The following is a 72089-nucleotide window of genomic DNA, read 5'->3' on the forward strand; positions in this document are numbered from 1 at the left end:
TACTCGCAGATAGACGGCTGCAGCGTAGGCCCTTTGAGATACATCGCAGAACCCGTGCAACTCCACCTTTTCGGTGCGATCTCCCAAGTAGCGAGTCCAGCGTGGAATTGAAAGAGCGTCGAGCTGGCTAAGGGAGGTCCTGAAGGAGTGCCAAGTGGTTTGGATAGCTTCAGGTAGGTCTTGGTCCCAATCGATACCGAGTAGCCAGAGATCTTGTAATAATATTTTGGCGTAAATTAACACAGGTGCTGTCCAGCCCAGTGGATCGAAGAAGCTCGCCACCTCCGAGAGGATCGATCTTTTTGAGATTTTATCCGATTGGCTCATTGGACCGGCGACCCGAAGAGAAAAAGTGTCGTCGCGGGGACACCAGATTACACCCAAGGTACTAACTCCTGTTTTCTCATGAAAGCGGTGTGATTCAATACTGTCCTCTTCCTGGAGCTGCGCTAGATTCGAAGCCCACTTACTTAGTTCGAATCCACCAGCTCTAAAGATAGCTATAACCTGGCGTTTTAATTCGAATGCATTTTCTAAATCATCCGCTCCGGCTAGAATATCATCGACATATGTATGTCGATGTATCGCTTGAGCTCCAAGGGGAAAATGTCCTCCTTCATCCTTGGCCAATTGTGCCAGCACCCTCAATGCCAAAAAAGGAGCACAGGCGGTCCCATAGGTAACTGTGGTTAGTTTGTAGTCCTGCACTGAAACGCCAGGGTTCGGACGCCATAAAATCCTTTGCCAATCCGCATCTGCCTGGTGCACCTTTATCTGACGAAACATTTTAATAATGTCAGTAGTAAAAGCTATACGAAATAGACGCCAGCGAGTCAGAATGAGCCATAAGTCTGTTTGCATTTTAGGTCCAGTTGCCAAGCAATCATTCAGGGAGTATCCTGAAGCGGTCCGGAACGACGCATTGAAGACTACCCGAATCTTCGCAGTGGGATCGTGCTTCTTCACAACAGCGTGATGAGGTAAATAGTACGCCGGATGCTGGGGATCCGGTTCCGATGCAACCTGCATATGATTCAAGGTTAGATACTCCTTCATAAAGCTACCATAGCTTTCCTTCAAGCTGTCATTTGATGCAAGCCGACGTTCACAGTTTAACATTAATTTTAGAGCTGTCGACCTGGAAGGTTTAAGTGTGGCAACTGGATCTCGGATGAATGGTAAGCAAACAATATACCGACCGTTTGGATCCCGCGTATGAGTTTCCTGGAAATGCCTCTCGCACCTCTCCTCTTCCTCTGATAGTGGGGTTGGCTCCCTCACCTCCTCCACTTCCCAGAACCGTTGGAGAAGCTTGGTGACGGAGTCCTCCGTCTGAGTGTGAAAGCTACGAGCTGTCCCAGTTACCAAAGAGTTGTCTAAGGAAGTGGTCCCCATTAACACCCAGCCGAAAGGGGTGAGTTTAGCGACAGGCGATCCTTCGGGTCCCACACGAGTTCCCTCCTGGAAAAGGCTCCCGCACACATCGGCTCCAAGGATAAGATCCACACGAGATGGCACTCCAAAGTCTGGGTGTGCCAAAGGAAGGCCTTGAAGGTGAGGCCAAGAAGAACCCTTGACTTGGTGTGTCGGCAACAAAGAAGTGAGCCTCCTTAGCACTAGAGCTCGAACGGACAGCCGGAAGTCTTCGGAGTGACGGGAACGCACGACAAAGTTCACTTCACGGGTTGCAACTCCACTTTCCTGTTCCTGGACTCCCGAAATTGCGACCCGTACCGCCCGCCGTGGCAAGCGCAGGGCTTGGGCAACCCAGGAGGTCACGAAGGATGAATCCGACCCAGTGTCCAGGAGAGCTCGGACTTCGATCATTTCTCCAGACGGCGCCTCCAACTTGACACGGGCTGTAGCTAACAGTGCAACTGAGCGAGACACCGTTAGGGCAAGAGCGTTTGCAGTTGAAGGACCTTGATCGGAAGATAAGCCAGCGGTGTCACCAGACGTTGATGCCTTTTGTACCATCTTTGTTGGAGACGGGCTCGATGTCATTGCATCATGCAGCAGAGTATGGTGTCGTCGACTGCAGGCCAAGCATTTCTGCGAGGAAGGACACTTCTGCTGCTCGTGTCCAGTGTTCAGGCAGTTGTAGCAAACACCCAGTTCTTCTGCGCGTCCTTTGCGTTTGGCCGGAGATAATGTTTTAAACTTTGTACAATATCCTAGTCCATGATTGCCAGAACAAGAGGGGCATTTCCGGGAAGCCGTATTTTTCGTTGTGTGGAAAGTCGATGCAGACTTCTTAACGGCGGTACCCCCTTTAATATTAGACTTGCCGTCGTTGCTGGGAGTAGCCTGAGCAGCAGGGTCTGTCATCTGAGCGGCATCCAACGCCTGGATGCGGTTTTCCAGGAACTTAGACAGCTCATAGAATGATGGTATCTCCCTAGAATTCACCAAGGAAGTTTCCCAGGCCAGGTGAGTAACTTTGTCCAATTTTTGGGTTAATAGGTAGACGAACCATTCATCCCAGGCTGTGACTGGTTTCTTCAAGGTAGTATATGCTCGAATCGTTTGTCGAAATGTATCGAGCAGTCGTTTTAATTCCGAAGCCGATTGTTGTTTTGCAGGTGGGCAGGCGAGGAGAGCACGATGATGCGAAAATGATAATAAGCGTAAATTTCCGTATCGTAGCTCTAAATCCTCCCAAGCTCCACGGTAACCAGCCTCCGTAATGCGGGTATTTTGAATCACTTCCGCCGCACTTCCGGTCAAACTTGACTTCAAATAGAGGAGTTTTTTAACATCCGACAAGTGGGGTACGTCATGTACCAGGCTCTTAAATAAGTCGCGGAAGCTTTCCCACTGTAGGGGGTCACCGGAGAAGGTCGGAAGATCAATTTTTGGCAGCTGTGGCTGCGCTGCAATCTGCTCGACCTCAGAGCGTAGCGAAGGAGTTCGATCCGCGAGCTGCTGCACTATCATTGCCGACGTGTTTAAATAGACCTCCTCTATCGTGGTAAAAACATCTTGTTGTACATAAGAACTTGCTGCGGCTTCTTTGCATCGCATCAAAGTTCGATGCCCGGAAAAGAAGGAGCTCCAGTAGCGTTCAAGGAGACCCATTCGCTGCTCCAATACGGCGCGAGTTATTTTATCCTTCCCCAGTTTGCAAAGGTTGCTCCAGAACCGCTGGATCCAGCCGGCGAGTTCTTCCTGTTCACGTAGGAGGTCGGAGAATGAGGCGGTGTTCGGCATGATGAGATTTTTTTTTTTTTTTGAAGTTCTCACTTAAGTATAATTTTTTTGAAAATTTCAGATGCAGTGGTTGAAACCACCGATAGTTGTCACCGAATTTGGATCGACTTCTAGAAGTATTAGCTGTCGCGAGTTTGTAAACACTGACTGGTCGGCCGACACCGAAACGACAACAAGTGACGTCACAGCACGAGTACGAAAGAGAAAAGAAGCGAGGCAACGCGATCGAATTGAGTTTAGCAGAACCGAAGAAGCGGAAAACACACTCCACTTTACGAAAAGGCACCCACTTGTTCTCCAGCACAACACTAGTCACTTCCACTCAGAGCTCGAAGGAACGGGTTCGATACTCGCATCCGGCTCGAAGGACCAAATGTTCGGGGAATTTGCACGATGGAAAAATCTCGATGTCAAATGGTCTACCCGAAATGAAAAATTCTGCCGGTCAGCTTGAACGAAGCAACGCGTTATTCGTGAACACGGGTGGAAGAAAGAAAGAGCGTATTCCAAAGAGAATTTTTAAATGTATCTTTAAAGAATATAATTACAAAACCAGAGATAGCCTTGACGTTCATTCGCTCGCGGGTGCTTACGTACTCGACTCGATCGCGATTACCTCTCCCTTTATACTGGTCTTCCAGGAACTCTCCAGAACTTTGGCGTTACTCGAAATTTCACGATGTCTCGCGGCTGCCCTCCCGCTCCGCACCACTCTCCCCGAGGCCTACGAGGCGGGAAGTACACAAACGGAAGGGAAGCTCGTCGAGACATCGTTCGTCAAATTTAAAAACAAAACACAAACGTTCTGGGAATTTCTGGAGCGATCCTTGACCGTTTCTTGAACACTAATTACAGTTGACAAATTCTTAGCTATTTACATATTTACAATTTTTTATTCTTAAAAAAAGAATAATACCTTGAGCCGATCTATTCTCAATTCTTATAGAACACGATATGTAATCGTAGAAAAATGAATATAATCCGCAAGATCCGATAGATATTTTGGATGCGGTTTTGATATAACACCAAAGAGTAGGTATACTTTATTGATATATTGGATTAATCCAATATATCAATAAAGTACACCTACTCTTTGATGTTTGATATATTGGATTAATCGAATATATCAATAAAATCAGTTCAAAACGTTCTGCCGATAACGAAAAATTTGTCATTGACCACAGATGGTACTTGTATACACATCATGTGGATGCCGGATATATCCGGCGCTCGTACGCACAAGTCGCCGCGCGGATGCCGGATATATCCGGCGCTCGAAGCGGAAGGGTTAAGTACATTTCAACTTTTTCGGAGGCGGCGCAAAATTAAAAATACCTCAGTAAACGTTCCTGCCAATAACCAGTTGATTGTGCTATGGCGTATTGGAAATTAATAAATCCTGAGAAAGAATACGTACCATTATAGATATATCTGGTAATATACGTAAATGTAACGACTGCATCTTCATTTCGCAACGTTTCTGATATAAATGAAATTGAATTGACTTCGTTTGCATGTGGAAGCCATGGATCTAAGAACCTATAAACGGAGCCCACGACGCGGGAATTACCAAATTTGCGCCAGATGGGCTCTACCTTTATGGTATATGCGGCGATCGATTTTTCCGTCGCATACTCTATGAATCTAGCCTTTTGCGTACTACCGCCGCATATATGCGTTCTGCGCAAATCATCAAATTGGCCGAAGAATTCATATATACGTTTGGCGAAAACAGTTGATTGAGCCGATAAAAGCACATATGTGTCCCACGTAAATGCGTGGGTATGGCCGAGAAACATAACTATGCGTTCCGCGAAAACAACTGATAGAGCCGAGACATGCATACATGTGTGCATGCACATAAGTCTGTGCATGTACATATAATATGTCCAGAATTTGACTTGGAACGCTATGAACGAAAACCGCGTTTAAGCAGAAATATGCGCTGGCAATTTTTAATGACTATCGCGGCAGGAGCTCGGCCTCATGGTACGGTTCACTTCGAACCGTCCCCTCCGCAAAGGGCTAGATAGACCATAGTTACATTCTACACACATGTACGCGTTTCTCGGCTCTATCAGTTGTTTTCGCGGAACGCATAGTTAAGTTTCTCGGCCATAGCCACGCATTTACGTGGGACACATATATGCGTTTCTCGGCTCAATCAATTGTTTTCGCCAAACGCATATATGAGTTTTTCGGCCAATTTGATGATTTATGCAGAACGCATATATATATGCGGCGGTAGTCCGCAAAGGGATAGATTCATAGAGTATGCGACGGAAAAATCGATCGCCGCATATACCATAAAGGTAGAGCCCATCTGGCGCAAATTTGGTAATTCCCGCGTCGTGGGCTCCGTTTATAGGTTCTTAGATCCATGGCTTCCACATGCAAACGAAGTCAATTCAATTTCATTTATATCAGAAACGTTGCGAAATGAAGATGCAGTCGTTACATTTACGTATATTACCAGATATATCTATAATGGTACGTATTCTTTCTCAGGATTTATTAATTTCCAATACGTCATACCACAATCAACTGGTTATTGGCAGGAACGTTTACTGAGGTATTTTTAATTTTGCGCCGCCTCCGAAAAGGTTGAAATGTATTTAATATACTACCTAACTAGTAAATAGGTTTCATTCATATCTGTTACGTAATTGTATGATTGAATGAAATAGAAATTACTTAATTAGGAAATAGAAATTATTTTATACTTTTTAGTGCATTTCGAAGTCGGTGTATTTTTTTTCTGAAAATTATTTTATTTCACGCTTTTTAGTGAAATGGGGAGAATTGTATAGGATACTGTGAGACAGTTCTTCCGGACTTTTTTTTGTCTGCGTAAATGCCATGAGCATAATTAAGTAAAAGACAACATGGATATTCGTTTTCCAATTTCTTTTTTCGCTAATATCTTGAAAACTAAAGCTTTCTGTCAATTACGCATAAGGAAAAGGTTGTCCAGAACCATGCCCCTGACAACATATTAAAAGGACATTAAAATCATTCGAAGTTGATTTCAAAAGTTAATAACAAATTTTTTCGCTAATATCTCGAAAACTAAACATTTCCGCGAAATTTGTATATGAACAAAATTGTTCAGAATCATGTCGGTGATAAGATATTGAAAGCGCACTACAATTGAGAAAAGTTTATTTCAAAATTTGTCGGTTGTTTTGCAATAACAACACTTTGCAATTAAAAAATGAAAAATGTTTTGATAATGGTACCAATGGGGAGTCTGAACCCACCAGATGCAAAAGGTTTAGTTCCGATCGGTCAACCCAGTTAGGCGTAATCGGCGAACATACATAGAAAAAGAAAAAAGTTGCCGGTTGTTTTGCAATAACAACACTTTGCAATTAAAAAATGAAAAATTTTTTGATAATGGTACCAATGGGGAGTCAGCACCTTCCATATGCAAAAGGTTTCCTTCCGATCGGTCCACCCAGTTAGGCGTAATCGGCGAACATACATAGAAAAAAAAAAAAAAAAAAAAAAATATACTGGTCGAATTGAGTAACCTCCTCCTTTTTCGAAGTCGGTTAAAAATGACTAAATAGGCTGTTGAGTGTAGAAATGCAAAAACCGTACATTCAGTTTAATCGTTGGCATTATTTTCATAGTTTGTGTTGTTTTAATTATTTGTTATAAGAAGAAAAGCCATTTCAATTTATTATGCATTTATGCACATTTTTGCATTATTATTGAGTTCAAAAGCCATGTAAAGGAGCGAGTGAAAAACTTGAGAGAAAGGCAGAATATTGGTAAATTCGCGTTTAATTGGCTACCTGGACGGTGATCTCTTTGCGTGCACAGGGACGCTTTTGCGAACCTGGGGCCGTTCAGGCCGTGGCTAGGGGGGACGTTTTTCGACGGACCCCTGAGGCCTCCATCGACCCCGATTTGGACGATGCTTTGCATCTGGCGAGGGTCCGCGGACGGAAAAATTACATGGGTAATTTTTTCCGAGACGTTCAGGCTGGTCACGTGATAGCGCGGGGCTCGGGCCGCTACGGCTTATCTATTGCGAGCATTCTTTCTTTCGATGACCGTCCTTTCGCTCGGTTCATTCGTTCGCTCCTCGATACAAATCGTTGCTTCGTTGTAAATTATTATTAATAGATAAATTGCCATTTGTTTTGTATTGTATTGTAAATTATTCAATTTGTTTTTGTCAATAAATATTAATTAATTAATTCCTTGAGTTCGTTATTTGTTTTGTTATTTATATTCCTAACATAGGCAAAATAGGCAAAAATTGCAAACTTTGACGACCTGTCATTCATTAACAAATTTGAAACCGGCAAAATGATGACTTAACCCCCCCCCCCCCCCCCCCCCCCTCCTAATTTCACATGGACTACAACATATTTCGATTAGAGCAAAATCGGAGATGGTGACTTCCAAAAGTGATCGATTTGGCGTGGAATGAACCTAATACGAGTTTTGAAAATAATAGACGTAGAGCAAGGAATATAGGAGAAATTATTTATGCTGATGTAAATGGACCGCATAGTATAATGGGATTTAAAGGGGAAAAATATTTTTTAATTTTAATAGATGATTATAGTAAAGCGGCTAAAGTATACCCCATTCGAGAAAAGAACGAAGTTTATGACTGTTTTGTAACGTATGTAAATCAATCAGAAAATTTAATGGGGAATCGAGTAAAACGATTAAAATGTGATAACGGTAGAGAATTAAATAAGGACATGTATATTTTTGCCAAAGAAAAAGGAATTTAAACTGAACCGTGTCCTCCGTATGTCCATGAATTAAACGGGACTGCGAAAAGATATAATAGATCATGTAACGAGGCATATTTTCATTTGGTTGATTACCTTCTTTTTTTTTTTTGGTTATGCCTCGTTACGAGGATCCTCCCGAATTGCCAGCCCCACTCCTCCGCCCAAGCGGACCCCCTCGCCGCTGGGGCAGGTATGAATGAGCGAGCGTGTGTGTTTTTCTTTTTTTTTTTAAATTATGTCGGACGCTACGTTTTCTCTCCCCCCCCCCCCCCTTCTCCAACACCAGGAAGGAACCATCGTTATCCCCGGTCGCGGAGGAACCTCTCCCTGAGCGACGGAGGCGCGGGATGGGTCCACCGAAGGGGACACCGGCTGTCCGGTCGCGGCGCGACCCCGTCATCCTCCGCGGGGGCGACCGGCAGCCGACCACCGGGAAACGCAAGGCCTGGGGACAAGCCACCCTCAACTGCCACCTCGAGAGGGCCCCAGGACCTGGCCACCAGACACCACCGTGGAATGGCCCATCCTCCATGCCGAAATCCTCGGGGTGGGGGAATACCGCGAACCGGGGAAAAAGAGGATGGTTCGAGAGAAGCCAGCGAGCCGCCGCGTGTGAGAGCCGGTTTTCGTAAAAGTCCCCCGCTAAAATTCGGATCTTTCTTTTCTTTCTTTTGCTTTGTCGTTGTATTTTGCGTCGCAGTTTTTTTTATTATTAGTAGTGCGTTCTTTTTTTTTCGGTATTGGTTTTCTTTGTATATTGTGCGTGTGTGTGTGCCTGCGAGGATTTTTCGTCGCCGCCGCCCCTGTGTGGAATTTTTGGGAGACCACTGCGCAAAAGGTAGGAGTCATCTCCTTACCCTCTTTTTTGTATTATTCATTTGCGCGTGGGCGAGGGCGATAGGACCCCTGGCCCCAGTGACGAGGACCCTAGAGGCCGCGGACGGTTTACACGACACCGTCCCCTCTAATCTAGTTCTTTCTCTCGCTGTATTTCGGTATTTAGGACCAACGTCCCCTTACTGTCCACGACCCCTAAGAGGGCGTGTTCCTTCGCGGGCGAATACCGCAGCGTTTTCTTTGTACCGTTCTATCTTTGTACTCGCGCGTACCGTGAGCCCCCGCGCCGCAAAAGCCTCCCTCGCAACTGGCGAGTCGACCCCTTTTCCTCGACCGTTGCTTGTAACGCGTGGGGCCCACGCGAATTCATTTTTCTGTTTTGCTTACGTGGCCTACTTGGAGGCCCGAATAAAAGCATTTTCTATTGGATACGAACTCGCGGGTCTTTTACTAGTTTTTTTTTCTGACCCCCTCTGATTCCCGCTCCCGACAGAGCAGCCGGAAGGGCGATTACTACGGACGAGTGCATTAGCACTGGCGCCCCGTTAAATAAATCGGCCGTGGGTGTGAGCATCGGTGCGTGGAGGGCCGTTTTCCCTGACTGCCCCCACTCCAGGGAACCCCCTTCGGGCTTTCCCCCACCGATCCGTCACAATCAGTAATGGATACTGCGCGTTGTTTATTATCTGAGGCGAAAATAAATGTTAGATATTGGCCAGAGATAATTAAAACAGCTGTATATTTAAAGAATAGAACATTAGCTAATACAATTGAAAAAAAGACACCGTATGAAATTATACTGGGAGTTAAACCAGATATTAGTAATTTGAAAATATATGGAAGTAAAGTTTTTGTAAGAGTTCCAGAAGTTAAAAGGAAAAGTAAATGGGATAGAAAAGCGGTGTTAGGAATACTAGTCGGATACGAGGAAGTAGGTTATAGAGTTTTGATTAATAATAGAGTAATTATAGTTAAACATGTTGATATTGTTGAAGAAAATGTAAATTTGGTAGGATTTAAAGACAATGATGAAATTAATGAAAATGGGTTACTTGAAAATGAGATTAATCAGGAATGTAAAGAAGGAATTGTAGAAAATGAAATTAATGATTCCGATGAAAAAGAAATGAATGGAACCGATGAGCATGTAAAGATTGTAGCAATGACTAGTGTTAAAGATGCAACATTACCTAGACGGTCAGAGAGGAAGAGAATACCTGTAAACAGATGTGGAAATCCCATAACAAATTTTATTTATGTAAATTATGTAAGTGTGGATAATCCGGAAAATTATAATGAAGCGATAAGCAGTAATGATAGTGAGAAATGGGTAGACGTGATGAATAGAGAAATTGAATGTTTAAAGAAAAATGATACATGGGAATTAGTTGACAGACCAAAAGATACAAAAATATTAGATTTAAAATGGGTTTACACAAAAAAATCTGATGAAAAATTTAAAGCTAGAATTGTTGTAAGAGGGTTTCGGCAAAAAGAAATACTTGAAGATATTTATTCACCGGTTGCAAGAACACAAACTTTAAAAATATTGTTAAGCTACTGTGTACAAGAAGGGTTATTGATAAATCAAATGGATGTAGAAACAGCATTTTTAAATGGAAAAATAAAATCAGAAGTATATGTAAAGCAACCTCAAGGTTATAATGATGATACTGGTAAAGTGTGTACATTAATTAAGTCTTTGTACGGATTGCGTGAAAATCCACAAGCGTGGTATGAATGTCTAGATGAGTATTTAAGGGAATTACAATTTAAACGTAGTAAAATTGATTATTATTTATATTATATGGAAGGTAATAATGAGAAAGTTTATTTGATAATATTTGTAGATGATTTGTTAATTTGTAGTAAAAATGAAAAACTAATAGAATTTATTAAAAAGAAATTAGCTATTAAGTTTCGAATGAAAGATATGGGCCAAATAGAAACATACTTAGGAATAAATATTAAATATAATTATGAGAAAAATTCTATGACATTAGACCAAGAAAAATATATAGAATCACTAGCGAGAAAATATGGGATTGAGAATGCAAAATTATATGCTACCCCAATGGAGCAAAATTTGAAATGTGAACCTGCTTTATCAGTGTCAGAAGATATTAAATATAGGAACTTAATTGGAGCATTACTATATATAAGTTCTAGTACTCGACCAGATATTTGCTATTGTGTGAATTACTTAAGTAGATTTCAAAATTGTTATGATCAAAGTCATTATAAGTACGCTTTGAGAATATTGAAATATTTATATTATAGTAAAAATTTAAAATTAAGATTTGATAGAAATGTAAATACTGATATACTAGATTGTTGTGTTGATGCTGATTGGGCAGGAGATATTATTTGTACGATGGCACAGCACCGTACAACTTAGGGTCGCTATACCTGTCACATCATTAACCTCGACTCTAAAAAAGGCAATAGAAAAATACATTTTAGCATCCATCATAAAGCAATCCTGAAGTCATCCGTCCTAATCCCAATCCGCGTACCGCTACAGACCCATCATAAAATTTCCGGAAAAACCCAAAAAGTACAATTTCCCTTACCATCCCTACTGCCACCTTTTTTCCTCCATTCCTTACTTCCACCCTTGTTAATTTCCAAAATTCCTAACCCAATCACAACTCCAAAATTCCCTCTCTTTTACATAGTACCTTCCTCCTTTTCCCATCATCCCACCACAGACACCTACACAAAAAGTTTTCCTTTTTAGAGACACACCGAAACACATCAGAACAAATCAAACATCAGAACAGATCAAACCATCAATACACACTTGTAATCGTTAGAATTAAGAGTTAATCTAAAATAAACTAAGTGTTGAGTTTAAACACCATCAATCTTTACCACCATACAAACTTGTCCTCACGACATTGTCCTCGAGCACAGCGATCGAATAGGAACTCATTTCATTTTTTATCTACCACCACGTGAGTTCGCAATCGTACATTATTGATAGGAAATCTACATCTGGGCATCTTATAAGAATGTATGGTAATACTATATTTTGGAAATCAAAAAAACAAGACATTGTAACGAAATCATCGACAGATGCAGAGTATGTTGCGTTGTCTGTATGTGTGAGTGAATTAAAATTAATTAGAGATTTATTAAGTAATTTTGGAATTGAAATACAAAATCCGATCCGAATTTTTGAAGATAATGTTGGCGCGATATGCATAAGTAAATATGGAAACTTTATGAGAAACTCAAAGTATATAGAAACGCATTATCATTTTGTTAATGAAAATTATGTAAAAGGATTAATTGAAGTGGTTAAGATAGATTCGGAAGAAAATCCAGCAAATATCTTCACTAAGTCATTAGGACGAATTAAATTTGAAAAATTTGGAGAGGTTCTTAAAGTGTATTAGAATATAAGAGAAAAATTAAATGGAAATTGCGAATTATTACAAAAAGCTAAATTTAAGGAAGCGTGTTAAATTATTTATTAATAAATTTAGCATATAGCGACATCTTACAGTATTAGAAATGATGTGCGATGTTAGTAACAGAATAATTGAATATTAGAAACAAACTAATTGAATATTATACTTCCGTCTTGTCGTTATGAAAATGTAAGCGTTCGTGATATGTTTGATTTGAAGAAAAAGTAATCCCTGTGTAAATGGTTAATATCTTTATATTAAAATTTAAATGGTTAATATCTTTAAGTTAAAATGTTTGTTGTTTGTGTTCTTTATTAAATAATTTGTTCGTGTTCAAAAGTGTATTATTAGTTTTGTTATTTTCCATAATTCTGATTACACTGTCCAACAAATTTAAACTTTTTTTATGTTTTCTAATACCCATTGGATGATGCTTGTAGAGTTTCTCGTCCTGAACAAGAATCCGAAAACCGAATTGCTCTATCACCCTCAGTTTTTGAAAAACACGAGCTTTTGTAAAAACACGTGTTTTGCGTAGAAAATGCAATATTACGAGAAAACTAAAAAAGCTAGGACATTCAAATTAGTTTTAAAAGATAGAGGAGAGTCTCCCGATTAAATTGGTATATATAATTGTTATATTGCATAATTCTAAGTGGGTGTAAATATTGATGAAAGTTTAAAAAACGGCCGTGGTACGCATTTCCTACGTATTATTTTTGCATTTTTAGAAAAAGTTATTTGTCTAGCGCGAATTTGCTATACAGTATCGAATTCTATAGACATTTCTGATTAAGAAACTATACGGGGTAAGTGTTGTAGCTGTATACAATTCCAGTAAATCGAAAAAATATCTGTCGGGAGCACGCACGTGGCGTTTTGCCGCCAGGCGGCCATAGCTCGCTCTCCTCGCCAAGTCAGTGCCGCAGCTACGCGCAATCAACATCAATGATGGGGCTTAATATACATCCACTTTTTATATTTACAATGTTTAATTTTTTTGATTTCCAAAATATAGTTAAACAATGTTTAACTTTCTGTATAGAAAGTTTTTCTATATTATAAACAGATTTCAAAACTGTTTTCAATCATTTGACTTTAAATTTTGAGTTATAATATTTTATAATTGTATCGATGGTAGCTAAAAATAATAACGAATAATAACAAAATATGAATAATAATAATTATGAAATAATAATATTAAAAAAAATTTCATCGAAAAAGGATAATGGCACGTTCTCAGATACAAGGTACAATAAATGGTTAGAAAATTTGCGTATTCCTATTTTAGCAATATTATTATCAATTGTAGAATACAAGTATAGATTTTGTAGGAATTTTAGATCTTGTAATGGCGCTCTTACGGGAATTGGTACTGATGGGGCAATATCGCTCTTGACGAGAATCTCGTGGAGTTAGATATTGTTCCCGAGGAAATAAAAAAACGATAGGTTTTGCCGGACTTCCGACGGAACAATAAACTTATATATTTTAAACGAAAAAAGAACTGTACATTTGTCAAAAGTATTAAATTTAAATCGCACGATACACACACAAATCAAAAATGTCTTTTAATTTAACTAAGTAACTTATTAAATAAAAAGAGAGAAGTCTCCGAAGCAGTACGTTCTACTGTTCGTCTAATTGATCGCGAGGATATCTCAAAAGCGAAAAAGCGAAATCTCGTTTAGTTTGCCGAAGTTGATAATTACAATTCGGAACGACGAGTGAGTTAATCGTCGCGGAACCAAAACATATATCGTTGGAGGCTACCTCCGCCCCCCCGCGTCTCCCTCGCCAAGATGCTCAGCATTCGCGCGAGCGAGACAGAACGCTCGTTCCAAAACATTTTAACCGTTGTTCGAACATTCCGCCCGCCTTCTTCGTGCAGCGAAGAATTCCATTCATAACCCAAACACTCTCTTGTATACGCAAGCCTTAATACTACTATTTACAAAACAGAAAATATTTACAAGTCCGAATCAACGGAACAGAAACGTAAGGTGTTAGACTAGTGAACAGAAATTCGTAGGAAAGTGCTTGTGCGACAATAAGATTGCAGTGACAAGAGAAACGCAAATGAAGCAACGCGCGGACGGACAATAGCAATTAACGTAAAGCAAAGCGATAAATTCAAGGTAAGTATAAAGATGTAAATACAATATAAAGTAAATTGTTAGAATTTAGAGACCGCCCGCCGTGAATAGCTTAATCTTACGAAACGACGCGGAATCTATTTTTTCTTGATTTCTGAAGCGTCGCGTTGAGTGACGTCAGCGGTCGGAACTGGGAGGGGGCACAGTTTGACGATTGGTCTCGTCACTGAGCCGTTAATAGTGCGTAGCGTTACCACTCTAGTTTCGCCGTCTTTCCCTGGATGAACGCGTTCGACGCGGCCCATCATCCATTTTGCCGGTGGTTGTAGTTCGTCGCGCAAGAGGACCAAACTGCCCACCTCCAGATTTTCGGACCGCTGGCGCCACTTCGGAAACGATTGAAGGTGTTGTAAAAACTCTCGTCTCCACCTGTGCCAAAATTGAGATCGCATGGTTAAAATTTTTCGCCAACGCGTTGTTAGGGATACATCACCGCTTTCCGGTTCGGGTTCGGGGACGTTGCACGTCGGCTCCCCGATAAGAAAGTGTCCGGGTGTGAGCGCCGACAAGTCCGAAGGATCATCCGAAAGCGGTTGTAACGGTCTGGAATTCACGCACGCTTCTATCTGGCAGAGAAGTGTGGACATTTCTTCAAAGGTTAGTTTTGCATCTCCCATAATGCGTCGAAGATGGTGCTTGACCGATTTAACGCCCGCTTCCCACAGGCCCCCGAAGTGCGGAGAGTAGGGGGGAATGAATTTCCAGTCCGTCCCGTCTGTTGCGAGCAAAGCGGCGGCCTCTTTGTAGAATTTCGACGCGCTGCTGAACATGGATCGCAATTCCCTGTCCGCGCCATGGAAAACGGTGCCATTGTCGCTCCACATGGTGGCACAGCGGCCTCTTCGCCCCACAAATCTTCGGAAAGCCGCGATAAACGATGCTGAGGTAAGTGATGAAACTGCTTCCAAGTGTATTGCTCGTGTTGTCGGGCATACGAATACTGCAATATAACCCTTGTATGACTTGTGTCCACGACCCGAAGAAGTATGCAGCATTATGGGCCCTGCATAGTCCACGCCTGATGTGAGGAAAGCACGCTGCGGGGTCACTCGGTCCAGAGGCAGCTGTCCCATCAATTGCTTGGCTGGAACTCCACCGTATCTTGCGCAACGAACGCAATTTTTTATGACTTAACGGACCAAAGGACGGCCATGGAGAATCCAAAATTTTCTTAATAGCAGGCTCCTGGTCAGTTGCGGTCCACCATGGAAAGTGTGCAGGTGAGCATCTTCCACTAATAACTTCGTCAAGTGACACGTTTTCGCCATGATCGCTGGATGCTTTTCTTCGTAGGGAAGCAGCGCGTTCCCCAGTCGCCCCCCCACCCGAAGCACCCCATGAGGATCGAGAAAGGGCTTCAGCGAAGCGAGAGGCGACGTCTTCTTTACTTCGCTGCGCTGCTGGAGACGTTGAATTTCCTCCGGAAAGCTGGTCCCTTGGGAAAGCCGAATGAGACTGAGGAGTGCATGGGCCCGTTCCTTGGCGGTCAGGTGTCCAGTCTCGCAGGTTTTACGTCTGGTGAGTAGGCTGAACCTGAGGCAGTATGCAATGGCCGATTTGAGGCGCGAAAGGGATGAGAAACGCGTAAGGAAGTCGTTCCCCTCAACAACGCTGGCCGAGAAGACGTTTGCTTTGGCCCTTTCTTCATGCATGTCTTCGACCTCGAGCACTAGTGGAGGTGGCCATGTATTGGACGGAGTAGTCAACCATGCGGGCCCCTGCCACCATAGGTTGGATTTTCTCAGTTCGGTGACGGCGATCCCCCTAGTTGCCAGATCCGCTGGGTTTTCTGACGTTCGACAATGTCGCCAATGGTCAGGGGAGACGCAGGTTTGGACTGACGCCAATCGATGAGCCACAAATGGCTTCCAGAGAGATGCGTGGCCCTTTATCCAGTGCAGCGTCACCATGGAATCCGTCCATGCTGTTATGGGAGCAGGTATGTCGAGTCCTTGCTTCACTTGGACGATCAGCTTGGCCAGGAGGACCGCCCCGCAGAGTTCCAAGCGCGGAATGCTTATTGTTTTCACCGGTGCCACTTTGGTTTTGGCCACCAATAACGTAGTGAAAATAGCTTCTCCCCGGACCACTCGCAAGTAGACAGCAGCTGCGTAAGCCCTTTGAGACGCGTCGCAAAAGCCATGCAACTCGAGCTCTTGATGGCCACTCGTAAAATGGGTCCACCTGGGAACGTTTAGCGTGTTAAGTAGGTAAAGCGACTCCTTAAAGCTTACCCAAGAGGTTTGCAACTTTTGTGGCAGATCCTGGTCCCACTCCACGCCGAGTATCCAGAGATCCTGCATCAAGACCTTGGCGAAAATAAGCACTGGTGCAGCCCATCCTAGCGGGTCGAACAGACTGGCCACTTCGGACAGAATTCGCCTCTTGGTATATCGAGCGGACGGGTTTGCGGGTAAGTTCACCCGGAGTGAAAATGAATCGGTTTTGGGGCTCCAGAACACCCCAAGCGTCCCGATTCCAGAGGCCTCCTGGAAGAGACATTCTTTGGACTGGCCCTTTTCTTGCAGGCTCGGGGTGTTGGAAGCCCATTTCGCCAAGTGGAACGCCCCTGCCTCGAAGATGGCGACGACCTCCTTTTTTAAATCCTGCAGCAGTCCCTCGTCGTCCGCCCCCGCTAGTATGTCGTTAACGTAGGTGTGACGCTTGACGACGATTGCCCCCGATGGGAACCTTCCTTTCTCGTCTTCGGCCAGCTGCTGAAGCACCCGAAGGGCCAGAAACGGAGCACAGGATGTCCCGTAAGTGACTGTAGATAAATCGTAATCTTGAACTGGTTCATCTGGTTTTTTCCTCCACAGGATGCGTTGCCATTGTCGGTCCAGAGTGTGCACCCTAATCTGGCGATACATTTTGACGATATCCGAGGTGAATACGTTTCGGAATAGTCTCCAGCGAGTAAGTACGAGCCACAGATCCGCCTGAAGTTTCGGGCCCGTGCACAAGCAGTCATTTAGAGAATTTCCCGTAGATGTTGGAAATGAGGCGTTGAAGACGACGCGCAGCTTGGCCGAAGGGTCGTGGCACTTCACCACGGCGTGATGCGGCAGGTAATAGGCGTTGGTCTTCTTCTCTAAATCCATGACGGGCTCCATGTGGTCGAGGTCGAGGTATTCCCCCATAAAGGCCCGATAACCCTCCGCCAGTTGGGAGTTGGAGGCCAATCGACGCTCGCAGCTCAACAGGAATTTTAAAGCCATAGCTCGCGTCGACGTCAAAGCGCTGCTGGGATCCTGCTTGAAAGGTAAGCGTACACAGTACCGACCGCTTTCATCTCGGGAGTGCGTGTCCTTGAAATGGCGTTCGCAATTCTCCTCCTCGGGCGACAAGGGCGATCGATTGGGAAGTTCCTCCACCTCCCTAAATCGTTGGAGTAGTTGTTCCGTGGTGTCGTCGCAACGGCAATGATACGTTCGAGCGACAGAACCAATCCCAGCCTGGCGTCTGGAGGTGGGACCTAGTAAAACCCAACCGAAAGGCGTTAATTTTCCCACTGGGGTACCTGGCTGTCCGCTTCGAGTTTGGTCCAGGAAGAGAGCTCCACAGACGTCCGCGCCGAGTATAAGATCCACTCGGGAAGGTGTACCGAAGCCAGGATCAGCCAGTGTAACGCCGCGTAGATGATGCCAATTTTTGTTGTCCATCTGCTGGGATGGGACGGTATCAGCGAGGTCAGACGCTGGAGCACCAGGGCGCGGACGGGAAGTGTGAAGTCCTTTTGTAGCTTGGAGCGCACCGAAAATTGAACCTCACTGGTCGCTGCGCCGGCTTCCCTATCCTGCACCCCCGAGATGGCCACTTGAACCGCCCGCCGTGGCAAGCGTAGAGTTTGTACGACCCATTGGCTTACGAGGGACGTGTCGGAGCCGGTATCCAGCAGCGCCCGAATTTCAATGGAGTCCCCCGATGGCGCCTCCACCTTGACCCTCGCGGTGGCGAGTAGCGCAATTCCCCGGTTTGTGGCAGATGACGTACATGAAGTGGCCCTGAAGAGATCTTCATCCTCGGATGGCCGTTGTACCGTCGATGCGTGAGACACCGTTGACCCAGGGAGAAGCATCGCCTCGAGGAGTAACGTGTGGTGACGCTTTCCGCACGCCAGACAACCCTGTTGCGAAGGGCATTTCGCCATTTCATGGCCTGCGTTTAGGCAATTGAGACACGCCTTTAATTGAATGGCTCGATCCTTTCGCTTCGAGGCGGAGAGTGCTTTGAATTTTGTGCAGTAGCTTATGTTGTGGGTTCCGCTGCAGGAGAGGCACTTCCGAGATGTCAGATTTTTTGCCGATGCTGCGTAGATCGTTGAGTGTGTCTTTTTCACGCTCGACTCTCCTTTAATTTTAGGCGCAACGTCTTTGACTTGCGGGGAGGATCTGATCAACGATTCCGGGATCTGAGCAGCGTCCAAAGCCTGTATCCGGTTCTCGAGGAAATCCGCCAATTGCTGGAAGGACGGGATTTCTCGGCTTTTCGCGAGGGACGTCTCCCAGGCCAAGTGAGTGGTTCTGTCAAGTTTCTGACTTAATAAAAACATGAACCACTCGTCCCACGCCGTTACAGGTTTCTTCAATGCTGAATAGGCTCGAATGGTCTGCCTGAAGGTGTCCAACAGGCGCTTCAATTCCGACGTCGATTGCCGTTGAGCTGGTGGACATGTCAGGATGGCTCGGTGATGGGCGAAGGACAGCAGCCTGGTGTTTCCGTACCGGACCTCGAAGTCTTCCCATGCTCCTTCGTACCCCGCTTCCGTGATGGGAGTGTTTTGGATGACCTCCAACGCTTCGCCGGACAAGCTGGACTTCAGGTAGAGAAGTTTCTTGGTGTTGGACAGGTGCGGAACGTCGTGTACTAGACTCCTGAACAAATCGCGAAAACTCTCCCATTCCAGTGGATTGCCTGAAAACGTAGGTAGTTGAATTTTCGGCAGATGAGGTTGCGAAAGAATAGATAAGGGATTAGGAGCTCGCCCCGCGGCGCCCGCGTTGGGGAGTTCCTCTACCAGTTGATCTATTTTTGCAGCGGCGTCAAGATAGGCCTCTTCAACTTCCGAAAAGAGATCATTCTGCACGTAGGTTGACTTTGATGTCTCCCTGCACCGCATCAACTGTCGATGGCCCGAGAAGAAGGAATCCCAGTACCGCTCCAGTAGGGTTTTCCTTTGAACCAGCACCGAGCGTGTGATTTTTTCCTTCCCTAATTTGCATAGATTCGTCCAAAACCGTTGGATCCAACCGGCCAACTCCGTTTGCTCTCGCAGTAGATCGTCGAAAGTGGGTGAAGACATTTCGTTATTATGGAGTTTTGAATTTGTATCGAAATGGTACGGTTGACAAAACATTATGTTCCGTTTTTGTTGTTAGAAGCAGAAAAACAGCGAGCGATAGAAACGGTTGCGCGCTGAGGTCGACCGTTGTCACCTCTTTGTTATGGGTGGCAACAATACGGAGTCGACGACTGTTAACGTCTCGCCTCCACGGTAAGGTCACCCAGGAAGTCGATTTAAATGCGCCCGTTACTAACGGCAATGTAACGTTTTGTAACCGTTGGCAATGAAAAAGATACAACGCTTATCTTTTCTTACCGCCACTGCGCTCAAAAATTTCCAAAAAAACTGATCTTCCTTTTCCTTTCCAGAGCCACGAAGTCCAAGTCGTGAAGATTGGCAGGAACCGGCGATGAGTTGCAGTCTTCGAACGATTATTTTAAGCACTCACGAAAATTGTCACAAGAATTGTTCGTCGAAATTATCCGGCTCGAAGGACCAAATGATGGGGCAATATCGCTCTTGACGAGAATCTCGTGGAGTTAGATATTGTTCCCGAGGAAATAAAAAAACGATAGGTTTTGCCGGACTTCCGACGGAACAATAAACTTATATATTTTAAACGAAAAAAGAACTGTACATTTGTCAAAAGTATTAAATTTAAATCGCACGATACACACACAAATCAAAAATGTCTTTTAATTTAACTAAGTAACTTATTAAATAAAAAGAGAGAAATCTCCGAAGCAGTACGTTCTACTGTTCGTCTAATTGATCGCGAGGATATCTCAAAAGCGAAAAAGCGAAATCTCGTTTAGTTTGCCGAAGTTGATAATTACAATTCGGAACGACGAGTGAGTTAATCGTCGCGGAACCAAAACATATATCGTTGGAGGCTACCTCCGCCCCCCCGCGTCTCCCTCGCCAAGATGCTCAGCATTCGCGCGAGCGAGACAGAACGCTCGTTCCAAAACATTTTAACCGTTGTTCGAACAGGTACATTAAAATACATATATCACTTATCCCTATGATTTCGTTACTATCCAATAAAAATTCTTGGCGGTATAAATAAATTTTTTCTACGTAAATTGCTTTAACCATCCACCTAGCATTATGAAAGGCTCCAGGAACATGAAAAGTATTTTCTCGTGGAAGAGATCCACCAAGAAAAATTATCATCAACTTCAAAAGTTCTTTGTAATTATCTCTCGGTTGCTTTTACCGTAAATGGTACAAGCAAAAATTTATTTTTTCTTCTACATTCTGGAGCTTTCCATAAACATACGAATCTTGTATATCTGTTTTAAAATTTGATAAATTAATCTTAGGCCAAGCTTTCCGACATTTTTGAAAAAGCGGTACTTCTTACCTGATCCCTTGATCAAGGAAAACTCGGTAATATTCACCACTGCCGTGATTCTTTTTGTATATCTACCATGCAGAGCGCCTACTATACATTATTTGAATACCGAAATATTTGTTTCATTTTACATGAGATCTCTAATGGCTAATGGAATAGGAGATTAGTTTATAATCACCGGACTACGTCCGGTGGGTTTATTAAATGTTTTGCCGGCTCGGCCGGCATGCCGGGTTCGGTCCGGGGTACACGCTATCTTATTCACTAGCGCGACTTACAAACTAACGCGGCGCGGAGCGGAACGGAACGCGGAACGTACTTACTAACTATCGCTAACAACTATCGCTGGGGAAGGAGGAGAATCGGGAAAGGGAGTTAGACCTTTTGCCGCTGGTTCGGGTCCGACGCTGCTTAAAGCCCTTCGCCGTACCCGTAGGAGACCGTTAGTCCGAGAGCACTTTACTTTACTTGAGTTACAATCCAAAAAGCGTGGAGAAAGCCGCACGGTGACTATCGATGAGCGGTCGGTTGCTCTTACAAAGCGGTTCGTCGGGTGCTCTCTCTCGAATCGGTCCGCGGCTCGGTCTTATATCTGCCGCAGGTGCCGATTCTACCGCGAGAACCGCGGTCGCGGCTAGACGCCATCTATCGGTGGTTTTGACTGTGGTAGCGTTCGCGCCTGGTAGTAGGCAACCGCCTACTACCGCGTTACAAGTTTTTGAGATGTCCGCTTCAACAACTACAGAATGAGGTTCATACTAGCATTAGCGGTAACATTCAGTAATTTTTAGTATATTTTTGAAAGTCATACACCAACGCTAAAATTATATATATAAAAAATTATATTTTCATTATAAAATATTCACTGATACTTGTAAAATAAAAGGCCACTAACATATTCGACGATAACCTGAAATCGTGGAAATTTCAAAACTTCAACTCGATTGCGGCACGGGTCCCTGTTACCTTTTTTTTTTGTTTTAGGAAGACAGAAATCCTATTACGGATAGCTGGGAAGATAGCCCAGGTAGTGTGGAAAGACTCACGCTTCCAGCGCCCCTAGAAGAGGGACGGTTTCCACGCATACCCACTAAAACTGTCTCCCGCGCCCGCCTCAAGGGCGGAGGGTGGCGGCAACCCGGCAGGCTTTCCTGTTGGATATAGTCCCCCTGCGCTAGGCCATCGCTCGCATGTTGTGGAAGAGAGACTACACCCCTCTCCCCACCCCCGCCCCTCGCGTGTGTGTTCCATGTGTGAGGAATTGATGCTCTTACTCAAAGTTTCTTGGCCCGAGGGGTTACGTCAAAGTCCAAAGGGAGGCTCCCGGGAATACGCACTGACCTCCAGCTTAACCTTGTAACGTTCCCCGGCACCGCCTCCCGGTGAACTCGAACATACGGCGAACCGCGACCTCTCCTCACCATTTCCCACCTAATGCCATAATACGCTGTCTATTTCTATGCCTGTCTCTGTTTGACGCCGCAAATATCTTATTTGTTTTCCCATAATTCCCCCTCCCCCCCCTCTTCCCTGAGCAAGAAAAGTTTTAACCCGCTAACTACCTCCTGTCGCATCTATGTATCCTATGCTACTCGTTATTCCGTGAATTTCCGCTCATGAAAAGTTCGTGAAGTTTCCGCCCCCCACACCCACCCCCGCCCCCGCCCCCGCCCCCGCCCCCTTCGCGCACGCGTACTGATACCTCTGTTTGTCTAGCTATTGCTGAGATTTGCCTCGTCTCGACTGTTGCCTCACCTTGCCTATATTTGTACTTTAGCTCGCATTGTCCTTCTCGTATTTGTAATTTTTGTACGATAAGTTGTATTAAATAGATAATAAATAAATAAATAAGTTAAATCTATTATTTAATATTTGTAAGGTTTGTTTTCCCTTGCTGCGCGCTTACCATTAACGTTCCGTTCCGTGATCGCTTTATAGTTCGTATTTTCCGCGCGCCGCTTTTCGTCGCGTTTTCGCATTATTTCCCCCTCCCTCATCCTCTTACCCTTTGCGTTATCGCTGTTTAACCGATTTTCCCCGCGGTTCCTATCACGCCCCAGTCTCCTTCCACAACGCTACGTGAGCCCATTGCTCTTGATGATAATTTTCCTTTCTCTCTCCAAGAATTTTCACTCGGTTCCCAATTCGCCCCCTAATGGTGCTATGACCAGGTTGACACCGCTTTGCTCCTTTGCAGGTTAGGTCGTTCGATCGGTCGTGTCTCTGTTTTGTTTCTCCACCTCTTCCACTCCTGTTCTTCCTCTTCTCCCTCTCGCTGTCTTCTCGCTTCTTCCCGTCCTCTTGCCGTTTGAAAAGCGCGCCATGCCTCCGCTATCTTGCTTGCTATGGCATCCTTTCGCTTCACCCTTTAGGACCGCTCTCCAAGCGCTTGCAACGTTCCTTCCTCCGCCATGCTGGATATTCTCGATCCGGCCCCTTTGCTCCACCATCGTTGTGACTTCGGAGTTTCCAAGGTGCGGGAGCGTTTTCCGCTGCCCTTCCGACACTTTTCTGCCATTTTCCCGCTTTGCACTGCTTCCTCTGCACTCGCGCTCGTGGTCACTTATATTCCCCTGTATCCGCAACACTCACAACACTTCACTAAACTCCCATAACACTTTCCCAACACTACACCGAATTAATTGCCTATCTGTTAATTATTTATTATTTATTATTTATTTATTAATCTACTAATCACTTCACTATTTATCAATAATTTATTAGTTAATTATTAATTAATTAATTAAATAATATTATTATTATTAATCTCATTCACTTCATTTATTTATTAATTAATTACTTCCTTCCTTCACGTCGTTCCGTGTCGCCTCGCCTTTTCCTCTTCTCCTCCTCGCTGTTTTCTTGCTTCAACCTTTCCGTTTGCCATTTGAAAGGTGCGCCATGTCTCCGCCATCTGGCTTGTTGCCGCGTGCCTCCGCTTCATCCTTAGGCTTCGTCCTTAAGGGCCGCTCTCCATGCGCTTGCGGCGATCCTTCCTCCGCCATGTTGGATGTTTGCGAACCGGCCTTTACGCTCTACGCTTTCCCTCGCGCGGAGATGCCCACGTGTTCGTACGATATATCGAAGCTGGCTCGACCGACGCCATTATTTATTTACTATCAAATCACGAAAATACGAAAATAGCCAAAACTAATCACCGCGTGCATTCAATATGCCTCATTCGCCATTTCCCGCACTCTAAATCCCTACTGACATTTACATTATTTAATTTATTTAGTTTCTGCGACTTTCTCTCGCAACTTTGACATGTCGCACGACCACGTGTTCGCTCAAGTTCTTCTTCGAGGGCAACTTTCACCCTTAAATTGCATTATTTTCACTCGCGATATATATAAATAATCGTGTTTAAGTCGCGCACATATTTATTTTAATCCGCGGTCGACCCGAACACTCGTTTCCTCGCTTTCGATTACTCATGGGTTTGCAGCCCATGCTTTCCCTCGCGTTGCGTGGAGGTTGCCATTACCGAAATTTCGTTTTTTATCTATAAATTCATTATTTCACCTCCGATTTTCACAAAACTTCACCGCTCACTTTCCCCACGGTCTTCCCTCACTTCACAACACTATTTATCACACTTTAACCACTTTTTCCCACCAAAATTAAACTTTATCGCGGAGCGACTCCTGAACACGTGCGCTCGCCACAACAGCCAGCAGGCCCTTTTACCACGGGTTCCTGTTATCTAATCATGCTGAAACTTTGACATTATCATTTTTTCATCAAGTGTCAAAATTTTAAGGGGTGTGACAAAAAAACATCGGAAGTCGAAAAATAAAGGCTACTCTATTGGACATTTGGCGGTGGTCGCATTCCAGATACCGATCTGACGACAAAGGATGCTTGGGAGTGTATTGAGAAGGAGAGATCTGCTCGACTGCAGGCCATGTTCCACGGGTTCAACTTTCCGGCTTTATCTCCTTGTGGTTTCATGGCGACGTCGTACGTGCGTACCCGAGTTGTAGACCTATTCGATAAAACCGCAAAAGACGAGACGAACTACATTGCCACGGTGGTCGCATGGGAGAGTTCATTCTTCAGTGCCTTGTGTACTGTTAAAAAATAATTTAATTTATTTTTATTTTCTGAGTTTCTTAAAAAATCCCAATGTTTCCAAAAGTTCTAAATATTTTATTTAGAATGAAGTCTTTACGCCTATAAAAGTATAAAAGCAGTATTGACCATAAAAGCCTATGTTCCTTACGGCGCGGCGTTGATTATAACCGCGTCACGCTCATACCTGCAACGCTTACAATAATTATTGAGAAATCAATTAATTGCATATGAAGAGGTATAAAATCGCTAAAATAATGTAAAGGATTGTAAAAATAATGATATTTTTAATAAAAATGCTGATTGCCCCTCTTCACAGGAGGTGATTTTAAATTATATATCTAATAAACATTGCAACAAACAACAAATTCCAAAAACACGTATTCTCTATTTTTGTCCATAGTTTACGTACACGAAGTTGCAAAAAAATAGATCAACATTTAGTGCAAAAATTTAAACAAAAATTATAAATTTTCAAAATATTATTTAAACAAATAAAGTTTATTGAAATTGTTTTACGCACAAAAATTCCCTATTTAAAGACGAACATTTTACAAAAGAAAGCATCCAATTATCTCCTTTAATTCCGGAGATATTCCCAAAAATATGATTTCAGCCCTTAACTTTGGGGGCTATTTTCACCCCTTCAATATGAACGATTGCCGATAAAAAAAATACGTGTCAAATGTTTTTTTGAAAACTATATCTCACATAAGTTTCATCAAAATCGTCGTGTCTGGGTTGAATATGTTCCCTTGTAAGATCGAGTTTGACGACGCAGTGCGAATCAGGCTGTATAACACTAGATTTATGACAAAATTCGCATATGACCCGAAAAGATACTTTGGGTTGCATGGGGTCCCCCCCCCCAAGGGACTTGGGATTCCATTTCACACATACCTGGACAGATGCACTTGCCAGTATTCCAGAGATCGATTTTGCCTCGGGGCGCATCGTGTTACTTGGTTAAATTCGACGCGTGCCTGCTCAACAGTCTCTGGACTTTTGAAGACAGGTACCTAGATAATGTCGACAGGCTGGAGGACATGGTGTGGTGCCGAGCGGAACCACCAACGTGGTTTCCTATGCGGAATAGTTCCTTTGGAGCTCCACTGCTTTTGTATTATCGTACACTAAACGCAGCAGTACAACATAAAATCGCACATTCTATAACTGGCATTTTGAACACGATTCAGAAGAAATTCTTGGTTAGGAAAATACCGGACAACTTTAGTGATGACTTTGTTAGAAAGCATTTAAATTTTATTACAAAATGGGCTTTTCCTTTGGTCTTTAGCTCTGGTCCAGCCTACCAACTTTTGTGTGCTCTCGAGACTGTAGGGAGTAAAGCACCCTAGCGTAAGGAGGATATAATGAGGGGCATAGCGGAGTGGGTTTCTAGTAAACATGAAGCGGATTTCCTGAAACTTAAGCCCCATATGGATGTCCTCTTCAACAAGCGGTCCCATGGGATTTATTCTTCTCAATATCTGAGTTTCAGGGATTTTTATAATGTTGTCATTCTCCGCCTGCCGTGTTGCTAGGCGACGCGGCGGCGTACGCGACTCATGGGCCCCCTGATGCCGGACGCTTTAGCGAACCAGGGTCGTCGCGAGGAGGCCGGTCGCGGAAGGAAGGGGACTGGTATGAGGGTAAAGAACAACCCTTGGCTTACTATAATTAAAGTCTTTATTTGCTGTTATCCGCCAGGGCCTCCAGGACGATGGCGGTTCCCTCCACTGTGGTGACTTTCTACAATACAATACGGTAGTACACGATTAATACGGTGATGGTGGCGGCGCGGTATTGCGGGTATTCTAACATCCTGTCTTACATACTAGCTTACATACTAGCTTACATATTAGCTTACATACTAAGTTACATGCTAGCTTACATACTATTTTATAAGCTACGGTCGGAGGGACGTCCGGCTCGGCATTCGCGGTATGATCGGAGGAACATCCCGCGCGGCGTTCGCGGTACTCTGCATAGTGCGAAAAAATACGAGCGGGACGGGAACGGGGCAAAGAGGGTAGTCCGCTAGGACCACCCAATCCCCACTTTTCGACTCACGCATAGCTCCCACCGTTCATCCGTAATGGCGTGGTTTTACATAGGTGTTGTAACGAGGCATATTTTTATGTCTCGTTACGAGTGGCCACTAGGCCCGCCGGCCTCTTTCCTCCGCCCTGCCAACCCCTCGCGGCGGGGCGTATGAAATGTGTGAGTGCGGTTTTTCTCTTTTTTCTTTGTACTTTTATAGTTTCTTTTATTATTATTCGCGCGCCCCTTTTCCTCCCCGGCACCGGCATGAAGATCAGCGGCCAAAGAAGAAGCATCCGCGGCCCCGGGCGCGGGGAAAACCCTAACCCGAGAGATGGAGGCGCGGGATGGAGCCCATCAACGAAAGTCGCCTGCTGACCGGTCGCCGAGCCACCCGTCCACCTCCGCGGGGGCGACCGGCAGCCAAAACCGAGGGACGCCAGGCCTGGGGACGAGCCACCCCAGCTGCCACCCGAAGGGGCTCCAGGACCTGGCCAAGATACGCCAGTTGGCACATCCCTGGCGCCGAAATCCTCGGGGAGGGGGAACTCCGAGCACCTAGGACCCGAGCCGCGGATACGGAAGGAGAAGCCTGCGAACCGCGAGGAGTACAACGACCGCACCGCGAACCGCCCGCTCATATCAACCCTTTTGTGCTTTGCTTTTCTTTTTAACCGACTTCGAAAAAGGAGGAGGTTACTCAATTCGATCAGTATATTTTTTTTTTTTTTTCTATGTATGTTCGCCGATTACGCCTAACTGGGTTGACCGATCGGAACGAAGCCTTTTGCATCTGGTGGGTTCAGACTCCCCATTGGTACCATAATCAAAAAATTTTTAATTTTTTAATTGCAAAGTGTTGTTATTGCAGAAAAACCGGCAACTTTTAAAATAAACTTTTCTCGATTTTAGTGCGCTTTCAATATCTTATTGCGGACACGATTCTGTACAATTTTGTTCATATACAAATTTCGCAGAAATGTTTAGTTTTCGAGATATTAGCGAAAAAAATTGTTATTAACTTTTGAAATCAACTTCGAACGATTTTAATGTCCTTTTAATATGTTGTCAGGGGCATGGTTCTGAACAATTTTGTTCATATACAAATTTCGCGAAAATGTTTAGTTTTCGAGATATTAGCAAAAATTGTTGTTAACTTTTGAAATAAACTTCGAACGATTTTAATGTCCTTTGGATATGTTGTTAGGGGCGTGGTTCTGGACAACTCTTTCCTCTTGCAAAATTGACGGAAAGCTTTTGTTTTCGAGATATTACAGAAATTGTTGTTAACTTTTGAAGCCAACTTCGAACGATTTTAATGTCCTTCTAATACGTTATTAGTGGCATGATTCTGAACGAGTTTTTCCTTATGCATAATTGACGAAAAACTCTAGTTTTCGTGATATTAGCGAAAAACTATTGTTAATTATATTAGTGGAACGCCCCGTGCTATGCATGGAAAAGACAAGAAAGGGCAATTACAATGCTCTGTATCAAAACACTAAACTAAGCTTTACCGCTCTGACACGCGACTTATACAGCAAGATGAGTTCACGTTGACGTTGGTGTATTATTCTCATTGCTTGGTACAGTCTCCGTATCGTTCTAAAAATGCATGAATTTGATTTGTTAGAAAATTTGTTACGCTGGATCTGCTATTATTTTACGGATACTTTGACCCTTGTGTAGTCCTAAACCGTCAGAGATACACATGCGCAGTGAATTTTTGCAAAGAAAGTTGACAAAGAACAAATGGATGAATGGAAGAACCCTCAATCATGATGTAATTAGTTTGTACTTGTCCCTGAAAGCGTGTCCCTTATTTTTTTTTTCTATGCATGTTCGCCGATTTTTCCTAGGTGGGTGGTCCGATCGGAACAAAGCCTTTCGCATCTTGTAGAGTCTGACTCCTCATTGGTACCACTACCAAAAATTTTTTCATTTTTTATTTGCAAAGAATTATTGTTGCAAAAAAAATTGAAAAACGAATATCTATGTTGTCTTTTACTTAATTATGCAGACAAAAAAAGCCCAGAAGAACTGGCTCACAGTATCCTATACAATTCTCCCCATTTCACTAAAAAGCGTGAAATAAAATAATTTTCAGAAAAAAAATACACCGACTTCGAAATACACTAAAAAGTATAAAATAATTTCTATTTCCTAATGAAGTAATTTCTATTTCATTCAATCATACAATTACGTAACGGATATGAATGAAACCTATTTACTCGTTTCCTTCATCACGAATAATACGATGGACAGTCATATGAGAAACACCAACCCGACGTACAATATTGCGTAAACCCATAACGGGATGAGCATACGCAAGTGCAATAATGCGCTCCTCTTTCCTCCAGTGAACGCGCGATCGTCCTGCCCTTCCATATCCACGATTGATAGTGACTTCCAAGTCTTGAAAGCGTTCCTCAAGTCTTTGAAAATCACGTCTATTAGGAAGATTTCGAGAATGTTCCTGTCCGCTATTAACTAAATAATTCCGATATATGTTGCGAGCTAAGGCATAATTCCCAAATGCTTCATCAATAGCACGAAGCATTTGACGAACATTATACCGATAGAAATAATTTCTTCTATTTCTTCTTGTATCTTAACTCACTATACGATATCCACTACACAAGAGATCAGAAACTACTGTAATTATTGGCATTCCTGTGAGCATATCTAAGCGTCACAACATGCTAGAACTATCTGAAAGTCAAATTTTACATCTAAGTATACTCTACTACAGATATATAATGTGACACCGTAAGAAATATTCGCTGAAATAATGGTGAAATTTTCAACATTGTTTTTCCAAGTGAAGGATTCATTTGCGACCTATGGTGCCTTTATGACTTTTGTTTTATCAAGTGAGTACTATACGATGCAATAAAAAAAATTTGACCTTGAAATTTTCTGTCAAGGTCAATTTTGCGGCAACTTTTTTTCACAGATCTTCACCGATTAAAAGCACTAGAATCAGCTGGTGAAGCCATGACAAAACATTTTGTTACACCCTGTACATATAACATAATAATCGACCCAGATTTATAATGAATCGAATTTTTAAAAGCAATGTTTTAGATTTTAACATCATCCATTTAATATTGTATTACTAACAAGGGACATCACCCAATTGATACACGCCGATTGATAATGCGCGAAATTTGTCCATATTCTATAACCATATACGTCAGAAGGTTATATGAATCCAGTAGCGTTTTTTTAATGCTTAGAACTGTCAAAGTTTTATTTGGCGAAATGATATTTCTTATCGAAATTTAAAGAAATTAAAAATTTATAAAAAAAGTGATATTTTCAGAGTTATCCAACCTAACAATATATATTTTACAATCGTGAGGCAATTCTTAATCAACAGATGCAATTCCTTTAATTGCATATTGTTCGGGATATTCAAAATTCTATCGTCTGCGTCGTAATGTCTCGAATGTTCTAGATCCCCATCTGTATATAAACAGGTCAAGACCCATTAGTTTTCGTCAGTATAAATCGATGTATCATAGCGAACAAGTAAATATTGTTTGTGAACTTTCTGTTAAAACCGTTATCTGTTACAACCGTTATATGTTAAAGACCGTTGTGTATTATATTTCAAATAAACCATATATATTACTCTGCAAAATCCCATCACATATGCTCTAAATTATCACGAAAATATTACACTTCACACAAGTACAATTTACGCGTTAAGATCTTCGGTGCGTCGAATACTGCCACCAGTACGCGCCCATAACACGGAACAAATAGGACATGTGTCTCGGGCCTCATATTTTAATAGAGGCATATACGGACCCTCAAGTTTTTTTTAAAAATAAATTAGTATAAAATATGTAGTATAATACAATTGCCAGAATACTATGTATAGAAATCAGTCGTGCACCGAACGGAAGATATAAAATGTGCGTATAACTTCAACGACAGTAATATTTTTTTCACAAGCGAAATGAAAAATTCCAATTTATCCGTATTTTGTCTTTGGACCTATAGTTTACATATGTGAAATTTGATCGAAATAGTACAAAGTTTTATTAAAAAAATTTGCAAAATAATGTTAATTTTTAACATATTTTTTAAACGAATAAATTTGTCAAAAATCCACTTACGCCATATTACTGGCCTTCTAAAACAGAAAAATTTGCCCTTTGAATTTGTTATCTAGGCCTGATAGTTCCTGAGATATTTGCGAAAATAGTTTTTTCAACCCCAACTTTAAGGGTTATTTTCAGCACTTCAGAGTGGATGTTTGCCAATAAAAAAAAAAATACGTGTTAAATATTTTTTTGAGAACTATATCTCACATAAGTTTCATCAAAATCGGCGTGTCTGGGTTGGATATGTTCCCTTGTAAGAGAAAATCTACCATCGACTACAACGCTCATGTCGAAAGGCTACACGATTATACAAAAACAGCATACGATCACCGTATACGTCCAACTAGGTAACAAAGTTATATGTGGCGAACTTAACCCTTTCACTGCGGCGCGATTTTGGAATAATCCATCAATAGGGACGACGCCTTAGATGCATGTCGGTCGCTGCGCCGTGCAGACCAGTGAAATTTGATACTATTCGTAGGACTTGAAAAACAATCATTGTAAATTGTTGAAAATAGCAAAAATAAATACAGAAATATGTCGGTATTTTGCCAATAAGTCGGTAAGCAGTATGTATATTTATCTACTATCTATATGATACCGCTCGTTTCAATTAGATCCTCAAATGTTAAAATAAAATAATATCTATATAATTATTCTTTACTGTTCTCTCTGCAATGACGATATCGTACACGTATATTAAAAGATATTGTGTTTCATTTAAAGTTCCTTCTTTGTTGTTTCGCGTTTTAAAATAAATTCATTTAGTGTTCAAATTGTGTTAATTGCGTTGTCTTATATTTAATAGTTTTCAATATTATCTTATAAATCTGTACTCCCATTTCCATCACAAATGAATTAAATATATCTATTATTGTTTAGGAGTGGGTTGCGTGTGTAACATCCCTGAAGAATTTTTAAACTTTTATTGCAGTGTCATTTCTTCAATTATCGACTGTATTTCTCCCTTACCAACCGCGACATTAGACAAATCGAGTATCATAAGAATTCAGTAAACTGTCGGTAATAAATATATAATTCTATAAGGAAAATTCCGCAATGCTATGTGTTTACGTGCCGCGAAGCTCGCCCCGAATTTCCTGGAATTCTCGCGTAGTCTTAGAGAAGGATAGAAATACATTTTACAATTGCGATATTATTAGTTATTAAAAACTATTAGCTAAACAAATCAGTTAATATATATCAAGCGTACTAATATTATGTTATCCGGAAATAGAGTCAGATGTTAGTTTATTGCAGTATATATTGTAAATTATAATATTGTTCAATGGAATGTTCTAGAAGCATCGTACGCTTATACATTTAGCTCCGATCCGTGTGGAGGTCGTGCGTGGTGCATGGAGGAGGATGGAAAGTGCGATTTTCGTTGGAACACCATTAAATCACTATTTTTATGTCAGGACTGTAAACTGTTGTGTGGATTACGATATTAATAATGTAATTGAGTCGTTCGTTTTCATAATTACTGCTTAATTGCGAATTTGTACGATGGTTGTGTATTTCGGCGTTATGGGGGTTTTCCGGGAGTTTGCCAGGCTGGCGAGTGTAGAGGGCCGAGCGAAACTCGCCAAAGACGCAGAACAGTTTTCGAAGTCGATCGAGCTAGAAGTCTTCAGATATGTATAACCGGAACAGTTTTCGCTGTCAAGAGCCGCAACGATTCTTAATACTTGACTGGTAAAGCGGGTATACGCCATTTGGATACTTGGTCGTGGGTCGTTCTAGTAGCCAGTGAACAACAGGCTCCCCATTCAAACGGTCTCGCATCTGAAACTCCTTTAAGAGAGTGCTATACTTAGCACCAAGATATCGAAACGATAGCTCTCAGCTACTCAAATTTGATTTTTCGTCGGATTGCTAACGCGCCATCAGATTCTCGGAGTTCGCTCTGGGTAGTTTCGTAGCTAGCTAACGCAGGCTCCCCATTTGAGCGGCTTGGTCTCTGAAGCCCGTGTCTTTTGGGTGGCAGTTCAGCAATATTCAGCGGCAAAATATATTGTCTTATGTTCATTATTGTAGGAATTGAATCAAAGATTTAAACAAAACACATAGAATAATTTATTTTAAACAGGCAAAACTGATACGCACAACAACCAAACTTTAAATTAACTATTTTATGGAACTAATACAAACAAAAACGCTATTTCAAATGGTTTCTCAACAGTTTTCCAGTATTTCTAGCTGTTCGCGATCACTCTCTCGAAACTCTTTTTCGCCTCTGAAATTCGCTTTCTCAGATCACCGTTTTCTTTTTTTTTTTCCGCTTTCAATTTCAATACATCTCGATAACTCGCACACAACATTCACACCTATTAACAATCGATTCACTTCAACACAATATTCACGACTATTTACAATTCCACATTATAAACAAAATAGGTTTCTAACTTTCTTTAGTGCCCAGTCAGACCACTCCGCTGTTCAGTACCTGGAGGCCCGAGCCCTCCATTTACATCATTCGTAGACATCTTAGTATTAAAGTTACTTTCATTCTTACTGAGAAGCCCAACCTGGGCTTAAACCAGACAGAATTCATAGGAAATATAACGACACAATTCATAGAAGCAACACCCGTCTCCGGGCGTATCTAAATAAACAAACTCACATTTACAACAATTGTGCGCGTGCTCCGAAGTAGTAAAAGATGTTAATTGGGTTAAGAATGTTTTAACCGAAATAAGTCTCCAGATATTTTATTGTAAAGCGATAATTAAGCGGCAATAGAATGGATAGGATGTAATCACTCGTCAAGTAAATCTCGGCAACTCAACAAAATTCCATTTTGTACGAGACGAAATAGAGAAAGGAGAGCTTGATGTTAGATATGTAGGATCGGAAGATGGATTTCTACTCTCTCTCTCTCTCTCTCTCTCATAGAGACCATCGCACACCGCGTGCGATGCTTACGTTTACGGTTGTTCACCCAAAATGTGTTTAGGCTTTTTTATGATTATGATTTCCGATTTTTAACCAAAGCTGTAACGCGATAAAAAATTTTCTGGACATTAAGCGAAATTAATCTGATAGATACAAGAATGTAATAGAACAATAAACAATAAAACTAACGAGACTGGTCCAATAAATCATTGTACGTGTAAAATCAGTTCTCCGTGACATTATCACCTTCAAAGTAGTCCCCTTTAGCATTCACCCACTTATGCATTCGGCGCTGCCATTGCTGGTAACAATTCTGGAACGAGGTTTTTGGAAGTCCTTTCGGGAGATTCTCCATTTTTGCCTGAACCTCTTCAACTGAGGTGAAATGGGTTCCCTTTAAGCAAAATTTTACTTTAGGAAATAAAAAAAAGTCGCATGGATCCAAATCAGGTGAATAAGGAGGATGCCCCATCACAGTAATATTTTTGCTGGTCAGAAACTGCTTGACAGACAGTGCCGTGTGAGCGAGTGCACCGTCCAGGTGCAACAGCCATTCATCGCTCCATAACTGTGGCCTTTTTTTCCTAATTTTTTCACTAAATCTTTTTAGTACTTCAATGGAATAGTACTAGTTAACAGTCTGATCACTGGGAAACCACTCAATCATTACAATTCCATTAATGTCGAATTTTGATTTTGACATGCGTGCAGAGGCGGATTATCCGTAAGGCAAACTAGGCACGTGCCTAGGGGCGTGTAGTTACAAGGGGCGCGCGAGCTCAGAATTTTTAAATAAATGGCCGGTACAGGGGCGCCGATAAAGTGATTGCCTAGGGCGCTCTGGACCTTTAATCCGCCACTGCATGCGTGCTTTTTTGGGTTTTGGAGATCCTAAAGATTTCCACTGCATCGACTGGCGCTTACTTGTGGGTCATTGGTAAAAATCCATGTCTCATCACGTGTTACAACAGATTTCAACAAATTTTACAAGAAACTTGATGTTTATTCGCTGTTCGGTTTTTACGTTAGACATTTTTCCGGCAGAATGCAGTTTCACGTGTTCACTAAATAACGCAATACGTCCAAATGGTATGACCGATTCAATCGAAATTTGCAATATGAATAGAGGAGGTATGTGGGATGATGCCACAAAAACAATTGCTGCCAATTTCATTGTTTTTTCAAGATACACACCGAGTCTTGTTTCTTTTGGGTCACACCTCGTATAAGACGAATTATATGTAATAGAATTGTAAGGAATGTTGATGTGTTAAATTTATATAAAGATGATGAGAATAGTTTAATTTAATGTTCGTCACTCGTAAGGAGAAATTGATGGTCGGTAAACGCAACAGTACGATTGACGAACGATTGGCGTCGCTGCGATCGCCACGATACCGATTTGCACGCATAAATTAGTCAGTCCTCAACGAGCGCGCTTTATGTAAACATGTAACGATTCTTTTTCTTTTCAATATACTTTATCATATATTATACTGTGTTATATTTTACGACAGAAGTCAGATAAATCTACATTTGTTAGTCGTATGGGTTCTAAATGTGTTGCATCAATTTTAATTTTGTCCATGTCTACAACACAACAGCCACTGTCCACTATACTAATTGGTGGTGCGAAATGCGTGATGTTCTTCTTGGTTTGCTTTGTTGGTTCCAGGAGATAAATATTGCTGTATCCTGTGTACTAACTTTCTAGAGACAGTATACCTGTCTGGTGTAGAACTATATCCTCCATTTAATCTTTACTTCCTTGGCAAAGAATTGTCACGGTAGTTGGTTTTTGCAAGACATAGATCCAATGGTTGTTTTGGATATACGTCAATGTCTCAATGCTGGCTCTGATGGTCTTTGTGTCGCAGTCTTCTGGAATTTTGCTTATGTGATGTGACAACAGCTGGGCTTCACAGGTAGGTTGCTGATTTCCTCGTATGGATGTCTATGCAAACGTATTTCCCATCCAGGTACATTATGCAAGTTTTTAAATCTTGTAGAAGGGACAAATGAGTTTTGGGCTAGGATATAATTAAATAGGGTTGTTTAGGAAAGATATAAGAGAAAAAGGAGGAATTTTGAAATTGAACGGGAAGTGGAATTAAATGATAAAGTTCAAATACCGTTCTTGTTACTAGTGGATACTTTAGAGCAAATATAATAAAATCGTTTGACGGAATTAATTGCAAATCTAAAATATTGTCAAATATTGGTAAGATTTCGCGATTGGGGAATACTACTAATTCATATTCTCCTTTAGAGGGAATTAGTGATAAAATATTATGTTTTCCGATATTTATTGCTTCTATGTATTTATTATATTCCTGCAAAATCGAGTTAGTTGGAGACAATAACGTTACAATCTATTGTCCTATTAATGATTAAGCTTCTAATTTTGATATACATATATCCGTCAGTACCAATTGCATATGGCAGAACAGAGAAAGAGACATATCACATTTTTAAAACACTTTTACAACAAATAAATTACAAAAGGTATAAATGGCATATCTGTAGAGATTTAAAAGTTATTGCACTATTAATGGGACTTCAAAGCGGCTGTACCAAATATTGTTGTTTTTTATGTGAATAATGATGCGATTTAATATATTTTATTCAAAGATTCAACGAACATATTAAGATTACAACCGATTACACGATACATTTCCGACGCTCTGCTGCACGCGGTCGCCTCGCACGCACGGACAAGTTTTGAACAAGCGCGAATCGGTTCCGAACCGGTACGGACTCCTCCGAACCCTCCTGAACGCACACGAGGCATGCAGTTGCATTCCTTACACTCCCCCTCAACTGCATGTCTTACAAATCCTTTAATTCTTTAATTTAAGTTTAACAATTTAATACATGCCTCATGCTTAATCCTACCTAAGGGTTTGGTAAGTATATCCGCTGTCATTTCGCTTGTGCGCAGATGTGTTACAATGATTTCTCCCTTCTCTTGTGCTTCGCGGGAAAAATGATACCTTATGTCTACAGGGTGTCCCGTAACTAGTGTTACTCCCTGAAAGGGGTGGTAGAGGACGTCATTCTGAACAAGATTTTCCTTTGCGAAAATGGGGTTTGAAGCTTCGTTTTTGAATTATTAAGGAAAAACACGGACCAATCAGAGCGCGAGGATTTCGCGCGTCGAGAAGCGGGAGCGACAGCTTGAAGTCCAGCGGCTGAACGCGAACGCGATCAAGAGTCTTTGCCTCGGAACAGTCTAAACATCCAACGCGAAGTCTTTACATCGAAACTCAGTTAAATAACGAACAGAATAATTAAAAGTATTGTTTATTTATTCATTCATCATGAGGGAGGAACGAAATTAATTATGCGTAATTAATGCAAGTTACGCAAATGAAATTTATTGAATATTGCCATTCGTTATCGATGAAGAATGTGAAATTAAATATTGAAAATTTTTTATTTTACTTCTAACAATAATATTAGTCAATGAATTTACTCATTGTAATGAAAAATAATTATTCAGTTCGCAAAAAAAGAGTTTCAATTTAATATCTAATAAATGTATTAACCGGTCTACCTTACATTCACAGGAAATTTATTAAAATAGCACTCACCCATTGTTTGAAAATAATCCTGTTTGAAAATAATCCTTCAATGAAAGCGTTGGGGGTCCTGAGTCGTCCCGCTGATCATGACCTGCCGTAACATCGGCACCGTACACCACAGCTGACAGCACTCAGAGGTCACTGCACTGACTTCAGTTCACAATACGATCATTTTCACTGTCATTTTTCAGCAAATCTTTTCAACTGCTTTCTTCACGCCGCGGTTCGCGTTTGTAAAGCGAAAATTCACTCACGGTTCCCGAGTCAGTCTATCGAAACAACCCATTTTTTAATAAACCAGAAACATTATCCGCGTTATATCGCGTTTGGTCTCATTTTAATCGGGAAAACGTCACCAATATGTTTAAAAGATTTTAACGCGCTTCTGCCCAAACGGTAAAGCGGCACTACTTTTCGCGACCATTCTCGTGCGGAACGCGAAACACAACTGCCGAACAGAATATGCAGCCGTTTTTCTAAAACAGTTGAACGTTCTTGACGCGGCGACGAGCCGTGCTATTGCGAACGTTTCTGGAAAAATACTACACAACTGAATATCTACGACACGATATTACCGATGTATTGTTATGGGTGTAGTATTTTTCCAGAAACGTTCGCAATAGCACGGCTCGTCGCCGCGTCAAGAACGTTCAACTGTTTTAGAAAAACGGCTGCATATTCTGTTCGGCAGTTGTGTTTCGCGTTCCGCACGAGAATGGTCGCGAAAAGTAGTGCCGCTTTACCGTTTGGGCAGAAGCGCGTTAAAATCTTTTAAACATATTGGTGACGTTTTCCCGATTAAAATGAGACCAAACGCGATATAACGCGGATAATGTTTCTGGTTTATTAAAAAATGGGTTGTTTCGATAGACTGACTCGGGAACCGTGAGTGAATTTTCGCTTTACAAACGCGAACCGCGGCGTGAAGAAAGCAGTTGAAAAGATTTGCTGAAAAATGACAGTGAAAATGATCGTATTGTGAACTGAAGTCAGTGCAGTGACCTCTGAGTGCTGTCAGCTGTGGTGTACGGTGCCGATGTTACGGCAGGTCATGATCAGCGGGACGACTCAGGACCCCCAACGCTTTCATTGAAGGATTATTTTCAAACAGGATTATTTTCAAACAATGGGTGAGTGCTATTTTAATAAATTTCCTGTGAATGTAAGGTAGACCGGTTAATACATTTATTAGATATTAAATTGAAACTCTTTTTTTGCGAACTGAATAATTATTTTTCATTACAATGAGTAAATTCATTGACTAATATTATTGTTAGAAGTAAAATAAAAAATTTTCAATATTTAATTTCACATTCTTCATCGATAACGAATGGCAATATTCAATAAATTTCATTTGCGTAACTTGCATTAATTACGCATAATTAATTTCGTTCCTCCCTCATGATGAATGAATAAATAAACAATACTTTTAATTATTCTGTTCGTTATTTAACTGAGTTTCGATGTAAAGACTTCGCGTTGGATGTTTAGACTGTTCCGAGGCAAAGACTCTTGATCGCGTTCGCGTTCAGCCGCTGGACTTCAAGCTGTCGCTCCCGCTTCTCGACGCGCGAAATCCTCGCGCTCTGATTGGTCCGTGTTTTTCCTTAATAATTCAAAAACGAAGCTTCAAACCCCATTTTCGCAAAGGAAAATCTTGTTCAGAATGACGTCCTCTACCACCCCTTTCAGGGAGTAACACTAGTTACGGGACACCCTGTATATGCTTACTCCGCCCATGGTACACGCTATTTTTGCTTAATTCTACCGCACTTAAATTATCGCAATAAACTGTAGTTGGCTTACTTATTAGCGAATAAATCCTCATATGTTTCAATAAATTCCTTGTATAAATAATTTCTTTAGTTACCTCCGACAGTGCCATATATTCCGACTCCATTGTAGATAGCGCAACTGACCTTTATTTCTTACTTTTCCAACTAATTGGACCACCTGCTAATTGTAAAACGTATCCTGTACACGATTTCCTATCATTTATGTCACCGGCCCAATCGGAATCTACGTATGCAAGTAGTGGGCTATTTTTGTTTTCGTATTTTATACTGTAGTTTATAGTTTCCTTTAAATATCGAAGTACGCGCTTTGCCATTTTTCAATGTGTTTCTTTAGGACACGTATTGAATCAACTTAATACATTCGTCGCGAAAGATATGTCCGGTCTAGTCGAATTCGCTAAATAATTTAAACTTCCTACCAATTCTCTATATGGTTTGTTTACAATTTCGTCCTTATTAGTTTCCGATTTGTTGGCCTCTACATTTATATTAACTTCCATGGGCACACTTACTGTATTGCATTCCGTCATACCATATTTTTCTAGCAAGTCTTTAACATATTTTTCCTGAGACACTGTAATACTTCCTATGCTACCTACCCTATCTATGCGCATGCCTAAAATATCTCGTACCATGCCCAAGTCCTTTACTTTGAATTCGCGCTTTAACAAGTCTTTAATTCTATTTATCTCACTTAAATCTACAGACGCTATTAACAAGTCGTCAACATAAACAGTAATTATTGCATCGCTATCTTTATCATTACTGACATATATGCATGGATCAATCGCAGTCTTATTAAAGTTCAAACTAACTAAGAAATTATTCAGTCTTTGATACCACTCACGACCCGTCTGCTTCAAACCGTATAAAGGCTTCCTTAATTTACAAACTGTATTTTGAGCATCAAACCTTTCAAACATCTTTGGTTGTTTCATGAAGATCTCCTCATGTAAATCTCTTTGTACATAGGCAGTTATCACGTCCATTTGGTGTATATGCATTCCACTCATTACACCTAGCGCAAGTAGCGTACGTATAGTCTCCATTTTGGTTACAGGTGAGAATACTTCATCAAAATCTATGCCTTCCCTTTGTTGGTCACCTCTCGCTACTAGCCTTGCCTTGTACTTTTCAATTGATCCATCTTGCTGCCTTTTTATCTTAAAAACCCATTTATTTTTTAGTACCTTTTTATATTTTTGGCCTACTTACCAGTTCCCAGGTGTTGTTCTCTATTAGTGAATTGTATTCGAGTTCCATGGCTTCTAGTCATGGAGCCTCCTGTACATGCGTTAGGTCATGCCCTTCTTCTGCAGTAGAACATGGTCCCGTCTGATACATTTTCCTAGGTCTGCCCGGTTTTCCTGTCCTTTCAATTCGTGGGCGACCTCTTCTTTTAATTGAAGCTCCCTGTTCAACTTGTTCCTGATTCATCGACAGCTCCTCTTCCTCCTGTTCAACATAATCCTCTTGTGATTCTTTAACACGTTCCGTGCCAAGCCATTTTTGCCTGACTTATCGTTCAGGCCATTTGATATTTTGACTAAAGATTAATATATTATCACACAATATTTTATTACATCCTCAATACATAAGTAATTCTTTTTTTCTTTTATTCTATACTGCATCTTGTATAATGCTTCATTTTTTAGGTAGAAATATAGTTTACAGAATTATATTTGTAATAAAATATATGTTTTCAGCGCATTGAATAAATATGACTGCATGCACCACCGGTGGTACACGTGGCCTGACGATCAAGTTTACCGTGTACCACCGGTGGTACACGTGGCACGGAACGCGTTAATTATTTCCATTGGGCAAAATTCAGGTTGCTGCTGCCCTTCGTTTGCAACAATATTCTGTTCTTCAATGAATCGTACATCTCTTTCAATTATTACAGTTCTTGTTCCTCGTTCCCATAAACGATAAGCCTTAGATTCCGTAGAGTATCCCACCAACACATATTCTTTTCCTTTTGGCTCAAATTTGTGTCCTTTCCTAAGACCCTTTTTCAGTGCTATTACTCGACTTCCTATTTTCCTCAAAAATCCTATGTACGGTTTTTGTCCAGTCCATTCCTCATATGGCGTTGTATCTTGATTTACTTTCGTTGGGCACCTATTTCTTAAATAAACGGAAGTATTTATGGCTTCGGCCCACAGGGCATTTGTTAATTTACCCTGTAACATCAAGCAACGTGCCATTTCCACCAAAGTCCTGTTTGCCCTTTCTGCTACACCGTTCTTTTGAGGTGTATGGGGCACTGTGAGTTCTCTAGCAATTCCTTCCTTCTTTAACAGTTCGCTGAATTCGTTCGATAAATATTCCTTTCCATTATCAGTCCTCAATTTCTTTAATTTACACCCAGTCAGTCTTTCTGCATATGCTTTGTATTCCTTGAACGCTTCGAAGACTTCAGACCTATATCTCAGCATTTTGACATACATGTATCTACTTTTATCGTCTATAAATGTAACAAAATAACGTGCTCCCCCTAGGGATTGTACATTGAAGGAGCCACATATGTCACTGTGTACCAATTCTAATTATTCTTTGGCTCTGTAAGTTGCCATTTGATGTGGTAATTTATGTATTTTTCCTTTTGCACATACCTCACACACTGGATCTGAATTTTCTAAATGTTCGCTCATTCCAATAACCATTTCCTTTGATTTTAATCTTCTTATGTCAGCGTAGTTCAAATGTCCTAGTCTTTCATGCCATTTCACTAATGGTGTGTCGAGTGGTACATGGTTAATTCTATTAGCAACGTGTTTGATTTCTTCCTCAACAATATATGGGCCATTCTTTTCCTTCCCTGTGAAGATTATCTCACCGTTTTTGCGCATTACCTTCGCATAGCCATTCTCAAAAATTACTTTAAAGCCATTTTTAATCATTTGTGGTATTAACAGCAAGTTATTCTAAATTTGGGTGCGTACATTACCTCCTGTAGCAGTACTTCAATAGAGTTCCTCTTATCCCTTTTTACTGTCATTTGAACACTGCCCTTTCCTGAGGCTTCCACAGCTTCCTCGGTGCCTGTATAGATCTGCGTAGACATACTCCTTAGATATTTAAATTTATTTTTGTCATTTGTTATATGTATTGTTGCACAGCTATCCAAAATCCATGTTGTTGCCGTTACATGATAATTATTTAACGCTGCTGCCATGGCATTATTTTTCCAGTGTGGGGTATGATTTCGTTTACTTGTTTCGCTGCTTATTTTATGTGTATCGTTTGACCTATTGTGGGATTTAGAATAGCAATTTTTTGCGCTATGGCCATACCTGTTGCAATTATAACAATTTCCTTGAAATTCACGTGGCTTCTCCTGTGCATTCTTTGACCTGTTGTTGTATTTTGAATATGTCGAAAAACCTTTATTTGTGTCCGTTGCCTTTAGCCCTGTTTCTTTGTTTTCTTCTTCGTCATTATTACTTCTTCGTGTTTCCTCTTCCATTAGTTTGACCTTCAATTCCTCCATTGTTGGTAGTACTTCCCTAGATTCTATTGCTACGCAAAAAGTTTCGTATTCTTTAGACAACGAATTTAATAACATTGTGGCGACAGGGAAAGTTCCGTGTGGGAAGCGAGGTCTGGATTTTGTCAAAGACCTTTTGACCCGTCGAGTCAATAGAGTCATTAAGTTGTAAATAATTTTGCGCTGGCTCGGCGGGTCTAAGAGGCCCTCGGCCCTTTCCACTCGGGACTTCCTTAAAAAGGAGAGAGTTTTCTCCTTCGTCGGAAAATGTTTTTCGGGAGACATTCGAGTCTCGACCATCAAAGTTATCGCATCGCGCTATTGTCAATAAAGTATTTCGCCACATACACGATTGTATTCATTCACGTACATCACCTCAACATTATCGGTATCACTTCATCTGGAAGTTTTATTCCGGCCTTATTTAATTTTTGTACCGCACGAGTAAATTCATTTACATAATCCGTCATAGATGTACCCGTGTCCTTTTTCATGCGATAGAGCCGCTTAAATAACAAGCATTTCTTCATAGGCCCCTTAGAGGCGTAAATTTTCCTTAGCGTTTCCCACGCATCAAAAGAAGTACTGTCCAGAGTACGAGTGAAAAGTAGCGGGACGGGAACGGGGCAAAGAGGGTAGGCCGCTAGGACCACCTAATCCCCACTTTTCGACTCACGCGTAGCTCCCACCGTTCATCCGTAATGGTGTGGTTTTACATAGGTATAGAAACAGATATTGCTACTATATGTTAAAAAACTCTATCTTTTTCCTCTTACGCGATGCGTAAAACTTTTGGACATTACGACAATGGAATGCTGCTCAACGTATCGCTCGTTCTGTCTCACTTGTTCTACATATATCTGACCCACTCTCCGCGTCACGCGACCGATTAATGTATGTGTGCGCCTCGACAAATAGCGTGTTATTGCCAAAATGCGTGTGACAATAGGCAGCAACGTTACAATCCGACCACTGCGATGCTCTTTTCGTCCCTCTAGCCCCGTTCCCGTCCCGCTACTTTTCTCTCGTACTCTGGACAGTACTTACATTATTGAGGTGCGTGTATTGGTCAGTTTGAACACACAGCATGATCAGGTCCAAAGCCTTACCGTCTCTAATGTCCCATGCTGCACTGTTCTCTTGGGTTTTTACTATATCCCTTGTCACATATCCCCATAGATCATTGTATCGTAAAAGGAACTTCATCTGAACCTTCCAAGACTCATAATTTCCGTTGTTCAGCTTCTCCACGTGTTGCACATTTAAGATATTGGCGGCCATCGTTCTCTTTTAATTATTAACAACGCACGTTTTCGCAGGGCTATTTTTCCTATTCTATTTAATTATATCGGTTTCACGCACTAAAACCGTTCTCTGGGCCCATAACCTGATGCGATTTAATATATTTTATTCAAAGATTCAACGAACATATTAAGATTACAACCGATTACACGATACATTTCCGACGCTCTGCTGCACGCGGTCGCCTCGCACGCACTGATAAGTTTTGAACAAGCGCGAATCGGTTCCGAACCCTCCCGAACGCACACGAGGCATGCAGTTGCATTCCTTACAAATAAGACAGTCGTGCAAGATCAGACCATTACAGCATTACCTGAGAAAAAGTTTTCACCCCGGGACAAAAAATATACAATATAACAGTTTAGTAGATAAACAAAATATGTATTTGCCGCCACTTCATATTAAATTGGGAATTATGAAAAATTTCGTAAAAGGCATGGACAAAAACGGAGCAGCTTTTGCATATTTAAAATTAAAATTCGCAGCTTTGTCGGAGGCAAAAATTAAGGAAGGCATTTTTATAGGACTACAAATGCGCACCCTATTTAAAAATGAAGAATTTGAAAACCATTTGTCACCAATAGAAAAGAATGTGTGGGTAGCGTTTAAAAACACTTGTGCAAATTTTTTTGGATTGCACTGTTCAACAAATTACGTACAAATAGTTGAGCAATTGCTTCAAGCCTGTAAAGAAATGGGGTGTAACATGTCACCAAAAATGCATTTTTTACACTCTCATTTAGACTTCTTTCCTGAAAATCTGAGAAACGTGAGTGATGAGCATGGTGAACGATTTCATCAAGATATTGGTGTTATAGAAAAACGCTGCCTTGGAAAAGATGTAGTTTCTATGTTAGCAGACTATTGTTGGCAGTTAAAGAGTGAAGGAAAAGAAGTACTGTTAAGCCGCAGCAAGGAAACAAAATCAAACACTACCAAAAAATTACTACTTTCAAGGTTTATTGCAAAGGTCCGAGATCACGTACAGAGCACTGTGGTAAAGATGGACAGACTCAGGATAACTCAACTGTTTTGGGGAAATGTTCGGGGTTTTTATGCCCTTCGAAATACAAACTATGACGCTTAGATTGATAGGGCGGTTGTGACGCATGGAGGATGACGACGGTGTTGGTTTCGGTTATCGGTGCCCTTTGAAAGTATACGATGACTATGGAGGATGAGACATCGATGGTAATGTGTCATATCATAACAGTACATAAACGTCAAGCAAGAAGAAACTATTTTTAAATATGTATATTCTCACCGGTCAAACGATATAAACAAGATAACGCGTGGTCCAGACGTCGCAAACAAGATAAGCCAAAAACGGCAACGCAATCAAGAGATAAGAAAAGTATAAAAGGAGAAGCAGACCGGCGCGCGCGACAATATTATAAACGCAGATCCTCAGAAGCGAAACATTCGAGATACTCAGAGCTCAGGTTTCGGACGAGTCGTATTGCGAGATCATTCTATTGCGACAAGTGTATTCATTGTAAAGTAGTGTAGTGATTAAGAAATAAAGTTTTTAAAAACATAAACTGATCGCTTTCCCGCGTAACATAAAATTGGTGGCAGCGGTGGGATCTGCTGAAATCGTTGCGAAGTCGACGTAGCTGCGAAGACAGCCAGTGGATCTTGAACCTACAACGGGAAAGAAGGAAGAAGAAAAAGAAGAAGAGCGAATCCTTTAAGAAAAACAAACGACAAAAAGCATCGAGAAAGCAGATCAAGATAAGATGGCTGAAATGGAAGCTATTACCAAAATGCTTTCCGAAATTACGAGTCGACTGGAGAGACTAGAAACTAGGGGTGATAGCCTACGGAGAGAGGACCCCCTTGCTAGATCCTCTAACTCGATATTAACAAACGATGATGACTCCGAACCTTCTCCGTATACATTGAATGAACTACTAGGAACGGTATCCGAATTTGATAGAGAAACACTACCGGTAGAAACGTTTATTTGTCAAGTAGAAACAGTCAAATATAATGTACAAAAGGAAAGATCTCAATTATTGCTTGGAAGCATATTAGCTCAGAAAATAGTTGGAAAAGCTAGAACTGTAATACGTGCTGAAATGATAAGAACATTCGAAGATTTGAAAAACCAATTAAGACAGAATTACGGCTCTCCAATCGATTCGACATTGCTACAATTGCAAAGAATTCAATGCAGACAGAATTTTAAAGAACCTGTAAATTCGTACATATCGCGATTTATGAGAATACATGACGCCGCTTTAAATGCCGCACTGAGCAGACCTCTCCTGGCTGAACAACGTGAATTATTATTTGAGAAGGAAAAACGAAAAGGAATAATTGATTTTATAAATGGATTAGAAAGAGAAACGCGATTAGAAGTAAAAACGTCGAACCCTCAATCCATTCAAGAAGCGATAAACGCGGCTCGAATGTCCGAATTGATGCAACAAAGAAACGATTTATTCAGATCAAACCCAATAAGAGTTCAAAATCGTACAAATTTTAATACACAGAAATCACAGCAAAACCTTCGAAATTTCAATACACGAAGACCCCAACAAAATTTCCAAACTCGTTCAAATACAGTTAAACAGCTAATGCAAGGTCAAGTAAAACAATGTAATTATTGCAAAAGGATAGGACACGACGAAGTTGAATGTAGAACAAAACGATTTCAAAATTTTCGCATACGTCAAGAATTCCCAGAAACCCCACCAGCACACGCTATATCGAACGACCAAGAACAAGACCCAGAGCCAAGAGACCCCCAAAACGAGGACCTCCAATAAATAACCAACGAACAATTACAAGAATTAACACGGCTTTCGGCAACCAATTGACATACGTCACTCTTCAACTCGAAAACGTGAAAACTGATAGATTTTTAGTAGACTCAGGCGCTGCAGTCTCATTATTGAGAGAATCTATGATTACTGACAAAAATAAAATAATAAGGCAAAATACACGCGAAATAAGAACATTATCCCAACACACTTTTAAAACAGCAGGCGAATTCGGAACAAAATTATTGGGCAAAAATTTAAAATTTTTGGTAGTAAAAGATGAAATAATGCAAGAGGACGGATTACTTGTGATAGATTCATTAAGAACATTACATTGTACATGGGATATTTGTCGAGGACAGTTACAATTAGAAAATACAGTATTCACACGAAAAGATAATGCTGAGGAAACAACCATACCACCGAAAACGAGTAAATTACAGAAAATCAAGGTAACGAATATTCAAAACGGTGAAGCGAAAATAACCCTAGAGGACATAGACATGCTAGTTACGGTAAAGAATGGAATCACCCAGATACCCGTTAACAACTTGAGCGAAACGGCGACAAAAACAATAAAAACGACAGAAGTATTAGGTCGAAAAATTGAGACATCAGATTTCCTCAAGAGCCCCAAATCATTAACCAAAGAACACGAGGAATTTCTAAAACAAAACATCCGTCTAGATCATATTAGGGATGGAAAGGAACAAATATGGGAAATAATAAAAAGATACCACGATATTTTTGTATTACCCGGAGACCCCATACCACTAACCTACTTAACCGAGCATTCTATAGAATTGACAGATCCGACTCCGATTCACACGAGACAATATAGATTCCCTCCGATTCATCAAGAAGAGATAGCGAATCAGGTAAAGAAGATGTTAAAAGAAGGAATTATTAGAGAAAGTAACTCTCCCTTTAATTCACCACTTTGGATAGTACCGAAAAAGCCAGATGCGTCAGGGAAGAAGAAATGGAGATTGGTTATAGATTACAGAAAATTAAACGAACGAACAAAACAAGACTAATATCCACTTCCATTAATAGACGAGATACTCGATAAATTAGGTAACGCGAAATATTTTTCGGCATTTGATTTGGCCTCAGGATTTCATCAAATAGGCATGAGAGAAAAAGATAAATCAAAAACTGCATTTTCTACTACTGACGGACATTACGAATATAATAGAATGCCATTTGGATTAAAAAATGCACCAGCTACCTTCCAAAGAATGATGAACAATGGCCTAAGAGGATTAATAGGAAATACGTGCTTCGTTTATATGGACGATATAATAGTATTCGGAACTACTCTTGAAGAACATAATAGAAATTTACAAATTTTGCTCGAGCGATTATCAAAATGTGGATTAAAATTACAACCAGACAAATGCGAATACCTTAAACCAGAGTTATCATATTTAGGACATATAATATCTGCCGAAGGAATAAAACCAAACCCAGAATGAATCGAGAAGATAAAAACTTACCCAATACCTAAGAATCCAAAAGAAGTCAAACAATTTCTAGGATTAGCTGGATATTATAGGAAATTCATAAAGGATTTTTCGAAAAAGGCGTCACCATTAACTACATTATTGAAAGACAAAGTTAAATGGAAATGGGAAAATGAGGAACAGAATGCTTTTGATACATTACGAAACGCTCTTTGTGAAGAACCAATTCTTATTTATCCCGACTGGAATAAAACATTCATACTAACCACAGACGCAAGTAATGAAGCAATTGGAGCTGTACTTTCCCAAGGAATTATCGGACAAGATAGACCTATAGCATATGCATCGAGAACCCTCAATAAAGCGGAAAGAAATTACTCGACAACTGAAAAAGAACTACTAGCTATAGTATGGGAATCAAGCACTTTCATCAGTATTTGTACGGACGAAAGTTCAAAATAATCACCGATCACAAACCCCTAACTTGGGTGATGAACGTCAAGGATCCGACTTCTAGACTTATGAGATGGAGAATGAAGCTAGAAGAGTACGACTACGAGATAATCTACAAGAAGGGTAAAAGCAATGCTAACGCGGACGCATTATCCCGCATTCTGAAAACGACGATACATATGATCGATGATGACGAAATGAATGAAACGATAGAAAACGTATTGAGCGACCTTCAGGAAGAAGCCGCTCCAACGTACAGCGAATTCAAGGATAACGAAGAAACGTTTGAAAGAGAAGAAACGCTGGAATACGACTCAGAGCGAGTATCCCGGAGAGGACTCGTCGTCACAACCAGCAGAACGAACAGGGGTCTATGCATTGATCCGAGTGCAGAAGAAGAAATATGGTACGCTGGTCTGAGAACCAAGGTACCAGAAGTCGATGAAATAGAAGTACGAATTGTCGACCCCTATGTAAAAGAAACGATCCTGAGAATGATCGAATTTATTCACAAAAGAAAAACGCCGGAGAAGCGTCTAATCGTAAAATGCAATACAGCAAAGGATCCAGAAACACAAGAAGAAAAGGAAAGACTAATAAAAAGCGTACATGAAAGCACCATAGGCGGGCATCAAGGAGTCGAAAGGACGCTCCAACGATTAAGGACCATGTATAATTGGTCGGGGATAACGAAAGACGTAGAGAATTTTATAAAGAAATGCGAGGTATGCCAAAGAGAAAGATTGAAATACACAGCTAACAGACCGCCCCCAGGAACTCCTGATGTACCATCTAAGCCTAATGATAAAGTGTCATTGGACACCATTGGACCATTACCATCAAATAGAAAATATCGCTACATATTAGTCATACAGGACTACTTAACAAGGTACGTGCAATTAGCTCCATTAAAAACAAAAACACCTAAGGAAGTCGCAGAAAATTTCTGGACATATTACTGTCAAATATTTGGAGTACTAAAGGAAATATTAACAGATAATGGATTAGAATTTAGAGGAGAATTCCAGGAATTTGTTGAAGAAAAGCTTAGAATTAAACATACAACAACTGCAGTGTATCATCCACAATCAAATGGAAAAAACGAGAGAACTCACAAGGAAGTATTCAATTATTTGAGAAATTTTATCGAAGAAAAAAACGAATGGGTTAAACTCCTACCTGACGCTACAATGTCATATAATAACACTTATAATGAAGTCACAGGAGTATCACCCTCTGAATTCATGTTTGGTTGGAAACCTTATGTTCCAATAGAAACACACGAAATGGAATTTGGACAGAAACTAGCATACGAAGCCCTGAGTAATAAAAGGCGAAGAACACAGGAAATCGCAAAAGAAAGAATAAGAAAACAACAAGAAAAAACGCAACAAAGACTGCCAAGACAAAAGGCTCGATTCGCCATGGGAAGGCCCATATGAAATTATTGGAATAATATATAATCAAGCAGCAACAATTCGAAAAGGAAATCGAAACGTAACATATCATCTATCCGACTTGAAACCGTTCTATGTTACAGAGACAGAAGAGGAAAATCAAGAAGCTGCACGAGAACAAGACGAAAATGAATCAATTATTGAAGCTACTGATTCTGAGCACATTGATACACGAAGCACCGACGAAACCGATTGATCGAGAAGAAATAATTATAACGCCAATAGACACAAAGAAATCAATTTACTTGGAACATATAAAAGAAGCTCAATTATATCACGACACATGGAAAGTCACTGTTGGAATTGAATATAGACACTTACAAGACGAAATAAGATTATTAGTATTACATACGAATCAGCTAGCCAAACGATGTAATGAGATTGATCCATGTTTAAGCAAGCAAAGAATAATCCTGCAGCAAGAAAGAAACAAACGACTAAATCTAGAATTAAAGTCTTTAAGAAAATTTATGGGTCACATACAAAGAAGAGGATTACTCAACGCTGTAGGTGAAGGAATGAAAATATTGTTCGGAACGATGACTGCATCAGACGCAGAATATTACAACAATGAATTGGATAAACTAAGAGAAGACAATATCAAAATAGCCCATCTAGTAAGAAATCAAACGACAATACTGCTTCACAAAATACAAGATAATCTTGGAACCTACAAATTTATTCAGCAGCAAACAGATAAACTGAACATCAACTTCGTACTGCTACAAAACGCTACGAAGGAAGAAATATTCAATCTAGAGATAGATGAAACTTTGGCTGATTACATATTTCTCTACCATGATGTCTCTATGACAATGCAAAAGCTCCAAGAAGCTATAGTTGACGGCAAGCATGGCATAGTACATCCAACGATACTACCTCCGTCAGAACTATTTGAAGCAATGAGAAACACCACTAAGTTCGAGAAATTCCCTGTGCCATTAAAAGAAGAATATTACGGAATATTGTTAGACACAAGTGAAATATCGATAACACTGACGAATGAAAAACTGATCTATAACCTCCGAATCCCAATATTAGAAGAAGATGTGTACACGCTATATCGACCAATCGCACTACCAATCTATTCATATATTCAAGGATATTCTGTATATAATGTGGAATTCGAATATATACTCTTAAATAAACCACATACTGAATTCATACCCATCAACGAAGAAGAAAAGGCACAATTTAAGACTGTAGTAAACCAATACGTAATTCAAAGAAAACACCCAAACTATCTTACATCATCGTCAAATGCTTGTTTAATAGAATTACTTTTGAAGAAAAACCAGGAGTGCTCACAAAAATATATAAAACTACAAGGTATACTATTTATTCAACTTTCGACGGATCAAGACTGGATAGTCATCGCCCCAAAGAAAGAACAAGTACACATAATCTGTGAAAATCAAGAACCACACATAATAACGATACAAGACAGAAGCATAATACATTTACCACAAGGATGTGTAGGAACAACAGAAGAAGCTATCATAAAAGCAGGAGGAGAAAAGGGAAACACTACATTAAACATACCGATTGAAACAACGGGACATTTAGACCATTGGAAACAAATACTGATGGATAGACAAATCAACCTACAAGATCTTAACATAACATACTTGAAGAAAACTCAAATAACGGCTCAAGATCTCCAATTAATGGGAACAACAATAGATGAGATAAACCAACAGATCGAAATGTTATCACTGAAAAGAAGAACTATGACTACAATGGAACAAGTCAAATATTACATTACAATATTGGGATACGCTAGCTTGATCGGAGCTACATTATATATTTTGTACAAGATGAATTGTCTACGACCCGTGTGGAACATAATGAAGAAAATTCTAACACCATGCATTACAATCTATGATCATTGCTCATTTGGAACATACGCACAAACGATGGATAGATCACCTGCGAAACCAGTTAGAATGACAGATTTAATACACCAGGAAGAAGAACCACCCCAGTACCAAGAACAAGAATTCCAGATGAGATCAAGACTTCCCAGGAAAGCGTTCTACAAACTCTCAGTCAACGAGGTACATTAAGAGTAAGAATGCGATTCTTGTTTATAATATCTCACTAGCTTTTTCTATCTGTTAAGAACTAGATTATTAAGTATTCAAAGATATATTGTAATATGTTATACTAACAACCTAAAACACGAAGAAAAACGAAAAAATACTTATACCGATCGAATACTTATACCGATAGAAAATGTACTAGAATTAGCGTTAAAGTTCAAACAAAGTTTAATAGAGTCGAACAGGAACGTAATATTCGAATAATCTAGAACATTGTCGAAAAATAAATCAAAATGCGAGGACGCATTTTCTTTCACCCCGGGAGGAATCTCACCGGTCAAACGACATAAACAAGATAACGCGTGGTCCAGACGTCGCAAACAAGATAAGCCAAAAACGGCAACGCAATCAAGAGATAAGAAAAGTATAAAAGGAGAAGCAGACCGGCGCGCGCGACAATATTATAAACGCAGATCCTCAGAAGCGAAACATTCGAGATACTCAGAGCTCAGGTTTCGGACGAGTCGTATTACGAGATCATTCTATTGCGACAAGTGTATTCATTGTAAAGTAGTGTAGTGATTAAGAAATAAAGCTTTTAAAAACATAAACTGATCGCTTTCCCGCGTAACAATATAAATTTTATTATTCTCACATTCTTCACAAAATAACTTATGAACAATTAACTACTAATTAAAGGAATAATGATTCTCATGAAATTATTTCAAAAATTAAATAACAATTGTTTAACAAGTATATAATAAATTTAGTATAGAAGAAAAGTAATACTGCGCATCACGCCGTTCAATTATTCCGTTACACCAAGACAGTGGATAGGGCGACTGCCGCGCCACGCCAACATTGAGTACCACTGACAGCGTGTTTCGCCGAACTATTTTTTTTATGAAAAGAAAACAAAAGTGATTTTGTGACTTCGCTTTATTCTTCTTCTGCAGAAATGTCTACTCTATCATGTACGATGGTTAGATTTTCGCCTAGACCCATAGTTTTTTAAATAAATTGAAAAATATCAGCGAAAATTGGAGCGTGTTTGGTGTCTTTCTTACTTTGATCACCATTTAAACATATTTAAATGTTTACAATGTAATAACAATTTATATCGCTTTATTCGGGAAAATTCACAGATTCTTCTCGTGTAAGAGGTCACTGAATAGCTGCTACGGGAAAAGCACAAAAAATTTCCAAAGTTGAAAATTTGCAATGTTTTTAAAAATCAATTTTATCAAAAACTGTACGTCCTAGAGACAAACGGATTTTAGATTCGTATTCAGCTACCAAAAATCTATAAGAATTTCATAGTAGCGGTTACGAAATGAAAAAGAAGTCATTTATTGTACAGTGTTCTTTCTCTTTAACATTTCCCATCGAACATTCAAATTTACTTATCATGTATTCACAAAAAATGAATATGCGAACATTACATGTAATTGCTCTGTTCGTTATTTGAGTTTTGATGGAAAGTGTGACGTCGTGCGACGACGTTTGATCTAGTTGCTTAAGGACTATTTGTCTAAGGATTATTATTATTATTAAGTACATATATATATTGCGTTTCTGGCATAATTAGTTGTAAGACACAGTCCCGCGTGCGTTATAAGTAAGATAGCATAAGTTTCACATTCCTTTACTCCTAGGTCCTCAAGTTCACCTTTTATCTTAACCTAAACATCCTACTATGTACATCCCTATCTAATTCCACGAACCTTTATTTACACCACGCAATCTCCAGACAATAACAGATCATAACTAATCTCTCTTTATCTTCTCTTCTGACACCACCGAGCAATATAAACGCCCAGTTCGAGTAGCCTCGCGAGCAGTAGCAGTTTGACTAGTCACAGGGTCCGATCCCCTCGTGCTGGACTCTGCTAGTTTCCATCCTAATTCCACTCATTTCCTACCAACCCTAAACTACGCGTTTCATTTATATTATAACTTTAAGTTCATTTGTATCAGTTATATTCCGACATCATCTTAAGTATTAAATACATTTTATATTTAGTTATCTTCGCCTTTAATCATTTCCCATAAACCCGAGATCTCTTTAAAAACTTTTGATTATTGAAAATACGTATACTCGATTACGCTAGATCTGATGGTGCGAGACATAGCCGCACGGTGTGCATATGATGTGTGTGATGCCTTTGCATCTTTAGTCAGCTCATGGGGAGACAAAGACGAGGAGGTCGTAGATACCAATTACGTAAGATCCTACGCACCCTATACCTACCCTGTCTAGCCCCTACTCTGCGACCAGTTATCCGCGAAGTTAAGTATCAGTTATTGCCTATTGATACACCTGTGAAAAAGATCACAGCGAAGGATCTACTACCTAAGGATCTGAGACGAGAAATCTATTGTAAAAGTTAAGGAGGAAGCTTCGGGTAAGTACTGTGTCATACTTGTACACCCTGGGATCTTTGACATACGACGGGCGCACGTACCGCGTGGTCTAAAAGATTGTCAATTCAAGAGCGATTCCGGACCTTCATATTGATATCAGCAAAGGTACCATCCGGGACGTAACAAAAGACTTCTTATTAGATGTTTAGATTGCCGCAAGGAAAAGGCACTTGATCGCGCTCACACTCCGTCGCCAGGTTCGAAGCTATCGCTCCCGCTTCTCGGTGCGCATAATCCCCGCACTCTGATTGGTCTGTGTTTTTGCTTAATAATTCAAAAGCGATGCATCAAACCCCATTTTTGCAGAGGAAAATCTTGTTGGGAATCATGTCCGCTACCTATCCTTTCAGGGAGGTACACTAGTTGTGCAACACTCTGTATATACTGGGTTCACTAAGCGTGAACGTGATCAAGCACCTTTGCTTCGGAACAGTCTGATGAAAAATCTTGATATCAAAATTCAGTTAAATAACGAACAGAATAATTAAAAATAGTGTTCATTTATTCATTTTTCGTGAATACATGATAAGCAAATTTGAACCAGACTTATCTATTGCTTAAAAATAATCCCGTTCCAGGAAAATTGTGTTCTTATGACATCATTGATCCTAATCTTTCGTAAAAAAATACACTGCACAATAACTAATGTCTAACTTGGTCAGTGAACTCATTTCGCTTCACTGTCACTTCTAATTAGTATTTTTAACTGTAATATTCTGCTATTAACCCTTTGCGGTCGGAAGGCGACTCTCAGACGCCACTGCGTTTCGGGCGACAGGTCGGATGGCGAGTGAGAGGCGCTAATCGGGGTTTATGTTAGATTTTATTATCTCCAAATGAGTGGGTCGCACTATTGGTTCTTGGAAACGTTCCTTAGCTATCGGTGGTCTCTTATACAATGTGTGAAATGTCATATCATATCAAAGATGAGATGTTGAAACATTCTTCTATCAGTGTAGCTCTGACAGTGGTTCTGAGGTGATCTACGTGAATGAACAAACTCCGTATTGGGGGCGATTGATTTTATTTTTACAAAAGCACGATTTGCTAGCTACGGCGGTTAAGACTGTAATGTTTCGAACCTCGTTAGCAAAAATACATTTTCTCTATAGGCGAGACAACTCTCTCTTTTTAGGAAGTCTCCAGTGAAAAGGGCCGAGGGCCTCTTAGGCCCGTCGAGCCAGCGCAAAACTATTTACAACTTAATGACTCCTCTGACCCGTCGAGTCAAAAGAGTCATTAAGTTGTAAATAGTTTTGCGCTGGTTCGACAGGCCTAAGAGGCTCTCGCCCCTTCCCACTCGGGACTTCCCAAAAGAAGAGAGTTGTCTCGCCTATAAAGAAAATGTATTTTTGCTAACGAGGTTCGAGATTACAGTCTCGACCGCCCTAGCTAGCAAATCGTGCTTTTGTAAAAATAAAATCAATCGCCCCCAATACGGAGTTTATTCATTTACGTAGATCACCTCAAATGGGTAACCCCGATGTGATTTCGGAAAAAGAGGTGCCGTGAGTGAATAATAAATACTGTTTCAAGTGATTAGTTTTTTAAGTGTACATTTGCCAACAATGGCAAATGAAAGTACGAATCCTCAGTAGAGTAATACAGGCGCTAGTTCTAGTAATGAAGTGAATGTAGTGTCGCAAAATTTGTGTCACCCACAATTTTAGCCATTTATGGTCGCATTGTGGTTTGAACTGTTAGCGGCTCATTTTATATCCACGCGCATTACGAAATATGAGACTAAATTTAATATTACCACGATTGCGAATTTCGGTGAAAAGTATATCAAACAGGTTGAGGATATCGTGGTCGATCCGCCTGAGACAGGACAGTACAAACTTTAATTTAACTTTAATATGAAAACATTTATAACGTACAATTATAACTTTTATAACTTATAAACATTTATAACTTACAAAGCTACAGTATTTTACAATATTTACTATGTTTACAATATTTTAATTATGAATTAATTATGATGAGCAAATAAGTTAGTATATTAATGTGTAATGATTAATAGTATAAGCACGTATGATTAATTTTGTTACACAACACTCGTACCCACAAGTCATATTGTGTGCGCCGCTTATAAGCGACTCTCGAAGCGAAAGGGTTAAAAAAAGAGTTAATGAAACGGTTAACGGAATCGAACAGTACCCGCGTGTGTAACGTCCCTGCGACCAGACTCAGGTACTTACAGCGCACATGAAGCAAAGAGCGGCTTTTGTCTGTTAAGCGACTCGTTTTTACTATAACTAATTCTAAAAGAATGTGGGATCGTGGTGGCGTGTGGTTAAAGAGTGAAATCTACAGGTTAATACCTTCCATTAATTAGGTTTATTCAAGTAAAGATGAAAAAGAGAGTTATAATTAACAATTTCTTTAGCATATATAAAAATGTACGTATGACTGCATTTTATAAACAAGATGGAGTATATCGCAGATCGCAAAACGGTAGCTAACTACTTCAGTTACGCGGTTTTATAATGACGTACGCAACGCAAGAAAATAATGCAATTTTATAATGGACCTAGATCCTAACAAAACTGACAGAACAATATTTGGTTAATTACAAAACTCTAAAATTTGTATTGGACGTGGAACAATTACTCCTTGGTTGACTCTAAACTAATTAGTTTCATGGCCCTTTTTGTCGGAGCACAAATCGGCACCCGAAACCTGATCGCTTAATTGGGGAGTTTGCGTTAGCTGGTTACTAGAACTACCCAGCAATGCAAGAATCAAATGACCGACATGTGACCAACAGGGTCGCAAATTAAAATGGCTCGACTTTATTTATTTATTAGAGTTACCGAAACACCACCCAAAAGACACGGGCTTCAGAGACCAAGCCGCTCAATAATGGGGAGTCTGCGTTAGCTGGCTACTAAACTACCCAAAGCGAACTCCGAGAATCTGACGGCGAGTTAGTAACTTACAAGGGAACATATCCAACTCCGACACGCCGATTTTGATGAAACTTATGTGACATACAGTTCTCAAGAAAATATTTGACACGTATTTTTTTTATCGGCAATCGTGCATATTGAAGAGGTAATAAAATAATTTTCAGAAAAAAAAAATACCGACTTCGAAATGCACTAAAAAGTATAAAATAATTTCTATTTCCTAATAAAGTAATTTCTATTTCATTCAATCATACAATTACGTAACAGATATGAATGAAACCTATTTACTCGTTAGGTAGTATATTAAATACATTTCAACTTTTTTGGAGGCGGCGCAAAATTAAAAATACCTCAGTAAACGTTGCTGCCAATAAGCAGTTGATTGTGGTATGGCGTATGGGAAATTAATAAATCCTGAGAAAGAATATGTACCATTATAGATATACCTGGTAATATACGTAAATGTAACGACTGCATCTTCATTTCGCAACGTTTCTGATATAAATGAAATTGAATTGACTTCGTTCGCATGTGGAAGCCATGGATCTAAGAACCTATAAACGGTGCCCACGACGCGGGAATTACCAAATTTGCGGCAGATGGGGTCTATCTTTATAGTATATGCGGCAATCGAGTCTTTCCGTCGCATACTCTATGAATCTAGCCCTTTGCGGACTACCGCGGCATATATGCGTTCTGCGTAAATCATCAAATTGGCCGAAGAACTCATATATGCGTTTCGCGAAAACAGTTGATTGAGCCGAGAAACGCATATACAGGGTGTTCGGCTACTGGTGGGCATAATTTTAGGGGGTGGTAGCTGGAATAATTCTGAACAACTTTTTCCTTTACCAAAATGCTGGTTAAAGCTTAGTTTTTGAATTATTAATAAAAAACACTGACCAATGAGAGCGCGTATAGACCGGTCGCGCGACAGCATGAGCGACAGCTTCGAATATGACGGCCGATCGTCGTCGTGAACAAATGTATCAATACTGTCGGTATAACGTCGGTATAACAGGCAGCTATTAGGTAAAAGTCAAATTGAATAATGAATTAACAAGTTAAGAATAATATTAAATTCTTCGTAATTCGTAAATGAGAAATAAACCAATTAGTTGTTGTTTGCAACAACCAGACGAAGTATATTGTATTTATTTTATGCCTTCAAAAAGGAAAAAGAATAAATTCACGAAAATTAATTTTGTCAACTACTGAAGCAAACGAATAAATTCACGTTTCAAAACGAATGAGTACCTTACCTATGAAATGAGATCGAACTGGAATAGAATATCTAATGCAGTACCTCATTGAAGTGAAATAAATCTATTGCTGCGTACGTTTAATTTTAAAAGTACAGAAGTAACTTAAATAACACTTACTCATTGATTCATGGAAAAACTAGCTTCGATAAAAAATATTTGTGTCACCAGGTAGATCCACCGATCAGAGCATCAACAGCTGATGTCCTAGCAGGGTCAATGAACTCTCAATTTATTTCACTGTCTTTTTCTAATAATTGTACAACATAAGCACGGCCGGTAAACGGACCGAATGAAAACGCGTGAACGATTATTCATGGATATGTATGTTTAACGATACACTATTCTCATTATAAGATATCCGAATTGAGGAATCGAAATTATATTATATTTTATTAGAAGGCATTATTAGACTGGCTACGCATCGTGGTTTTGTTCTCGATCGCGAGGCATACGTCGCGAACGGTTGCCATGCAACGATGATCTGTTGAACGACTTCGGCGTCGATCGACAGTCATCGTTTATTGTCGAAAGAAACGTGTCGAAATAAAATGTATCGTTGTTTTTAACCGAAAATTCTGTTCTCTTGCTTTCAAGATAATATAGTTTAAATTATTTATGAATATTCGTTCACGTGTTTTTATTCGTCCTATTTACGTGTCGGACTCACTGTGAAAATTAATGCAAATTAGTGAAAAATGAAAAAGAAAAGTGATAATAAGAACTAATAATGAAAGATGAAAGTGATAGGTGACAATGAAGTTTCTTGAGAGTTTTTTGAGAGTTTCTGTATGGTGATTGATTTATATTAACAGTAAGGACCGGTGGATCGGACCGGTGACAGAGACGCATTTTTATTGCGATTATTTGCGGTTTAATGGGTGAGCTACATTTAAATCTGTTAATTATTCAATTCACATTTTTATTTGTTGAATAGAAAAGTTATTCAATTTTTTAAAAATGAGAATTTGTTCTTTTTCATCATTACAATATCTAACGAAAATAATTTTCCATATTTTATCTATTATTTCTTTGCGATAACGAATAAACGTATTGAATAAATTCGATTTATTTTGATTACGTGAGTAGAGACTAATTTTGTTATTTCTTATTCATGAATGAATGATAATTCAACAATAATATAGATTTTTTTATTCATTATTCAATATAACTTTCATCTAACAGCTTTCTATTATACCGACGTTATACCGACGTTATACCGACAGTATCGATACATTTGTTCACGACGACGATCGGCCGTCATATTCGAAGCTGTCGCTCACGCTGTCGCGCGACCGGTCTATACGCGCTCTCATTGGTCAGTGTTTTTCATTAATAGTTCAAAAACTAAGCTTTAACCAGCATTTTGGTAAAGGAAAAAGTTGTTCAGAATCACCCCAGCTATCATCCCCTAAAATTATGCCCACCAGTAGCCGAACACCCTGTATGTGTCCCACGTAAATGCGTGGCTATGGCCGAGAAACTTAACTATGCGTTCTACGAAAACAACTGATAGAGCCGAGAAACGCGTACATGTGTGCATGCACGTAAATCTGTGCACGTACATATAATATGTCCAGAATTTGACTTGGAATGCTATTATGGGATGAAGACTCGCAGGGAAAAATAATAACTATTTTCACCTTTGACTTCCGTTTATTCCGTAAGCAGGTACACGACCTTACTCTTTGACAAGCAGCGATGAACTAACTTTCATGCTTACGACACTCACCCCCACACACCCTGATGCATTCTTACTCGGAATCATCCTTTCCTCGTCCAAACCGAATCGCTCTCACTCTAAACCAATCATTCAACGATACACGCGTATTTCACAGGCATTCCTCGAACTCGGACACCCAACGCGACACTCGACCCGATGATCCAAACATCCTCTCGCAAACGCTCCGCAGCATTCACTCGGACTCAGGCAAACAACTCGCTATCGCATCTCATTCACACCTAAAATCTTAAAGCTAGACTAAATATAATAAATTAGACAGGGACGTGGCGGCCGCTGAATCGACGCCACGCTATGAACAAAAACCGCGTTTAAGCGGAAATATGCACTGGCAATTTTTAACGACTATCGCGGCAGGAGCTCGGCCCCACGGTACGGTTCACTTCGAACCGTCCCGTTCGCAAAGGGCTAGATAGACCATAGTTACATTCTATACGCACTAACCCTACTTTGCGGCGTGCTGTCGAGTTATATGTATAGAAAAAAAAATAGCTATACAAGCTTTACCTATGTTCGGCTGTCTAAAAGTTGACATGTTCAAGAAAATCTTTTAATTTTGCGCCGCCTCCGAAAAGGTTGAAATGTATTTAATATACTACCTAACGAGTAAATAGGTTTCATTCATATCTGTTACGTAATTGTATGATTGAATGAAATAGAAATTACTTCATTAGAAAATAGAAATTATTTTATACTTTTTAGTGCATTTCGAAGTCGGTGTATTTTTTTTCTGAAAATTATTTTATTCGTCTCATTTCTTCTAGAAGCGATAAATTGACAAAAAATGGACCAAGCCGACATCGTACCATGACAGTAATGTCGAGCTGCTATCGCTTTCGGTGAGTAAACGCCTAAATTTTACGTAAAACGAAAAATACGACGCAACGTGTCTAGAGGCGGCCATCTTGATTGTCTGTCTCACGTTTACGTTCGAAGAATTTTTCGTTTCATTCAAAATGTGAGGTTTGTTGGCGTAAAATCGATAGCAGCCCGATATTGGGCATATCTACCGGTGCTAAAGCTATCCTCAGAAAGTGGATTTATGCAATTTTCGAGACGTGAAACGAAAAGTACAAAATCGGACCTCTCTCTCGCACATCGCTTATACGTGCATGCGCCGCCACGTGTTAGTGTACACACACAGTTACTGCGGGATCCTGCCCTTAACTGGCTACTAGAACTACCCAACGATCGAGTATCCAAATGGCTGATACCCGCTGTCCAGTCAAAATTAAGAATCTTGTAGGCTCTTACCAGTTAAAACTGCTCCAGTTCGTCGCTTCCTAAGAGGTCCAGCACGTAGTACTGCAAAGATTGTTCTGCGTTCGCAGCCGCTGCTGCACGCCCTTTTATACCCAGAGAATCATGGGTTTTTCCCGCTCAAAAAGTATTATTATTTTATTACGCTTTATTTAGTGACAAATATATATTAGTTTGATTAATAAAAATACGCTTTGATTTATTATTAATTAGTTTCTTACAAGTTTTCCCGTTAAATCGTATTTTTAATCATTTTTAGATACGCAAATTATAAGTGTTTTAATAGAAGAAATAATTAATCGCAAACAATACATAAAATAATAGTTAAAAATATAACGCAATTTATAATGAGTGAATAATTAATAATATATATAATATAAACATTTAAATAATAATTGTCTGAGCGAGGCGAAGCCGAGCGAAGACTATACTTCGACTCATGTAATGCATTTTTCTCGAGCACCATCATAGATAGAGCCTTGAAACTTCAAACATTTCAAGATCTAAATAAAAACAACTTTAAGTTCAATACTGAACAAAATCGGATAAAAATTATAGGAGTTAGACTTAATTTTAGCCCAGAACGAGGTCCTTTCACTAGAAATAGCAGAAATCTGGTCTTTTCTCCTTAGTGAACGTCTCATTAGACTATTTGAGGTCCTGAGAAGGTCGAAAGGACCAGTTTAATTAGTTAGGCGAATATTTTTAGTATCCCGGCTTTTTCACCAGAGGAATTAAGGAAGTGGCGCGTCAATCTTTTTGGCCTAGCATAGGTTCTGAAGACAATATTCGAGATACTTTTCCGAAAATTTAGAGACGATTTAGGAGTCTGGTTTCAAACAACTTTTTAATCGGGTTAGCTCTCTTGGAAGATATACTCAGGTACATATACAGGGTGTCCCGCAATTAGTGTAGGACCCGAAAAGGGGTGGTAGGTGGGGCGATTCTGAACAACTTTTTCCTTTGTCAAAATTGAGGCTCCATTTTCGAGTTATTAGCAAAAAACACTGACCAATGAGAGCGTGCATAGACCGGGCGCGCGAAAGCGTGAGCGACAGCTTCGATTATGACGGCCGATCGTCGTCGTGAACAAACGTATCGATACCGTCGGTATAACGTCGGTATATCGTCGGTATAACAGGAAGCTATTAGGTGAAAGTTAAATTGAATAATGAATTAAGAAGTTAAGAATAATATTAAGTTCTTCGTAATTCGTGAATGGGAGATAAACCAATTAGTTGTTGTTTACCCAGACCAAGTATCTTGTATTTATTTTAAGCCTTCAAAAAGGAAAAAGAATAAATTTACGAAAATTCATTCTGTCGATTATTCTAATGAAGCAAATGAATAAATTCACGTTTTAAAACGAATGAGTACCTTCCCTACGAAATGGGATAAAATTGGAATAAAATATCTAATGCAGTACCTCATTGAAGTGAAATAAATCAATTGCTGCGTACGTATAATTTTAAAAATATGGAAACAACTTAAATAAAACTTACCCATTGATTCATGAAAAAACTAGCTTCGATAAAAAATATTTATGTCACCGGGTAGATCCACCGATCAGAGCATCAACAGCTGATATCCTGGCAGGGTCAATGAACTCTCAATTTATTTCACTGTCTCTTTCTAATAATTTCTAATAATTGCACAACATAAGCACGACCGGTAAACGGACCGAATGAAAACGCGTGAACGATTATTCATAGATATGTATGTTTAACGATATATTCTCATTATAAGGCATCCGAATTGAGGAATCGATATTATATTGTATTTTATTAGAAGACATTGTTAGACTGGCCACGGATCGCGGTTTCGTTCTCGATCGCGAGGCATACGTCGCGAACGGTTGCCATGCAACGATGATCTGTTGAACGACTGCAGCGTCGATCGACAGTCATCGTTTATTGTCGAAAGATACGTGTTGAAATAAAATGTATCGTTGTTTTTAATCAAAAATTCTGTTTTCTTGCTTTCAAGATAATATAGTTTAAATTATTTCTGAATATTCGTTTATGTGTTTTCATTCGTCGTATTTATGTGTTGAACTCACAGTGAAAATTAGTGAAAATTAGTGAAAAATGACAGAAAAAAGTGATAATGAAAACTAATAATGAGAGACGACAGTGATAGGTGACAGTGAAGTTTCTTGAGAGTTTTTTCAGAGTTTCTATTATTTATGAGAACAGTAAGGATCGGTGGATCGACCCAGTGACAGAGATGCATTTTCATCGTGATTATTTGCGGTTCAATGAGTGAGTTACATTTAAATTTATTAATTATTCAATTCAAATTTTTATTTGTTGAATAGAAAAGTTATTTAATTTTTTAAAAATGAGAATTTGTTTTTTTTCATCATCACAATATCGAACGAAAATAATTTTCCATATTTTATCCATTATTTCTTTGCCATAACGAATAAACGTATCGAATAAATTCGATTTACTTTGATTACGTGAGTAGAGACTAATTTTGTTATTTCTTATTCATGAATGAATGATAATTCAACAATAATCTAGATTTTTTTATTCATTATTCAACGTAACTTTCATCTAACAGCTTTCTATTATACCGACGTTATTCCGACGTTATACCGACGTTATACCGACAGTATCAATACATTTGTTCACGACGACGATCGGCCGTCATATTCGAAGCTTTTGCTCACGCTTTCGCGCACCCGGTCTATGCGCGCTTTCATTGGTCAGTGTTTTTTGCTAATAACTCGAAAATGGAGCCTCAACCAATATTTTGGCAAAGGAAAAAGTTGTTCAGAATCGCCCCACCTACCACCCCTTTTCGGGTCCTACACTAATTGCGGGACACCCTGTATATACAATGGAAGAAAAGGGGCTAATATTTTTTCTTCACATGATTATTTATTATAAAAATATTCTTTCTTAAAACTCTCTTTTAGCCAAAAACCATTGCATAAAAGCAAGCCTAAGTATGCCACATCTGAGGAGAACAAGACATATGTTGCACTTTCAAGAGCAAAAAGGCTCGAAGACATTGAACTACTCTCATATCCATCTTGGAAGCGTCTTGATTTGATAGGAAGGCAAAGAGGATTTAAAGAGAGAATTGAGTTTATCAAATCAAAATGGAGCTCCGAGGAAGAACAAAGGGGATAATAAAAAATGGTTAGTTAATAGAAAAATTTATCTAGATAAGTAAATTCAATATTGGTTGTCTTAATTAGACTGATGAATCGAAGCGACTGTATGTCGGCTTTGATTGAATTTAATTTATCATTAAAGTCTTGCTGTCAGCAGCGCCCTCACTGATTGTTTAAAAAATGAATATTTTATTGATAAACCGGGAGTAAGTTTACAAAAATATTTATTCGGTCAGCGTGAGTTACGCTTCGCCTCGCTCAAACTCCACTGTGAGCAGTACTCCTAGTTTATAATTACTTTGTTTCGAAGTATATCCTCTGTCTCTTTCTAACTAACACGCGCGCCATCGATCGGTGATCTACTCTAAACAATGTTGCACGTGTGAGCTACCCCATCCCATTACCACGCGAATTTTTATGGTGCAGTCGGTAATTTGCGGTCGGCAATAGAATAGAAAAAGATATACGCATTAGCATGTTTCTTTATTTATCGACTGGATTCAATATAATGTACCCGGGGACGTTACAATAATAATAATAAACTATAGTTAAGGTTACACCTAGTGTTCTCTTTTACCCGCGACAAGTCCCCTTCCTTCCGCGATCGGCCCCCTCGCGTCGACCCTGGCGCGCTGAAACATCCGGCACCAGAGGCCCGTGAGCCGCGTACGCCGCCGCGTTGCCTAGTAACGCGGCAGGCACGAAACGGCTTCGTTACAAGCTATTTAATTCTTTATTCTAATTAATCATTTATAATCTATATACCTTTCTTTATTTTGTTGTTATTGTTATTTGTTAGTTTCATTTCTTATCGTTTTATTGAATAAACCTTATTGTTGAAAGATATTGACCTGTGGATTTCACTCCTTAACCTCACACCACACGGATCCCACATTCTTTAGATTAGTTATTTGCGAAAACGAGTCGTTTAGTGGGTAAAAGCCGCTCTTTACCTTCCTAGCGCTTGTAACTATCTGAACCTAGGTTCCAGAGTCGTTACACACTTATAAGCAATATAAACCTTAAAGGGCATTACAGCCAAACATTCACATCTGTCATTTTTATTTATACTAGCAGTGTACACTCACTACGCGAGTAAAGTGAGTTCATAAATACGAGGAATGCACTGCTGTTCTTTGTCATTGATGGTTTGAGTGGGAGGAGTAACTTTAAACGAACCTGTCTCAATTTCAAATCGGTTGTTATGTGTCTTACAAAGGACCATCCCGAAGTGATAATCTCCGATTTTGATGAAACTTGTGTAACATCCCGGGAAGAGTTTTTTTTTATATATGGCAGTCCTATGTTCAATTTCATTACTCGCTCACAGGAATAGTTAGTTACCGACAATAATAGACTATTACCGACGGTACATTATATATTACCTTATGTATTTAGTTCAACGGTCGGTAACCGATACATATATATATTTATATTTATATTTTCAATTTTCAATAATTATTTTATGCTTTCAATTTAAAAGGAGTAATATGTTTCATAGAGTCAATCAAATGTTAAGTTAATTCATTCAAACCAAAATTAATGTATTATTTTATAGTTACTCTAATAAATGTATATTCTATATGGAAAATTCCGCAATGCTATGTGCCTACGTGCCGCGATGCTCGCCCCGAATTTCCTAGTATTCTCGCGTAATCCTAGAGAAGGATAGGAATACATTTTACAATTAGGACGTTATTAGTTATTAAAAACTATTAGTTAAACAAATCAGTTAATACATATCAAGCGTACTAATATTATATTATTCGGAACTAAAGTCAGATGTTAGTTTATTGCAGTATATATTATAAATTATAATATTGTTCAATGGAATGTTCTAGAAGCATCGTATGCTTATACATTTAGCTCCGATCCGTGTGGAGGTCGTGCGTGGTGCATGGAAGAGGATGGAAAGTGCGATTTTCGTTGGAACACCATTAAATCACTATTTTTATGTCAGGACTGTAAACTGTTGTGTGGATTACGATATTAATAATGTAATTGAGTCGTTCGTTTTCATAATTACTGCTTAATTGCGAATTTGTACGATGGTTGTGTATTTCGGCGTTATGGGGGTTTTCCGGGAGTTTGCCAGGCTGGCGAGTGTAGAGGGCCGAGCGAAACTCGTCAAAGTCGCAGAACAGTTTTCGAAGTCGATCGAGCTAGAAGTCTTCAGATAAGTATAACCGGAACAGTTTTCGCTGTCAAGAGCCGCAACGATTCTTAATACTTGACTGGTAAAGCGGGTATACGCCATTTGGATACTTGGTCGTGGGTCGTTCTAGTAGCCAGTGAACAACAGGCTCCCCATTCAAACGGTCTCGTATCTGAAACTCCTTTAGGAGAGTGCTATACTTAGCGCCAAGATATCGAAACGATAGCTCTCAGCTACTCAAATTTAATTTTTCGTCGGATTGCTAACGCGCCATCAGATTCTCGGAGTTCGCTCTGGGTAGTTTCGTAGCTAGCTAACGCAGGCTCCCCATTTGAGCGGCTTGGTCTCTGAAGCCCGTGTCTTTTGGGTGGCAGTTCAGCAATTACGATTTTATATTAGAATCAATTGATTTGCTATCCTGTTGAACTTATACTGTTCACCCTTTTCCTGTATCGTTGGGTCGTTCTAGTAGCTAGCTAACGCAGGCTCCCCAATTAAGCGATCTGGTTTTGGCTGTCAGTGTTCGTTTTGACAAAAAGGGTCATGGACAATTAGTTGTCGAGTCAGATTAAAAGAGTAACTGTTCCGAGGAAATAATTCATTTAGATTCAAACAAACTTTGAACTTGAATTAGTAAAAGAATATTGTTCTGTCATTAGCGTAATTTCCGTAGTCGACTACACCGCGTTAGATATCAGATAAAATCGTTAATCTGTCTAACTTTGCGAAAGCGTATTTAGGTACACTTAGAGAATCACACTTAGGTCGTGTTCCTCGCTGCGGTAGACTATAATGCGCTAATATTATTAATTTCATAAAAGAATAATTCATTATATATACTACAAACGTACTAATCAAGATAAACTTTGTCATTGCGATAGCGTTCGAAACCAAGAATCAAATCTTATAGAATATCGAATTCAGTTAATTATATAAAAGCGAAGTTAGCTTCATCCGAAATCAGACTTAGGTACGAAATAATATAAAGTATTAACTAGCGAGAATCAGATTTAGTTAGATTCACAATTACCTATTACGTATTGTTTAATTTGCCAAGTTCTATTATTTCTATTATTAATATTATATCAAAATCTATTTAGTTTCTTTTGATCAAATCAGTATACTTTTCATATTTTATTGTTATTTGTTACTTGTTATTTGTTAAATTCATCATCTTCGTTATTTTATTGAATAAACCTTATTGTTGAAAGATATTGACCTGTGGATTTCACTCCTTAACCGCACACCATACGAATCCCACAATCTTTACATTTAGTTATTTTCTAAAACGAGTCGTTCAGTTGGTAAAAACCGCTCTTTACCTTCCTAGCGCTAGTAACTGTCTGAACCTAGGTTCCAGAGTCGTTACATATGTATTAGGCATACGCGCTACGGTTAAAGAAGATTTGAAGGCAACAGCGGCGGAATTGTTGTACGGAGCTGGAATTCGCTTGCCAGCAGAATTTTTCTTACCATCAAATCAGGAGACGAATTCTAGTTTTATTAAGCGTTTAAAACAACGTGTAGAAAATATCAAACCCCGCCCAGCTTCATGTCATAGTCAGAAAACGACATTTGAATTTAAAGAATTGGCAAAATCACCTTATGTTTTCCTGCAACATGATGCGGTTAGAAATTCATTGCAACCATCATATGACAATCCATATGGAGTAGTTGAGCGTGGAGAGAAAAATTTCACTATTCGTATCAATGATAAAAATGTTTCCATAGATAGATTAAAACCTGCGTTTTTAATACCCAGCGAATTAGAATCGGAATCCGACAATAATGAAGAAGGCATAGAATTACATATTCAAATTCGCACCGAACAAAATGTATCGCGACGCGACGATAATCCAAACCGTAGTTCGTTTTCCGGTTCGTTTTCAAGCTGGATTCAATTAAACGAATTTGCATTTTTTGTAGAAGTAAGTCATAGTTTTGTGGCGGTTAAGCCATAAATCGTTTAAAAAATTTTGAAGGTCCTCTGAAGACCCAAGCTTGTTCGAGCGTTTTGCGCGTATGCTCTTGTTTTGCCTCTTAGGGTCATATGCATTTTTTCCTTCGTGCGAAGAGCCGTTGGAAAATTCTTTAGAATAGATCTGACCTTTGTAGCCTTCGCATCGCGCCTTTAACCCTTTGCGGTCGTATGTCTACTCTCAGCCATTAAAGCCTTTTTACCGTTCCGGTCGTATGTCTGCTCTCAGCCACCACATTAAGAAACCGTACTAATCTTGTACTGTATTCATCCATGTATCAATTTACAATTTATTTGCACGAACTCATGCGGTGCTCTTATCAATTGCAGATAACGAAATCCGGTGCAAACAAAAGCTCGCCGAGGCGAGTCAGTTGCCTCTTGAGTGTAACGTCCTCGGGAACATCAACGAATCCTGCCGATAAATAAAGAAGCATCTTAATCCGTATATCTTTTTCTATTCTATTGCCGACCGCAAATTACCGACTGCACCATAAAAATTCGCGTGGTAATGGGATGGGGTAGCTCACGCGTGCAACATTGTTTAGAGTAGATCACCGATCGATGGCGCGCGCGTTAGTTAGAAAGAGACAGTAGATATACTTTGAAACAAAGTTAATATGAATTATCATTTAAATATTTATATTTTATATATTATTAATTATTCACCCATTATAAATTGCGTTATATTTTTAGCTATTATTCTATGTACTGTTTGTGATTAATTATTATATTTGCTACTAAATAAAGCGTAATAAAATAATGTTGCTGGGAACGTTACATAAGCATAAATAAATCGACACTGTTCGAAGGTACTTTATAAAACTCCAAATAATATTTCACAAGTTGTATTTAACTGTAATTAGGTATTCCTGCTTCTTAAAATATTTAAAAATAATATTCCACCATGGCCAAAAGAAAGTTACCGACAGAAGTTTACTGTGAAACTGAAAATAGATGTGAACAGTTTTATTTTGACACCTTGAATACTGACAGTGATATAGATAGTGATAACGTTTGTACTGATTCTGGTAGTGACAGTTCCAGTGACGCGACGAGTGAGGCAATTGGTAATATCCAGCGACAGTGAAGTTGAAGGCAATAAAAAAAATAAGAACAGTAATATAAACGAATTTACTACTTGGAGAGACGTTACGCACAGAGATCAGCCACAATCAAAGATAAAATTTTCAACGGGATCTAAGATTGTTGGATCTAATGTACCTCTTCATTGCACAGAACCTATTGACTTTTTCAGACTCTTTTTCACAAATATACTGCTTGAAAAAATTGTTCTAGAGACAAATAAATATGCCAAAAATAAAATAGAACAGAAGAGCTTATTTGATCGATCAACATGGAACAACTGGATAGATGTGACGAAAGAAGAATTAACAGCTTTTTTGGGAGTAATCTTTAACATGGGTACTACACCGATTCCTGATATGAAATATTATTGCACAAAGGATCATGTTGCATACATTCCATTTTTTATAAATATATTTCGAAGGGAAAGATTTTTCCAAATATTTTGGATGATACATTTGAATGAAAATGTTTCAAATATCCCCAAATATGTGGGATCGTAGGGTGAGTAGCGATCCGAATATAATGATACGGAGTGGTACAATTTATTATTCGTCACAATGTCTCTCTTAGTACAATCTATTCGTCACACTGCTTCTCTTAAACCAGCTCGAGCAAGACTCTATTCGTAACGAACGCACGTAATCGTAACCGATTATTATTGCGTGACCTCTATGCTCTCTCTCACTCTCTCTCATACTTCCTGTCTCACTCTCTCTCACTCTTCCTATCTCTCATAACCCAGACACATAATTATTACTCCCACAACTCGGCCATCCTGAATTATTCGTCTGTCTCAGACGATTCTACTTCTACTTGTTCTTGGTTCTGGGTGAAGCCCCTCCAGGGTTTCATGTGATCGACTGAGCAAGATGTAGTTAACGGACCTTCGCCTCCTACATTCTCGACCTCGTACCGATCCTTTGCCATTATTCGGTTGATACGATATGGTCCCAAGAATTTGATGCGCATCTTGAAACCGTTTCCGAATTGAGTGAATTCTCTATGTCCGGGCATTGCGGCGCGATGTGCCCGAATTTTTTGCACACTTGAAACATTTCAGACCGTCTCCACGATGCTTACAATTCCTACTGAGGTGACTTCTGCCCCTACAATTGTAACAAGGGGAATTGCTTGCCAGACTTTTGCCGTCACTTGTCGCTTCTTCCTTTCCTACAGACTTAACGGAATTTAATCCAGACGATTGCTTACTGGCATTAATTTTATTCTTTAGTACCTCGTACTGTTTTAATTTTTCTTTAAATTCAGAAAAACTAGTTGCGCCATATAAGATTACCTTGTTTGTTTCCAAGTCTTGGATACCGTCTATGACATATTATATAATTGCCGCTGGCTCCAGGTTAATCCGACTTGCAATCTTTCGCATCTGCAGCAGATGTTCCTTGAAGGCTTCCCCCTCCTTCTTCTTCCTCTTCATCAGCATTTGGTGAATTTCTCTGCTGTTTATCTTCATTTCGAATTCGTCTGCGAAACATGTTTTCAGGTCACTCCATAGTCGGAACGTAGATTGCGCGTCTAACCATAGTTTTGCCGATCCTTCTAACGACTTTTTTCCGAAAACCAGCGTCTGTAGCGGCGTCCATCCTTAAAGCTCTGCGTTTTCCTCAACCGC

General features: G+C 40.0%; 3 protein-coding genes across 3 annotated transcripts in view; all 3 read right to left on the reverse strand.

The window, feature by feature from the left end:
• The window catches only part of LOC143266612 (uncharacterized), a 5133-nt gene extending 1923 nt beyond the window's left edge, over positions 1–3210 (reverse strand). The window contains exon 1 of the mRNA XM_076542030.1: positions 1–3210. This exon is cut by the window's left edge and continues 1923 nt beyond it. Coding sequence (XP_076398145.1) covers positions 1–3210 — 3210 coding nt within the window.
• A 12299-nt stretch (positions 3211–15509) lies between these two features.
• On the reverse strand, positions 15510–19681 carry LOC143266613 (uncharacterized). The gene is made up of 2 exons (XM_076542031.1): positions 18373–19681; positions 15510–18076 (listed from the first exon to the last, which is right to left on the reverse strand). The coding sequence occupies exons 1-2, from the start codon at positions 19679–19681 to the stop codon at positions 15510–15512; spliced, it is 3876 nt and encodes a 1291-aa protein (XP_076398146.1).
• Positions 19682–42226: 22545 nt separating this feature from the next.
• Positions 42227–46362, reverse strand: LOC143265818 (uncharacterized). Its single transcript, XM_076539986.1, has 3 exons — positions 44136–46362; positions 42487–43058; positions 42227–42357 (listed from the first exon to the last, which is right to left on the reverse strand). Exons 1-3 carry the CDS (start codon positions 44305–44307, stop codon positions 42268–42270), a joined length of 834 nt encoding a protein of 277 aa, XP_076396101.1. The 5' UTR covers positions 44308–46362; the 3' UTR covers positions 42227–42267.
• Positions 46363–72089: the final 25727 nt, after the last annotated feature.

The sequence above is a fragment of the Megachile rotundata genome, chromosome 2, assembly GCF_050947335.1.
Source record: "Megachile rotundata isolate GNS110a chromosome 2, iyMegRotu1, whole genome shotgun sequence".
NCBI classification, from domain to species: domain Eukaryota; kingdom Metazoa; phylum Arthropoda; class Insecta; order Hymenoptera; family Megachilidae; genus Megachile; species Megachile rotundata.

Coding starts and splice junctions, on each gene's coding strand:
- LOC143265818 (XM_076539986.1), bottom strand. CDS start 44,307: ATGGCCGCCAATATCTTAAATGTGCAACACGTGGAGAAGCTGAACAAC. Junction 43,059..44,135: donor AGCATGGGACATTAGAGACG/GTAAGGCTTTGG, acceptor CTTTTTGCGTAG/CAATAGAATCTAGGGAAGTA. Junction 42,358..42,486: donor TTGAAGTACTGCTACAGGAG/GTAATGTACGCA, acceptor TAATCTTCACAG/GGAAGGAAAAGAATGGCCCA.
- LOC143266613 (XM_076542031.1), bottom strand. CDS start 19,681: ATGTCTTCACCCACTTTCGACGATCTACTGCGAGAGCAAACGGAGTTG. Junction 18,077..18,372: donor TCTCTTCAGGGCCACTTCAT/GTACGTCATCTG, acceptor CTGGTGCTCCAG/CGTCTGACCTCGCTGATACC.